Below are 72,089 nucleotides of genomic sequence, written 5' to 3'. Positions count from 1 at the left end.
TCAATGCAACCCATCTCTTCTGCTGACTTTCTTCTAAAAGTGGACGGCCACATGTTCAAATTTCTTGATGCAGTTTTGGAAGTGAATTCAAAAATGAGAAGAAATAGTATCTATGCTTAAAAGGGTTATCCGAGATTTTGATATGTATGGCCTATTCTCAGGATAGATCTTCAATATCAGATCTTTGGGGGTTCGACTCCTAGCACCCTCACCCATCAGCTGTCTGAAGAGACCGCAACTATTTCCTAGGCCATGTAAAATCACTAGTGATGAGCTTAGCGAGCTTCGGATGCTACATCCAAAGTCCCTTCGCTCAAAACTTCCGATTAAGGCTACATTCACACGACCATGGTGTTTTGCGGATCCACAAATTGCGGATCTGCAAAACACGGATACCAGCCCGTTTACGGACCGCACATTCCGCCGCATTCGTAGAAAATGCCTATTCTTTTCCTCAATTGTGGACAAGAATAGGACATTTTCAAAATTTTTTGCAGGGCCGCGGAACGGAACTACTATCTTTTGCGGCCCCATAAAACTGAATGGGTCCGCACCCGTTCCGCAAAATTTCAAAACAGATGCGGACTCATTCATGCGGTCGTGTGAATGTAGTCTAATGCTGTACGGAGATCCGTCTCTGTACAGCATTAAAATGTATGGCCTCCGATGAGCCAAAGTCAGTTATTCGCGAAGTCGCAGAAGACTTCTTTGAATAACTTCGGTAGTTGATTTTTAAAGTGGAAAACCACTTCAACGCTTGCAACCAAACTCTGCTTTGGTTCCGAGGTATCAGTCAGAACCAAGTTCGGTTTCAAGTTTTAAAATTAAAAAATCAACTACCGAATTTATTCAACAAAGCGTTGCGCGACATCGCAAATAACTGATTTCGGCTCATCGGAGCCCATACATTTTAATGCTGTACAGAGACGGATCTCCGTACAGCATTAATCCGAAGTTTTGAGCAAAGCGATTTTGGATGTATCATCTGAACTCGCAACGCTCATCACTAAAAATCACATTCATCAGTCACATGGCTTTGTCCCATTCAAGTGAATGGGGCTAGGGTGCAATACCAAGTACGGCCTCAAAACAATGGCCGGCACTGTGCTAGGTAAGCTGAGAGGAGGCCACAGCTCCTCAAACGGCCAGGGGTCAGACCGCCTCCGATCTGATATTGATGACCTATCCAGAGGATAGGTCATCAATATTAAACACATGGACAACCCCTAAACCTAAACCATATTTCTCCATGATGAAATAAATGTCTCCAAAATAAAGGTGTCCTTAGGTTCAGGAATTACATGTGGCATTCCAAAGTAAATTACGCTCCAGCTACTTGTTTTCAGCATCCAGAGCATTAGAATATCTGAGATTATTTGTTGACATTTCCATGGTAAAAATAAGCTTTCACTATTTATAATTCAATCCTTCCACCTAATCCAGTAATTACACCACTGGCATCTTGGCAGTTCGATTCCTTATCCGGATTTTATTTACTTTCCTATTATTTACTCTTTTACTTCATTAAGCATTTACCCAGCGGGATCCGGGAAGAAATATGTTTGCTACCCGGTAAAAGTTCATGTAAAGTAAAACCTAATGAAAAGAAACACTTGAGATTAGTCAGCGATTTAAGAAGCGTCCAAAGAATTTAAGGCAACTTTGTGCACTCGGCAGTGCCCCTTGTGGCAGAGCCTTGAACTGCACGTTGTTTTTTCTCTTGGGGGGGGGGGGGGGGGGGGGGGAGCAGCTGGTTAGGAGCCTGCTTTAAATTAGATGATTACAAAATGATGTTTTGCCTGAGGCAAAAGCCTCCTCTGAGGCCCTTTATATGCCCCTTGTCGACCAATTCATGGGAGGGTAAATAAAAAGTATATTTGTTTTTTTTTTGAGACAAGACATAAAATGTGCGCGGTTACACGTATGAGTGTTGTGCTTAATTTTTCACAAGTGTCCTCTATTACAACTCCCATCTGGCCACATTACACATTATATATAATGTGCATTCCGTCACCTTAGCCCCTTTATTACCTTGTTCAAACAAACATAGCCCAATACTGCTGCCTGCCCCTTGCCTTCAGCCTCCAACTTGTTTGCTTAAGTATATTGGGTCACACTCCAGTTGAGGCGCTGTATACATGGCGCATGCACATGAAATGTGACTCTTTACAGAGTTAAGACCAATTTTCACATCTTTACCCAGTCTGTAAGATATTGAGCAACAGAACGAGAGAGGAAAACTAGGATTTCAGGCTTTATTTTCCCGTAAATACCTAGTAGGGTGTTGGAAAAATGACTTTCTAGTAATCAGATAATTGCTAACAGCAGAGGCTCCTTGCATGCCTTCCTGCAAGAATAGACTTTTTTAGATGGTAATGTCTACACATTTGCCTACCAGGCTCATCCCTCCTGGTGTGATGCTCAGACACAGGGTGCTAATATCACATTAAAGCCTGACTTCAAGCTCAGATATGCTAATTTCATCTATCAGGGTATTACTCCTTCCAGGTAACATCTATTATACACAATTAGCCAGCAGTGACAGGACATTCCATTAGACTACTCAGCCATTTCCTGCCTTGGGGATCTTGAAGACCTTTTGCTGGGGTCCAGTCTTAATTATGTCAGTTGTGTCGCCAACATTTCTATTAGGTATTCTTTACATAAGTTTGCATTTGTTTTAAAGGAGACTGATCATAGCACTGGGACTGTAGCTTTGTTCTCAGGATCAGAATTCAGAACTATTTCTATTTAGCATTCCTATCTATGTGTATTGTGTCATTGGGCACTAAAGAACAGTTCAGACATGAGGCTAGCCATGAAAATGAAAAGAAGATTAAACTGCCTCACAGAACCAATGCCTGATGTGTACTGTCTACCCATATTCATTAGGATAGTGTGGAACCCACTAACATCAGTCTAATGGCTATATATTTAAATACATCCTCAATATAATATGCTTTCTCAGTACATGACCCAAAATTAGCTCTAAATGTTCAAGAAAGGACCCAAAGCTCATATTAAGACACATAGCATAACATATCTTAATGTAGACAGCATCATAATAATAGGCTTGACCAATGAGTATTAGATACCCTTTAAGGGTTAATATGCCCCTTGTATACACCAATCAGTCATAACATTAAAGGGGTATTCTGGTAATTTCAAGTGATCCCTATCAATAACTGTACTCGGCTAATTCCTGCAGTCTCAGAGAGAGTGCATGTCTGACCTGCTGCTCCATTCATTTCAGAGGGCATGTCAAAGTATGGAGCCACCATTCTCGTGATCGTGTGGGTCCCATTGGTATGACCCACACTGAATAGTTGTCCCTTAAAGTTTGGATCAGGGGTAACCTGGTTGGTTTATGCCTTGTGGCATGCAGCTGAAACCCAACCTACCTGTAGTGAGCAGTGACCAATGGTTGCATGATTTTGTGGGTAAAACTGAGTACTTACCCTCAAAATTGTTTCAACCTTATGCGAAAGCCATGTCGGATAAATCAAGTCTAGGACCACTGACAAGTGAAGTGAATAACATTGATTATCTTACTACAATGACATCTGTCAAGGGGTGGAAAATAGTAGGCAGCAAGTAAGGATCTGAATGATTTTGACAAGGCTCCAATTGTATTAAGGCTAGATAACTAGGACAGAGCACCTCTGAAATGGCAGGTCCTGGCGGGGATTCATGGTATGGAGTCATTAGCCCCTGCCAACATTGGTCCAAAAAAGCACAATCGATGATCTGCTGACAGTGTCTTGGACATCTAAGGCTCATTGGTATGCATTGGGAGCAAAGGCTAGCCGGTGTGGTCCTGTTCCATAGACGAGTTACTATAGAGCAAGTTGCTGAAAATATTACTGCTGCATATGACAGAAAGGTGTCAGATACACATGGCATGGCAGCTTGCTGTATATTGGACTGTGTATTTGGAGACCGGTCCATGCTGACCACTGAACTGCTTACAATGGGCATAAGGGGTGCACGGTTGTGAAGTGCTTGCACGGGTCATCTACCGCAAAGTGTCCTGAACCTGGTCCTCCACCAAACTCTCCACCGCACCCAAAAACTACAGATATCGGCTGTTGACTGGCTCATGCAGCTTTATATCTGCTCCCCTATTTTCCCAAGATGGCCGGACCATTTTACAAAACAAGCACTTTTACCTTTTGTGTCACCCCAATCTCCTCATAGATTGTAAGCTGCTGCGAGCAGGGTCCTCATTGCACTTGTTGTAATTATTGACTTGTCTGTTGCTATGTTATTTATGGCTCTTTGTACACGAACTCCTGAACTGTAAAGCAATGCGAAATATGTTGGCACTATATAAATAAAGTTATTATTATTATTATGAGCGCATCAGAACTGGACCATGGTAGAAGGTGGCCTGGTATAATAAGTTACATTTTCTTTTTGATTGTGTGGATGGCCGGCTGTGTGCACATCATCTTTCTGATAAGGAAATCATCATCAGGATACACTATGAAGTCAGCAGAGGCAGTGTGCAAGTCAAGTTAATATGACACATACCATCTACCTAAACATTAGTGCAGACCAAGTACAACCCTCATGACAATGGTATTCCCTAATAGCAGTGGCCTCTTTCAGCAGGATATTGCAATTGTTCAGGAGTGGGTTAAAGAACATGACAAGGAGTTCAAGATGTTGACTTGGTCTTCAAATTCTCCAGGTCTCAATCTGATCAAATCTATTTGGGATGCTGTAGAACCACAAGTATGATCCATGGAGGCCTCACCTTGCAACTTGCCACAGGACACCTTAAGATGTTTTTAGGAGACCATTCCTCAATGGGTCATAGCTGTTTTGGAGGCAAAGGGGAAACCTTCACAATATTAGGTGATTTTTATGTTATGACTGATCAGTGTACATACATCAAATGAACATCCATAGGAATCTGAGGCTATATATAAGAGGGCCACCAACAACTAGCTCCTCCACCTAACATTTTTATCCAGACTCAGCAGATGTGAAGACTTTAAGTGAAAGGAATGAAGGCAACATTTCTAGTGGAATGGGGAAGGACATAGGTTCATATACCTCACATGGCGATGGTCACTTCACTTTAAAAGGAACACCACTTGAAACATGCTACCAACATGGTCATGGTGGTTATTGGTATCTTGTGCTTTTCTGTGAGGAAATTTCAATGATTGTTTGTTGTTTAGCAATTTTGGTGGAATCTATTATCCTTATACCCACTATCCAGAAGACAGGAAGGTATATGAATGTTAACATAGAGAGATATCAATGTGTATTAAGTGTCTGCTTCCGGTTTTCATTCAGAGAGCCAGTTTTCATTAAGAAATAATCCACCTCACATCTTGGCAGAAGAAAATTAAATTATGAAATATTTTGGTTGGAAGATTGTAGCAATCTGATTTATGAGCGCCGAAAAATGGCAGATCATAGCATAGAAAAGAAAATTACTTACTTTTTAAGTTTAGCAGCTTAAAAGCCCCAGAAAACTGAGCATTTTGGAATATCAAGGCCAGTTGCTGAGACTTTTTTTTAAACCCACCTCTAATCCCCCCAAAAGATATCTTAATGCTGTAGATGTGTAAGATATAATGCAATAAGGCATACATTATTCACATACAGCCCGCGTACATTAAAGGGAACCTGTTACCATGTCAATGCAGGCAGCATATTATAGAGCAAGAGTAATTGAGAGGATTGATATAGTTTTATAGAAAATGATTCAGTATATGACTATGTATACAGTTATAGCTCTCAGTTCCTGACAAGGACTACCCATATGACTCCTAAGCCTAGAAAGAGCAGAGATGACAGTGAATGAAAGTTATAATGATTATTGAATTTTTCCCCCCAGAAAACTTTATATATGTTCAGCTCCTCCTGCTCTATAAGCTTTTCAAGGTGACAGGTTCTCTTTAAGGCTAACTTGGCTGATGGCCAATGTGTATGAAGCCTTCTGACCCTTTCCTCATCTTCTGCTGCCCATGCGCCAGTAACATAAACCTAGGAGCTGGTGCAGATATCAGTAAAACTTTATCCTCGTTTTATTGGTGTAAATTATTGTAAATGTTTCGGGCATTTGCACAAATAGTTGCAACTTTTGTACTCCAGAATTTTTTTTGGAAATGACCCCCAGGGCGTTATACTCCCCTCTCCACATTCAGAACACATGCATGCTCTATCCATATGACATAATTATACTAGATGGGGATACTGGTATAAGTTATAGTGGGGCAGGACAATTTGTGCACCACCCATGAGCTACAGTATGTTGCGTGGATGATGTTTTTTTTTTTTTTGTTCTATGTAATTGTGTTTTTGGTCCTCATCCCATTCACATTTTTTGCGGATCAGATGTGGACCCATTAATTTCAATGGGGCCACAAAAGATGCAGATATCACACTGAGTGCTGTCCTCATCCGCATGTCCATTCCGCAGCCCCACAAAAAAAAATAGAACATGTGCTGTTCTTGCGGACAAGAATAGGCAGTTCTATTATGGGCCCTGAGGTTCCATTCCACAAAAGACGGAATGCACAAGTCCGTATCCATTGTCCTGTGTTCCGAATATGTGTTCACTTAGGCTAGGTTCACATCACCGTTTCGTTTTCTGCTATTCTGATCCATCAAAAGAACAGAAAACAACAAAAGAAAAATTGTATCCTTTATTTTGAACGTCCGTTATGCTCAGTTATGCTAATTTTTGCATCAGTTTTAGCCATTTTCGTTTTAGACCCGTTATTTTAGACAAGTATTTTTTTCCATCTAAAATGAGCATAACTGGGCATAACGCATAACGGATGCTCAAAATAAAGGATACTTTTTTTGTTTTCTTCCGTTCTTCTAATGAATCATAAGAACAGAGAGCGAATTGGTGATGTGAACTTGGCGTTAGTCTGCTGTGCTGTACCATGAAACTAAAGGAACATGATGTTTGTTTTTCACCATAATGAAAAGTTTGGGTGGTTTATTTTTTTCAAAGTTCTTCTATGACATTACTTTTGAGTTGTAGGCAATAAAAATAAGGGAATAATATCTTCTCATTGTGTTCATTCATTGCTCATTTTTCGATGTCTGTCTGGAGTTATACAAAGTGTAAAAAAGATTGCAAGCAGTTTTTCATTTCAATGGGTCCACAAAAAATGCGGACAGCACGCCGTGTGCTGTCCACATTAGTATGTCCGTTCCGTAGCCCCGCAAAAAAAAATAGAACATGTCCTAATCTTGCATATGGTCTCAATGGGAAGAGAAGAAAAAGTTTCTCCCAGACACCTGCCAGATCTCTTTACTTTTCTCCTGTTCCTTCTTTCCTCCAACATCTGCTGTCGGGACCCTCACATATACTTTATGGCAGGCATGCCCAACCTGCGGCCCTCCAGCTGTTATAAAACTACAACTCCCACAATGCCCTGCTGTAGGCTGATAGCTCTAGGCTGTTCGGGTATGCTGGGAGTTGTAGTTTTGCAACAGCTGGAGGGCCGCAGGTTGAGCATGCCTGCTTTATGGGAAAACAAAGGGTTCAGATGACATCCATCTTATGTGTATAGCAACCTCAAGTCATAGTCAGAGCAGACTCTATCTGTTGAGGAGACTGAGGTCCTTTGGAGTGCAGGGGACGCTCCTAAAGACCTTCTTTGACTCAGTGGTGGCATCAGCCATATTCTATGGTGTGGTTTGTTGGGGGAGCAGCTTATCTGTGGCTGAGAGACAGAGATTAGATAAGCTCATTAAGAAGGCCAGCTCTGACCTAGGTTGTCCCCTTGATCCAGTGCAGGAGGTGGGTGACAGAACAACTCTAGCAAAATTAGCATCACTGTTAGACAATGTCTCCCACCCCATGCACGAAGCTGTTGTGGAGTAGTGTTGAGCGCGAATATTCGAATAGCGAATATTAATCCCGAATATCACAACTTCGCTAATTCGCGAATATTTCTAATATAGTGCTATATATTAGCTATATCGAATATTCGCAATTTTTTTACATCTGAAAACATGATTCCTTCCTGCTTCTTTTTTGTGGGTCAATGAGTCAATGAGTTAAGTTTCATAATATTCAAAGCTTTCAGAATATTTGTCGCAATACGCGATTAATTAAATCACATATTATTCGCGATAAATAGAATAATGACGAATATTCGATTTTGACGAATATAAGACGAATATTCAATCGAATATTTGCGAAATATCGCGAAATCGAATATGGCACCTCCCGCTTATCACTATTGTGGAGCTGGAGAGCTCCTTCAGTGACAGACTGCTGCACAGGGCCGTCTTTTCGAATGGGCACGCTGGGCAGTTGCCCGGGGGCCCCACTTGCCTGGGGGCCCGCCTGCCCAGTGAACCCACCAGCCAACTTCCCAACCGTCATTTAGCAGCGTTGCCGCCAGGGCCGTCTTTACCAAGGGGCAAAAGGGGCAGCTGCCCTGGGCCCAGTTGCTCCTGGGGGGGCCCAAGGCAGCTGCCTCTTGAGCCCTGCTAGCTACTGCCCCGGGTGTCAGGCTGTCGGCTACACAGGCATCATGATCGTACTGTGTTAATGATCTTAATTCTAGGACCTTAATGAGTTTTGATCTAGGACCTTAATGACATCATTACCATGTGACCAGTAACCTAGCAATTACTGGTCACATGGCTATGAAGTCATCACAGGTCCTATCAGGAGTGTTGCAGAAGTTAACTGTGGAGCTTTTCTGTGTAAAGATTACATCAGAAAAAGGTGACATGGGGTTGTTATTTTAATATACTGTAAACTACTGTATAGTGGGGTGCTGTGTACTGTGTGGGGGGCTGTATACTGTGTGGGGGCCTGTATACTGTGTGGTGGGCTGTATATTGTGTGGTGGGCTATATATTGTGTAATGGGCTGTATATTGTGTGGTGGGCTGTATACTGTGTGTGGGGGGGGGGGGGGTGGCCTGTATACTGTGTGGTGGGCTGTATAGTGTGGGGGGCCTGTATAGTGTGGGGGGCCTGTATAGGGTGGGGGGGGGGCTGTATAGTGGGGGGAGTGCTATACTGCTGTACTGTATAGTGTGGGGGGCTGTATACTGTGGGTGCGGTATAGTGTAGAGTGCTGTACTGTATAGTGTGGGGGGCTGTATCGTGTATAGTTTGGGGTGCTGTATACAGTGAGGTGCTGTATAGTGTGGGGGTCTATACTGCTCTACTATATACTGTGGGGTACTGTATAGTGTGGGGTGCTAAACTGCATACTGTGTGGTGCTGTATACTATAGGGTGCTATACTGCATACTGTGTGGTGCTGTATACTATAGGGTGCTATACTGCATACTGTGTGGTGCTGTATACTATAGGGTGCTATACTGCATACTGTGTGGTGCTGTATACTATAGGGTGCTATACTGCATACTGTGTGGTACTGTATAGTGTGGGGTGCTATACTGCATACTGTGTGGTGCTGTATACTATAGGATGCTATACTGCATACTGTGTGGTGCTGTATACTATAGGGTGCTATACTGCATACTGTGTGGTACTGTATAGTGTGGGGTGCTATACTGCATACTGTGTGGTGCTGTATACTATAGGGTGCTATACTGCATACTGTGGGGTGCTGTATACTATAGGGTGCTATACTGCATACTGTGGGGTGCTGTATACTATAGGGTGCTAAACTGCATACTGTGTGGTGCTGTATACTATAGGGTGCTATACTGCATACTGTGTGGTGCTGTATACTATAGGGTGCTATACTGCATACTGTGTGGTGCTGTATACTATAGGGTGCTATACTGCATACTGTGTGGTGCTGTATACTATAGGGTGCTATACTGCATACTGTGTGGTGCTGTATACTATAGGGTGCTATACTGCATACTGTGTGGTGCTGTATACTATAGGGTGCTATACTGCATACTGTGTGGTGCTGTATACTATAGGGTGCTATACTGCATACTGTGTGGTGCTGTATACTATAGGGTGCTATACTGCATACTGTGTGGTGCTGTATACTATAGGGTGCTATACTGCATACTGTGTGGTGCTGTATACTATAGGGTGCTATACTGCATACTGTGTGGTGCTGTATACTATAGGGTGCTATACTGCATACTGTGTGGTGCTGTATACTATAGGGTGCTATACTGCATACTGTGTGGTGCTGTATACTATAGGGTGCTATACTGCATACTGTGTGGTGCTGTATACTATAGGGTGCTATACTGCATACTGTGTGGTGCTGTATACTATAGGGTGCTATACTGCATACTGTGTGGTGCTGTATACTATAGGGTGCTATACTGCATACTGTGTGGTGCTGTATACTATAGGGTGCTATACTGCATACTGTGTGGTGCTGTATACTATAGGGTGCTATACTGCATACTGTGTGGTGCTGTATACTATAGGGTGCTATACTGCATACTGTGTGGTGCTGTATACTATAGGGTGCTATACTGCATACTGTGTGGTGCTGTATACTATAGGGTGCTATACTGCATACTGTGTGGTGCTGTATACTATAGGGTGCTATACTGCATACTGTGTGGTGCTGTATACTATAGGGTGCTATACTGCATACTTGAAGGTTTACATCCACTTTAATCATACAACTAAAAAAACGAAATAAATATAGATATATATATATATATAAATGTACACACACTCTGGTGCTGGTGGGTAATGCTGGTGTGGGTACTGCTGGTGCTGGTGGGTATTAATGTTGGAGTGGCGTGTGTACTGCCTGGGTACTCTACATTGTGACATCACAAAAAAAAAAAATGTTTGGGTTTACATCCACTTTAAGTTATTAGTGCCCCTCAAGTTTTGACTGTAATATCTTATGTGTCCCCCTTATATAGCAATCTTAGAGTTGCCACTCGTTCGAGGAAGTGTAAAAAAGGTGAGGAAAAATAAAGTTTATTACGTGTTGGTGAAAATAACCTTTAGTGCAGAAATGAAACGTAATGTTTTGAGTGGAGCACAGAAGAGGAAAAAGGCTGCAGAGGAGAAAGAGAAAATGTGCAAACTTCCAAAACTAACATCTTGGCTCAATCCAGGTGCAACGTCAGCCAGTAGTTCTGCTCCTCCAGATGTAGCATCCACATCTACATGCACTCCAATTCCAGCAGAAATACCAATGGTATCATTACCTGATCCTACTGCTGGGGAAAATCCACAAGAGGAAATGCCCAATAAATATCGCCTTATTGATAATTTGCATTTTTATTCTAGTGCGTGATTGTGTAGACAGGGCCCCAGTGCACTGTATTGCCCGGGGGCCTATAATGCTCTTAAGATGGCACTGCTGCTGCATCCTAGGTGCACGAAGGAACATTATCGGAGGTCCTTCCTCCCAGCAGCGGTTAGGATTTATAACCACCACTGTTCCCAGAAACCCAAAAGTGAATTTTTTAAGTAAATACTGTGTTATGTTTTTCTTGTATTTTACTCTTTGATTTCTAATTACTCTTATTTTTGCTCCTGTTGTAAATGTGATTGCTGCTGTTATGCCAAAATTTCCCCACTGAGGGACAATAAAGAGATTTTCTTCTTCTTCTACTCAAAAGGCTCCATGCAACATTGGACTGTTGTACCTTCCAGAGGTGTGGGCGTAACTAACAGGATAGCAGGCATGGCAGCTGCTATGGGGCCCGACAGCTAAGGGGACCCAAACCACTCAAACATATGGTGCCATTAGTAATGAACTGTATGTAAATTTAATGCAACTCCATTTTAAATGTTACTATAGATTCCCAAGGTTATCCCTGCATTGGGCATTATTCCTTCTCATCAACCAATTCCATCTAGTCTGCACCCCTTAGGGGGGTCAGATCTTAATGATGACAATACTCATCTTTTTCTGGCTTTACTTCGTAGAAAAGTCAGCAAGATGCAGAGAGGAAGAGCTGGATGTTCCTGATGACATATTCTCATCGATATTAGATGATGTGGAAAAAGAGGAAAAGCAGATGGCAGAAGAAGGGCTCTCACCTGTATGGCAGGAGAGCGCTGGGGTTTGGAGAGGTGAGTATGCCAGAGCTGATAAAATTAACCAGCAGGAGATTGCAGCAATAATATGAATATTGTGCCCCCACCTAACCAGCCAAACCCATACCAGCAGCAGCCCCTGTTTAAAGTTGCCGCACAGCCAATAACAATGAAGAAGGACTATACAGTGCAGTCTTCATTGTTACATGAAAGGCAGCTGCAAGCTAATTGGCTGCGCCCACAACACGGCGGCTCTGTGTGGCCGTACCCTAAGGCAGAGTGGTCTGGGTATACCTGATTTAAAGGGAGTCTGTCACCAACCTGACCGGTTTTAAACCAATCACATAGTTCAGTGGGACACAAACACATGACACAGATGTTACCTTTGTTTCGTTTTTCAGATTATCCAAATCGCCCAAAAAGTAGTTTTTATGATATGCTAATGAGCCGTCGCAAGTGCCCAGGGGCGGAGAGTTTTCTGAAAGTGCCCAAGTTCCTCCGCCTCACTCGTGCCTAACTCCGCCCCTCAGTAAGCTCAGGCCAGCCCTGTGGCTCTGTGACATCATATTTCCCTATAGGCCGTTCGTGCATCGCAGAGGCACAGAGATATGCAGTGTGCATGCGCCGATTTTACGCCAGTAACTGGCGCATGCGCACTGCATATCTCTGTGCCTCTTCCCACTGTGGGCAGAACACTGCGCATGCCCGGGCCCGGCAGCGATGCGCGAACGGCCTATAGGGATATATTATGTCAGAGCCACAGGGCTGGCCGGAGTTTACTGAGGGGCGGAGTTAGGCGCGAGTGAGGCGGAGGAACTTGGGCACTTTCAGCAAACTCTCCACCCCTGGGCACTTGCGACGGCTCATTAGCATATCATAAAAACGACTTTTTGGGCGATTTGAATGATCTGAAAAACGAAATAAAGGTAACATCTGTGTCATGTCTTTGTGTCCCACTGAACTATGTGATCGGTTTAAAACCAGTCAGGTTGGTGACAGACTCCCTTTAAAGCGATTCGTGATTAATTTGTAACAAATTGAATTTCTTGGGGAACTTTGGCAAAGCTGCTGAATCAAATTTTTTTAAACTTTGCTCATCTCTAATTGACATGGCCAAGTATTTCTATGGGGCCTCATAGTTATTTGTTACACCCCCGACCAGAGGAAATGATTCTAAATGTATCTGTAATAAAGACTATAGTGGTAATATGCTTCAAGGTCAACTTCAAATTAGATCGAGGTACTGTTGTATCAGGTGCCATAATTATGTCTAAACTTAGGCCCCAAAGGGGGTGCTTTGTGGGCCAGTCTGATTCTGGATATAGGAAGCCGACACTTGGGGTGCTGTAGTTGTATGAATTACATGGAGTGAACAAAGTCATCACTAGTTTTACATGAGCAGTGACCATCATGTCCAAATGATCATGTACATTGATAATGTGTGTGTCAAATGAACATCTGTCCAAATCATTTTGCAACACATTGTAAACTCATTGTAACCGCCATCTGTTAATGGCATTGCACAGAAGCAGTCATTTTCCTTCTGCAGTCGTACAATCCTCATTCGATCCTTTAGGCCTCATGCACACGACCGTGCTGTTTTTTTGCGGATCAGCAAAAAACGGAAGCCGCCCGTGTGCCTTCCGCAATTTGCGGGAACGGATCGGGCGGCCCATTGTAGACATGCCTATTCTTGTCTTCTTGTCCGCAAAACGGACAATAATAGGACATGCTATATTTTTTTTTCGGGGCTTCGGAACGGAGCAACGGATGCGGACAGCACACTGAGTGCTGTCCGTATCTTTTGCGGCCCCATTGAAGTGAATGGGTCCGTACCCGAGCCGCAAAAACTGCGGCTCGGATGCGGACCCGAAAAACGGTGGTGTGCATGAGGCCTAAGTCTTAGAAATATTACATTGTATGAACATTTTGACTTGTCAGAGAATCGGGATCAGTTCATTGAGGAGTATAGAAAGCCCCTGCTTAAAACATTGGTAAAAGACGGTACTGCTGAGATCAGCGATTGGCTGCAGAGGTCACTTGTTGTCAATGTGGTGTCACTGGTGGATCCAGGTAATCTAAGCCCAGCGGGCAGAGCCAGTGTGCTGGCGCTAAACCTACTACATAAGTACTGCTCCATTTTGTTTCCTTTCTAGACAATTCCCCTGCAGAGTTGTCCAGTATCATGCTGAGACAGGACAACCCCTTTATAGAGATATCTCTTAAAATACCAACTCCCTCATTAAATTGCCAAGAGATCCACAAGCAAAACAGGTATCAACACCAAGCAAACCGAGTTGCTCGATGCTAGGCTTTGGCTGATCTGGGTAAATATGCTTTGTGCCTGTCAATCACGGGGAATTGGAGGCTGGGGGCTCATTGTGCCCTATCACCTAAAGCTCCATGTACAGCTGAACCTGGCCTTGTCTACAAGACTATACATTATATAATGTCACATAAGACAAAAGTTCATCTTTGTACTGAACCAATCAAATCTGCAAGGAAGAGTATCCACTATAGTTAGTCAACCATTCATATAGGGAAATACTAAGGGAATCCCTGCGCTGGATCCCATCCCTGACAAGCCTCTAGTTCATCCCACTGGAAACTAATGGACTGAGATAAAAGATGACAAAATCACTAAAGTCCCAGTCCCTCTACTCCACAACCATGCATGGTGACACCGGCATTAGCACATAGGATCACAATATCCTAACACAGGGATGAGCAACCTCCGGCACTCCAGCTGTTCTGAAACTACAACTCCTAGAATCCTCCTTTCACTTCTGTAAGGCCTCATGCACACGACCGTTGAGTGTTTTGCGGTCCGCAAATCCCGAATCTGCAAAACACGGGTGGCGTCCGTGTGCGGTCCGCAATTTGCGGAACGGCACGGACAGCCATTAATATAACTGCCTATTCTTGTCCGCAAAATGTGGGCAAGAATAGGACAGGTTATATTTTTTTGGCGGACCACGGAACGGAGCAACGGATGCGGACAGCCCATTGAAGTGAATGGGTCAGCATCCTAGCCGCCAAAACTGCGGCTCGGATGCGGACCAAAACGACGGCCGTGTGCATGAGGCCTAAGTGTGCATATTGGGAGTTGTAGTTTCACAGCACCTGGAGGGCCGAAGGTTGCTGATCCCTGTCCTAACATATACATGGTGCAGATCACATTCAGAGCTGAGTTGGTCATCTGGCACAACTGTTTGTGGAAACAAAAAACCACCAGCTCCTGAAGTTGCATGGAAGTCTGTGGGAAATATTGTTTGGGTCGTTGTTACGGTTTTTCTTTTTTAATTACAACATGCTCCAGGTTTGACATTTTTGACAACTAAAAAAAACACCAAGAAAACCAATGTGTGGCTAAAAAAAAAATGGCACCTCTAAAAAAACACCAGAATTTCCTTGTGATTTTTACAAGCCAAGCAAGGCAAAAAAAAAATAATAACCCTGACGATTCTCGTGCAGAAAAACCACAGCATGGTACAGCACCAGTAAAGAGAATAAAATCTGCACCAAAAACCACTGTTAGGGTACAGCCACACGGAGCGGCCATGATACGGTCGGGTAGTGGCCATGTTGTGGTCAATAACCATGTGGCCAATTAGCTGCAGCTGCCTTTCAGTTAGTGCTCATGCACAACGCCGTTGTCCGGCCATTCCAGTATTGTGGCCCGCATGCGGGCACTGGCCGTGTGCATTCCACATCACGGATGCGGACCCATTCACTTGAATGGTTCCACAATCTGGAAGGTTGGTGCCGAACGGAGGCACGGGACCCCACAGAAGCACTACAGAGCACTTCCGTGGGGTTTCTCTCCGTCCCTCTGCGCCGCAAAAAAACAGAACATGTTCTAATTTTTTGTGGTGTGAACAGATCACGGACCCATTCAAGTTGAATGGGTCTGGATCCATCTGCGGAATCCGCACAGATGATGCCAGTGCATTTGGGGACCGCAAATTGCGATCCCTAATACACGGAACTGCCAATCAACGGCCGTGTGCATGAGACCTTGTAACGAAGACCGCACTGTATAGTCGATCTTCATTAGTAATGGCCGCGTGGTAATGAAGGTGCCACACGGCCATTAACAATGAAGACCGACTATAACCGACTATACAGTGCGGTCTTCTTTTGCTAAATGAAAGGCAGCTGCGGCTAATTGGCTGTGTGGTTCTTGACTGCAACACGGCTGCCACCCGACCATATCACGGCTGCTCCATGTGGTTGTACCCTTAGAAACCGTGGTTTTGGGTGCAGAACCTAAGGGCCCCTACACACAACTTTGCTCTGGCCTTTTTTGGTGCTGTAAACATGCTGGAATACCTGCATGTCTTCTTCTTTAGGCATATCCGTTTTGGTTTTTTTGCAGTTCTCGTGACAGTTTTTCAGCCGTTCGTTGCAAGTAACATGCTTGACCACTAGTTTTTATGGTATTTTTCCCCTGTAGAGAAGATGTCAAAACACCCGAAAAAAGGGCTACAGCATGCTGCACTTATGGAAGAAGCCAGAAAAATCCCTGTGTATTCTGTGCTTCACATTTCCTATAGACCTCCAGCTAACATCTGAAGCTGACGTTTTTCTTTCCGTAAAAAACACCACAAAACAAAACGAAGTACAGAAAAACGTCAGCCAAAAGCAACGTGTAAATGTACCCTCACTGTGGTTTTCTGCACTTAAACTTACTGAGCTACTGCAATAATTAAGAGAACGATGTACTTGTAAGACAATGAGAAGGGCTACATCTGTATGCAGTAATACGCCATTTTCACGAGCAGCAATGCCACGCTCATGCACGTTGTTTAGGAGCAGTACGGTATCCTGTTAGCATTCCAAAGTGAAATGCACTCATACATTAGCCTCCAATGATTTCCTGAAAAAGCATATGGAAGCAATAGTGTGTCTCTGCAGTCACCCAAGCTGAAGATATATTAGGGGAGAGAATAAAAAGCTGCAGGCTATATGCGAACCACCTAGAAAACCGATATAACAAATAAACATACCTCTGTGTGTATATATATATATATATATATATATATATATATATATATATATTTTACTGTATACTGGAGCATTACAACAATTTTATTCTCTGTGAATTTTGAAAAATTTGCATAGTCCACAAAATAAATAAAAGCCCCCATATATGCATGCATCAAATGCAGCGATCCACCACCATGTGTGTTATTATTCACAGAGCACAGCCATGGCTCTGAACCATTTTTATTACTTACAGGTTATATCCAAATGCATGCATTATAATTTGGCTCTCCAAACTTGAGTCATTTTTTCAAACACATGGTTGCAATTATCCCCATTCTCCTTGCACTTCTTTTAGAAGTTTGGAGCAACAGCGCCCCCTGCCTATGAAAACAGGAAATGTGGATTTTCCTTCCAATTTCGGATGTAGATGGAATTATGCTCAAGGCAGCAGCTCTCAATGTTGTTCTTTTAGTAACTGGAATTGTAATAACTTCTATATAATTCATAGATAGGACAGTGCAGTTCTAATCAGTGTAACTAATATGTTTACTGTGGAGATTATTTCAGTATGTTTTTACTGTAAATGATGATCAAAGTCTGCAAAAGTAAGGAGCTAATTAGTTTAACTCTTTGTGTGACCTGTGAATGCAGCCCCCCCATTGTTTATGGTGAAGACCCTCAATCCACATAGGGCTTGTTTATAGCAAGGGGATGTGTTTGTGTATAGGAAAGTCAGCTAGTCTGCAGGGGGAGTAGACTTTTGTGTAAAGAGGAGGGCTTGCTTTTCTGACATCTCTCAGGATTAGTTTTCTTTTGGAAGGATGGGCTATAGCCCTGGATCAATTACAGGACTCTGAGCTCCAGTTTATTACAGTGCAATCTAGAAGGAGGGTGATCCACAGGATTCTCTGGATTATACTCATTTCATGCCCAGTAGATTTCATATTGACAGATAGCATATACTGGAAAGGTAAGGCAGCACTTCTATCAGTGTGCACCCATGTTCTGATCATGCAGTTTGCATGAAAACTTTTTTCTCATATGTAGTCAGATACTTGCAAGGCATGAGTACATAATATCAGAGGCTGGTAGGTATGGACCATTAGATTTGATTTACAGCTACATATATTATGTTTGTTAGGATTCTGAGGTTCTGAAAGCATCAGGTAGGGCAATGGGTTAACCTCCTAGCTCACTGCAATCCAATAGTAAGTACAAAAGAAAAGGCAGAAAGATTTTGGCAGCATATCATTTTGGATCCAGTTGGGATGGATGATGGCTGATGTTGAGGAGATGTCTACTGAAGGTCTACTTTGCAAGGCTCCTCAAGAAGAATACGTTTCCTGTGTGGATCCTCTGGATGTACAAAGAGCAATTGCTTTGCTGGAGCTAAGCAGATTATTTCATGCTGCTGAAGGTCTCAGGAAGGACTACATCTGCCTGGGGGTCCTGTGGATGGTTTTTCTTTAAGGCTTGCATGAACATCGGGGCATAAGCGAATTGCGCTAATGACAATCACATTGTGCAGGGAAGGCTTCCTGCCTAGTTTTTGGAACCTGGATTTCTGGAATTCGGAGCTGGATTGGAACTTTTTTTCTCCCAAGATTTGAGGATTGTCTCCAACTTTTTTTTTTTATGATCTCATAGGAGTAATACATCAGGGATAGCACCAACTAGTAGGGGAAAATCAGCAATGTGGGGTTCTTGGGTGTGCAATGAGAAAATCCACCTAAGACTTAAGGTAAGACTTCCATTATGTCACACTGTAGACTTATATTCCTTGCAATGTGCCCAGTTTCCCTCCCCATGACTTTTCCTCTTTGACTTGGACAACCTGAGTCTATACGCTTGTACATCGTCTACCACCATATGTTTGCATCTCCTTGTCATGTCTATTGCTTTCTGATAACTGGTGGAAATGAAAGGAGTCAACTGGTCTCTACATGGTATTTAAAGAGCCCATGGGAGGTATGAAATATCTACAACCTCCTTTTTTCCTCCTCTTTTCCTCTGTTGGCACCACCAACCAACCCTTGTTTGCTATGTTCTCTTGTCCTCAGGATTATCAGTGCTATGAGATGGTGGCAATGACTGTCTACAAGTGTTCAGTAATGAAGTAGTGGTTGATCTGTGGAGAAGTTCTACCATGAATTAGGCTTCCACATTTGTGCTCGGTTTGGCAGGAACCCTTTGCAGGAACAAATGGGCCAGGCTAGTTGGCTGGTGTGCGCGCTGTAGAACATTGTTGGATGTTCCTTCTGTAGCTAAGCATCCAAGTAACATTACTAAATTGACTGTGATATTTTATGAGAAGTCCCCTAGAGCTAAGATCCTTATGGAAAGTTGAAAGAACTGGAATAATGATCTTGTAGAGAAAATAGAGATCAGAATATTCAATCAATAACAATGAGGAGTCTTTGGTGGTCTGTAAATGATGTTTCTTCCCAAAACTTTCCCTGGAAGAAAAGTCCTTAGATGTCATGTTGTCATCACTGTAGTGACTCCTATTACCTGCATCTATTCCCAGGCTAATCTAGAGCAATCATGCCCATTGCATTACTCACAAAGAAGTGGGATAGATAAGATAAGAACATTTTAGGAGCCTTGCTGAGTTCTATGTAAGGTTTTTTTTGCAAGACATAGAACATCTGTCTGCAGATGAGATATGTTATCGGACTATGTGAGGAGAAGGACTTTGCATCCATTCACATCTCTCTCTCCAGATCTATATATTACCCCACTCTGGCCTGTGCAAATCTTATTATAGAAAAGTCACATATATATCTGTATACAGATGTACAGAAATGAGTTTGTCAGTGGTTCAAGTTGAACTTAATGTAACACCTTACCTGTAGTTGCATCTAGATATCTACTGCATAAGTGAGAGCATTATCATGCAACAAATTTAACTCTGCTACATCTGGATATGTGTATTGTGCCCAGAAGTTGGGGATGGGATGATGAATTGATTAGTAGTCACTATGATTGTTGTAGGAGATTGTATTAAGACACAGTTATTGACTGATGTGGGATCCTAGGCAGCAAGCTGGCAAGATGGGATGAATGCAAGAAACTGGCGCAACCAGTAGCAGAATTAACTGGGTAACCTTTTTTGGCGGGGAGAGGAAGACTGAAGTTGATTTTTAGATTGGGTCCTTGTGTTCCAACCATTTAAAATAGAGGAACAAAACGCATGTATATGATTATGCTGAATATTGCTGAATTTCATCTGCATAAAATAGTATTCCTTTGGTCAACACCAATAATGACCCTGAGTTGGTGCCATCATCCATAGGATCAATGATCAGTTTACCACCTGGTAAACTATTCGGGGTACATCATGTAAGTGCAGATGAGAACTTTGTCTACTTTATGTAAACGAATGGATGGCATCAAAGTTGTCTCTGGAGATTGCAACAGACTGATCTAGAGGGAGACGCCAGATCTGTGGTATGGAAAAGATTAGGAGAGGGCGCAATTTACTCCCCCTTCTTCCAGATGTGGCACACTACAGAGGGGGTGGGAGCTGTATTCACTAGGACTGGGGTCTCCCGAAAAGGGGGTTGGTGATGGCTCTGTTTATAGTACAGGGTGATGGTGGTCACCAGGAAATTTAACAGAGTAGGGTGTAAAAACTTTTTATTGCATTTTCTTAATTTTTCAAGCTCAAGGTTTTTTTTCCATTTTATTATTATTTTTTTTGTAATTTGTTGGGTGATTAGTACAATTAAATGAAATAAGGGATAGTGATGGACATTTTGGCTTCAGTGGATATATACAGTAGTAAAAAAGAAAAAAAAAAAGAAAAGAAAAACAAATTACCCAACAGTTGTGTGGGCAGCTTGACACCATGATAAAGAGAGGCACAGCTATAAGTCAGGGTGGTGCCTGGCGGATGTGCTGGATAACGCTGGAGCCAGAGCACAAAAGTTCCCTGGAGAGAACTGTGCGCAAACTTTTACACCCTGCTGTAAGTCAATTACACAGGGTTATACTGCCACCTAGTGGTCAGAACGGTTACTCGGTCTGTGTATAAGGCGCAGTCACGTAGAATGTCTTTTCGTTGTTTCTTCATCTGCTATCATAACATATTACTTTTTTTTTGTATTTATTACTCGTATTAAGAAATATATTTTTTAATATGGAGATATATTTATACATTTTAAATATTTTGTTTACAGATGTATTCTATTATGTTTTATAGTACACATTTTTACATTACATTTTAGTTTTTTTTATGTCAATATTTATATTTTTATTTCCATGCTTAGATTTATTCGCAACATATGGCAAAGTTTCAGTCAGTTTTCCTAGTTACTATTCGTGCTTTTAGTGCCCAGTTGTTGTTTTTTTTCTTTCTGTGTCAGTGCTGTTCTTCTATTTCATTGTAAAATATGACAATTGGGAAATCCAATTTTCTACAAGTTAATTAACATTTCCTACACCAGAGATAACTTCATTGAACACATCGGGGTCATTCTGACTCTAGTTTTTATCAGGTTGGCAGTAAAAAAGGCACCTGGAAAATAAGTTCTGCTTCCCCATGTTTTTTCAGCTGGGGGAGACTTCAAGCAGAACAATGTCCAGCTCTTCATTGCCTCTGCTCAATCCATCTATTTTGTAGTGTCTTCAGATTTGGCAGGTCCCAGGTGACTGGTTAAGATTCTGATTTGAGGTCAAATACTCCTTTTCCATGGTGTTCATAAATTAAGCTGAGTGCAGACATTACACGTGTAAAGTTGGCTTCATGCTAATGTTTGTTTTTTTTCCCTTTTTTTCCTTGTTTTTTTTTTGCAGCTGCAATTTTTTCCAGCGCTGGCCAAACAAACTGGAAAATATGTACATAGAGTATCAGTGTCAGTGTGCTTTGTATTTACTGATCATTTTGGATTGTTACTATATATATATATATATATATATATATATATATATATATGATCAATCAGAATTGGATATGTGTGCTGTATCTGATTATAGGCTAGTTTAAGGGTATGTTCACATATGACATTTCTGCAACTTAAAATGACACTGTAAAAACAGCAGCGTATTTAGGCTACTTTCACACTTGCGTTGTTAACTCCGGTATTGAAATCTGGCAGAGGTTCTCAATACTGGAATTAAACGGATCCGTTTTGATTTTGCACACTAGTATGCATCCGCTCCATTAGGAATCAAAACGGAAAAAAACAATCCATCACCCTCTTGACTTAGGCTACTTTCACACTGGCGTTTTGGCTTTCCGTTTGTGACATCCGTTCAGGGCTCTCACAAGCGGTCCAAAACGGATTAGTTTTGCCCTAATGCATTCTGAATGGAAAAGGATCCGCTCAGAATGCATCAGTTTGCCTCCGTTCCGTCTCCATTCCGCTTTGGAGGCGGACACCAAAATGCTGCTTGCAGTGTTTTGGTGTCCGTCTGACGAAACTGAGCCAAACTGATCCGTTCTGACACACAATGTAAGTCAATGGAGACTGATCCGTTTTCACTGGCACAATCTGGCACAATAGAAAACGGATCCGTCACCCATGGACTTTCAATGGTGTTCAAGATGAATCCGTTCTGAACGGATGCAGACATTTGTATTATCTGAATGGATCCATCTGTGCAAATCCATGACGGATTCGCACCAAAAGCGAGTGTGAAAGTAGCCTTACATTGCTTTCAGCGCCGGATCAATTTTTTTTCAGTTTTATGACCGGAGACAAAACCGTAGCTTGCAGTGGTCTTGTGTCCGGTCACAAAACAGAATGCTGCCGGAACGGATCTCTTTCCATTCAAAATGCATGAGGACTAAACGGAAACCTTTTTTCCGATATTGAGATCCTCTGCAACAGAACAGAAGTGTGAAAGTAGTCTTAGGCCTAGTTCACACGACCGTATGGCTTTTATTGTTTTTTGCGGTCCGTTTTTCACGGATCCGTTGTTCCGTTTTTGAGTTCCGTTGTGTTTCCGTTTCCTTTCCGTTTTTCCGTTCCGTTTTTCCGTATGGCATATACAGTATACAGTAATTACATAGAAAAAATTGGGCTGGCCATAACATTTTCAATAGATGGTTCAGAAAAAACGGAACGGAAACGGAAGACATACGGATGCATTTCCGTATGTGTTCCGTTTTTTTTTGCGGACCCATTGACTTGAATGGAGCCACGACCCGTGATTTACGGCCAAATATAGGACAAGCTCTATCTTTCAACGGAACGGAAAAACGGAAATACGGAAACGGAATGCATACGGAACACATTCCTTTTTTTTTGCGGAACCATTGAAATAAATGGTTCCGTATACGGAACACAAAAAAACGGCCCGTACACCCGCAAAAAAAACGTTCGTGTGAACTAGGCCTTAGGCATGGGGGGGGGGGGGAGTTCAAAAATGCTTCGCATTATTTTCAATGAGGAGTTTGAAACAATTGTATTTTGTAATTGGATTTTTGTACGAGTACTTTATTTTTATGCTACTGTTTAAAAAAAAAAATGCTTCGAGATGTAGCATGTCACTTTAATTTTTTTTCCAAAACACACTCCAATTGCTATTTGGTATGTATTTTATAGGCATTTAGGCCCCCTGCACACGACCGTTTTCTTCCCCCGTCTACTGGACGTTTTTTGCGTTCCGTATATGGTCCATATACGGAACCATTCATTTCAATGGTTCCGCAAAAAAAATGGAATGTACTCTGTATGCTTTCCGTTTCCGTATTTCTGTTTTTCCATTCCGTTTAGGCTGCATTCACACGTCCGTGGTGTGTTGCGGACCCGCAAATCGCGGGTCCGCAACACACCAGCCCGGCACCCCCATAGAAATGCCTATTCTTGTTCGCAAGCTGCGGACAAGAATAGGACATGCTCTATCTTTTTGCGGAGCTGCGGACCCAAAATCGGGGACGCGCACCGCAAATGCGGATGCGGACAGCACACTGTGTGCTGTCCGCATTTATTCCGTCCCTATAGAGAATGAATGGGTCCACACCCATTCCGCACAATTGCGGAAAGGATGCGGACCCATTTTGCGGACGTGTGAATGGAGCCTTAGGCAGTAGAAAATGCTGCTGAAAAATGGAACTCATCACGCCAAAAACAGCTTTTTCTGGAGGCTGATTTTTTTTTAAATACGTATTTTTCTACTTACTGTGTGAACATTGGCTTCCATTTGTCTTAATGTTTTTTTTTTGGTGGCAAGCACATGGATTTCTGCAAAAAATATTTTTAAAAATCTACCGTGTGTAAATATAGCCTAACACCATGTTTGGGTTCTTCTGTGCTCACTGTATGTCCTGGGAAATGCTCTAACATGCCCATAGATCCTCATTAGCCAGACATGAGTGTCAGTTTGGCATACAGCTGTCTGATGTGCCTCACTATACTGTCGGCCCTATAGTATTGAAAGGTGCAGTCAGTTGCATTTCTTAATACAACAGTAGGCAAAATGACAATTTTTTCAGGAGTTTTTTGCTATGGCAACCAATGGCAGAAATATGGCACAATACAGGCATATATGTAGAAGAGAGCATGAACAGAGCTTTGCTGATGAATTGCCGCAGCGGATCGCGGACCCATTCACTTTAATGGGTCCGCGATCCGCCCGTTCCGCAAAAATATAGGACATGTTCTATCTTTTTGCGGAACGGAAGCACAGGACGAAACCCCATTCAAGTGAATGGATCTGCATCCGTGATGCAGAATGCCCACGGAACGGCGGCCGTCTATTGCGGATCCGCAAATACGGTTTGCAATACAGCCAAGGAGAGCACATGTTCGTGTGAAAGAGGCCTAAGGGCTCATGAACGGGCACCGACCGCGGGGCAGCCGCATGCGGATTGCGGCCCAGTTCACTTGAATGGGGTCCGCGATCCGCTTTCGATGGTCCGATGGTCCGTGCAAGTAGTGCATCCACTACTTTTTTCCGGTGCGGAGGCACGTACAGTAAACCCACGTAAGCACTCCGTAGTGCTTCCGTGGGCTTCCGATCCGTGCCTCCGTTCCGCATCTCCCGGATCGCGGACCCATTCAAGTGAATGGGTCCACGATCCGTGATCCGGGTTGCACACGGCCGGTGCCCTTGTATTGCGGACCCGCCGTATGCGGGACACAATACGTCAACGGCCGGCACGCGTTCGTGGGTATGAGCCCTAAGTCTGTGTCAGGCTTCCTTCACATCTGCGTTGAAGGCTCCATACGGAATCTCCATCACAGATTTCCTTAAAAATGTTCAGAAAGATGATAGACACCATGATGGAAATCCAGCGGATCCCATCATATTCCCTGCGGATGTCTGTCATATGATGGATCGTGCATTGTCTTTACCTTTCTTTCACAATCACATTCATTTTTCTCCACTCAGTGCTGCATTGGCCTTGTTCACACTGACTTGCATCCGTTTGTTTTCACTGATTTCCCATTTCAGTGTTTACAGATTCAGTTCTCAAAAAAGCCAGATGAAATCACCAGTGCGCAGAATCCATGGATACGTGAAAATGGTTGAGAAATGAATTCAAACTAACACAATACTGTACGTTCATCTGATTCTGTTGTACAACACTAGTTTGGATCCGTTTTTCATTCATTTCTATAGGGCACAGTTCACACTTGTGTCTCTTTGCAGTATATTGATTGCTCACAGTAGACCCCAGTGGATAAGTTGATGCGTCCTATTCAGCCCTTACTTGCACATGGGTGCCGGCCATGAATTTCCGTGCAGATTTCTGTGTGTATCTGCACCAAATCCACATCAAAATCCGCATGTGTTACTTACACATTTTGTTGTGGATTTGATGCAAATTTACGGTAGTTCTGAAATCCGCACCAAACATTGTCTGAACATATGACAAGCTTCAGATTTCAAAATCCGCATAGCAGGTCAATTTCCGCACAGAAGAAAAAAGCAAAGTCTGCATGAGATATGTCTGACCTCATGCACGCTGCTGGTACTGTATCATGCTGCGGTTTTTCCATGGGAGAATTCGTGCAGAAAAAAGAAAACACGTAATCTGCACCGACTGAAACTGATGGAAAAATGCTTCCGTCTGCATCCGTCTTCAATCACTTTTGTCATCAGTTTTTTTTTATTATTGGGATCAATGCAGACTGATGTCAATTTATCATCACTTTTTGAATTCCGAAATACGGCCCAAAATTAATAACATCGTCCCTCAGTCACAGTAAAAAAACATGGAGGCAACAATGGCGGTATGAACAGCGTCATTAATATGACGCTCCTGGTGCTTCAATAAGAAAATGACATAGAAAAACTTTCTTTTTTTTTTATTGTAAATTATACTTATTTGTTTTCCTTTTTTTTATTTTCAGAGGCATTTGCTGGTGTATAATGTTGTCAAATATAATGTCGAATTTGTCACATTATATAAAAAAATGGCTGTACTGTAAAGATGCTTTCATATAGTGTACCAGTGACGCGTGATGCAAGTTATGCCCATGCTAATACCGTTCTAGTGGAATCTATATTATAGGAATACAATGCACTTTTATTGTTTTAATCTCTGTAACGATATTTCTTTGGTTGTAATGTTTGCTTCATAGTTGATTTGGTTATAAAAGTTTCTGAAAATGACTTCATTTTAGGCCTCATGCACACAACCGTTGTCGTGGTCCGCATCCGAGCCGCAGTTTTTGCGGCTCGGATGCGGACCCATTCACTTCAATGGGGCCGCAAAAGATGCAGACAGCACTCCGTGTGCTGCCCGCATCCGTTGCTGCGTTCTGTGGTCCGCCCAAAAAATATAACCTGCCCTCTTCTTGTCCGTTTTGCGGACAAGAATAGGCAGTTATATCAATGGCTGTCCATGCCGTTCCGCAAATTGCGGAACCCACATGGACGCCATCCGTGTTTTGCGGATCCGCGATTTGCGGACCGCAAAACACACAACGGTCGTGTGCATTAAGGCCTTGCTCTGTGAACATATGGACTTGTATTTGCAAAGCGGTTTGATCTAATAGCTTCAGAATGAACAATACAATTCGGAAGCCGCAGCTGGCACTGCATCCTGATGCCTACAGCTGTGCCACCCCGGAGAGACACTGGAAACCACTTCTTTTGTGACATCTGTGTGTAACAGTGACCTCTGGTGGTGACTGTAAGAACAGCTGACGTCACAACTGGCTCTACAAGGCTATCCAGCTTTGCAGAGGGGCTCATGCCAGGGTGTTGCACAATTCCCGGGACATTTTTCCCTGCGTCCAGGTTTTAAAAAGATTTTCCGTATGTAGTTTACCAACTGATTTTGTCATTGCTGTTAATTTTAAGAATTATTTGGACTAAAGTGAATATTCAGCACAGCATAGTGGACGGTATACATGGCTTCAGTATATTGTGCATGCAATTTATTTTTAGAATTCAGTAAAAATAAAGAATTTGAGAGATAGTTGACCTTTCTGAAAAAGTTTATTGACTATAATGTAGTTTTTGGAAGTTTTGTATTTTTGGAAGTCCCATAACTGTGAATGGAGAGCTCACCAAACGTGTGGCCACCCGGTGCTGGACTTCTGCAAATAGTCAGCGCTCGGCTGTTTTCAGATCTCCCATAGAGCTGAACAAAGGGTGTTGGCGCATGCTTGGCTGCTGTCCCTTCATTTGGGGGGTCCCAGAGGTGGGTGCCGCACCTATCTGACACTATCAATGGGAATTCCTTCTAACATAGCTAGCTGTCCATCACTGATAATACCGCCTATTTGGCTAATGAATCTTTCCCCACAAAACTATATAATGTGATAATAAATAAAAGTATAATAATAATATCAATGATAATAATAATAATAATAATAATAAAAACTATATGAATCTCATGGTTTATACTCTGTATTTTTGTTATTACACTATTGTGGTTGTTTTATCTGGTCTATTTTGCTTTCTTAACTGCGCACAGTACGGATTATATGCAGTTTTGCTGCGTGGATTCTTATTCGGAAGAACCTCAGCGTAATACAGTACCAGCAAGATAAAGCTCTTTTTTCTTGCTTGTGCAATTTTTTTGTGTGCGGATTTCACCCTTTTCAATGCAACGGTGAAATCTGCGGCAAATCAGCAAGAGATCCGTAACAAAAACCGCAGGTAAAACATGGCTACCAATCGTCCTGCTACCCATGATCCATGCTGTGGAATTCAACCCTAGATGTTCTTCATCTGTTATTTTAGGCTTATTTAGGCAGATTTTACTTGGCGTGATACAGGGTAGCAATGTGGTACACTTGCTTGCAAAATTGAGGGTGGTGTATGAGTACCTGAGATACGGAAAGCGGCTGTTGTGCCAGTATCAAAATACAATACAATAATAAATAAGTACATGTATTAAACTTGTCCACTGGGGAGGCTTGTGGGTCAGGCTCCATATACAGCTCCAGAACTTGCTTTTTGGCTCCCACTATTGTTAGGTGTGAAGTTTTTACTCCAGGTCAGTGACACCCTTATGTATGTGACCCTCTGTGTATGCATGGCTATACAGTGTATATATATATATATATATATATATATATATATATATATATATATACATGTACACAGAGTATATACAGTCTTAGCTGCATCCTGTGGTCACACTCATCATGTTCATGGAAGGATAAATGAAACATTGTTCAGTCATTAAATGGAGGATGATGACCCAAGAATGTAAACTTTAAGGGGGTCATTTATCAAACTGGTGTAAAGTAGAACTGGCTTAGTTGCCCATAGCAACCAATCAGATTCCACCTTTCATTTTGGACAGCTCCTTTGGAAAGTGAAAGGAGGAATCTGATAGCCATTTCTACTTTACACCAGTTTGATAAATGAACTCTTAGTATTCTAGTAAGCACTAATGGAAAACTGCAAAGATCAAGTAAACGTAAATGTAAAAATGTATGAATGTTATACTGTGAAGTCTTCTGCTCCATTTCCCTTAAAGAATGAATCTGCCCATGGCAACCAATCAGGTGCCTGCATTCATTTTCCATAAGGCCTTTGAATAATGAGAGGAGGGATCTGATTGGTTGCTATAGGCAACTACTCCACTTTCCCTTTACTCTACTTTTGATCCTTCTCTACCATTTTGAGTTATTCTTTTCCATGGATGCAAATGACACCATTCATTATATAACAATTTCTTAACAACTAATAAATAAAGACAAACAATGTGTTGTGGAATAAAAATGGCCGCAATGCTTTATTAAGGGTAACCTTAAAATACATACTTCAATAAATAACTGAACCACAATTACAACCAACAGATCATTAAATAAACCCATTTGAAATTGTACTAATCACCGAAATCCACTCAGAAATAGCCGAGCGATGCAGCCCCTCTAACAAAGCAAAGCGACAAAAGCATAAACACAGGGAGGGAGGGCGGGCGACGATCCGGTCTTAAACTGGCCCAGAAGCGCCGCCGCACCTGCAATATAAAGACCGGGCACTTCCCGCCATAGTGTTAGCCACCAACCAGGGTCCCTGAATCCCCTCAGCAACAGCAGCGGCCAACCGGCCACCACGGCTCACAGGTAAATCAAAACAAACCAAGCCTGAGGTAACCTGAAAGAAAAAGCGGGAAAAAGAGAGGGGGGAAGGGAAGCCATCCTAACAGTGTACTGTACATATATGTGAGGTGCCATTGCCCCCATGTGTCCCCCAAGCGAAACGCTCTGGGGGGCCCTCTCATTACGTATATATTTCTCTTTTATATCGCTTTCTTCACTTGCTGTTTTCCAGCATGGCTCCCATTATAGCTCAAGTCACCAAGCTTTCCCAGAATCCAGAAATCAGAAGACAGTAATGACTGAAGTGATACGGAGACAGGCGGTGTCTCACCAGATAATATGTAGATCTATTCAGGAGAAGACTGAGTGTCACTGTGGGAGCTGTGATGGCAGCCATATTGTTTGTCACCCTCCTGACATGTCTGTTTTAGTAAAAACTTGTATTCCCCATAACATAGCAATTCTGCAGCATCATTTCTTATAAGTCTGCATTGTGCCATGTGTCTGTTATTCCACCTAGAAATAAATTGCCAACCAGATATTACCATTGCTTTTGCCAAAAGGGTGTGCCCCTAGCCAGTCAGACACGGGCAGCTCTGATCGGACAGTGTGTGCACAGTGACATGCCACCACCTGGTAACATCCAGTTGGCAATTTATTCATAAAATTTGAATAAAATACATTTCTGAAAAAGGATGTGTCAGGAGTGGATCACTTCATATTCAGTTTAAGAAACCCCACCAACTCCTGGAGCCCCCAGTGAGAATAGATAGCAGCCTCTGAATGGGAAATGTAGAATTGCATGATATGAATGGCTGACTGTGTAATAGATAGGCTGGGTACACCACAGCAAGAACCACTTTTTGTTAGTGACTCTCCTGCAAGCCCCAGCGGAGCAGAGGATGGGAGTGGTAGTGCCTCAGGCTGCAACAGTCAATCACAGGGGCAGTCCTCCGACCAATGCTCCCTAGGGTCAGGGCAGTGATAGAAGGGCGTACCGTTTGGGGCACACCCTAATGTTGGGGCTCTTGCCTGATGGTACTTGGTGTGCCTTTGGTGCTGAAGGTTTGGTGTGGGTGCAAGGCAGGAGGTGTTGGGCGCAATGGCCGGCATACTGTGCTGGAGTCAGTTAGGCTACTTTCACACTTGCGGCAGAGGAATCCGGCAACTGATTGCATTTTAAGACTGATCAGGATCCTGATCCGTCTTAGGCTACTTTCACACTGGCGTTTTGGCTTTCAGTTTGTGAGATCTGTCATGGGCTCTCCCAAGCGGTCCAAAACAGATCAGTTTTGCCCTAATGCATTCTGAATGGAAAAGGATCCGCTCAGCATGCATCAGTTTGCCTCCGTTCCGTCTCCATTCCGCTTTGGAGGCGGACACAAAAACACTGCTTGCAGCGTTTTTGTGTCCGTCTGACGAAACTGAGCCAAACCGATCCGTCCTGACGCACAATGTAAGTCAATGGGGACGGATCCGTTTTCTATGACACAATCTGGCACAAATGAAAACGGATCTGACCTCCATTAACTTTCAATGGTGTTCAAAACGGATCCGTCTTGGCTATGTTAAAGATAATACAAACGGATCCGTTCTGTACGGATGCAGACGGTTGAATTATCTGAATGTATCCGTCTGTGCAGATCCATGACGGATCCACACCAAACGCCAGTGTGAAAGTAGCCTTACAAACGCGATTACGATTTTTTTTCACATTTTTACCGATCTGCGCATGGATCCGGCATTCCGGTATTTTGAATGCCGGATCCGGCACTAATACATGCCTATGGAAAAAAATGCTGGATCATTCAGGCAAGTCTTCAGTTTTTTGGGCCGGAGATAAAACCGTAGCATTCTGCGGTTTTATCTTTTGCCTGATCAGTCAAAAAGACTGAACTGAAGACATCCTGATGCATCCTGAACGGATTGCTCTCCATTCAGAATGCATGGGGATAAAACTGATCAGTAAGGGCTCTTTCACACTTGCGTTCTTGTCTTCCGGCATAGAGTTCCGTCGTCGGGGCTCTATGCCGGAAGAATCCTGATCAGGATTATCCTAATGCATTCTGAATGGAGAGAAATCCGTTCAGGATGCATCAGGATGCATCAGGATGTCTTCAGTTCCGGAACGGAACGTTTTTTGGCCGGAGAAAATACCGCAGCATGCTGCGCTTTTTGCTCCGGCCAAAAATCCGGAACACTTGCCGCAAGGCCGGATCCGGAATTAATGCCCATTGAAAGGCATTGATCCGGATCCGGCCTTAAGCTAAACGTCGTTTCGGCGCATTGCCGGACCCGACATTTAGCTTTTTCAGAGTGGTTACCATGGCTGCCAAGACGCTAAAGTCCTGGCAGCCATGGTAAAGTGTAGCGGGGAGCGGGGGAGCAGCATACTTACAGTCTGTGCGGCTCCCGGGGCGCTTCAGAGTGACGTCAGGGCGCCCCAAGCGCATGGATCATGTGATCACATGGATCACGTCATCCATGCGCATGGGGCGCTCTGACGTCACTCTGGAGCGCCCCGGGAGCCGCACGGACTGTAAGTATACTGCTCCCCCGCTCCCCGCTCCTACTATGGCAACCAGGACTTTAATAGCGTCCTGGGTGCCATAGTAACACTGAAAGCATTTGGAAGACGGTTCCGTCTTCAAATGCTTTCAGTACACTTGCGTTTTTCCGGATCCGGCGTGTAATTCCGGCAAGTGGAGTACATGCCGGATCCGGACAACGCAAGTGTGAAAGAGGCCTTATTTTCCGGTATAGAGCCCCTAGGACGGAACTCTATGCTGAAAAAGAAAAACGCAAGTGTGAAAGTACTCTAACCAGGCCAGATGTAGAAAATAAATGTCTCTCTTTACGAAGTACAGAATGGAAGATATAGTACAAGTACCATCGAACGGTGTCAAAACACAGTTCTAAATAATTCACAGTGCAAATCTTCACCAATAACAATGTATGGTTTTGAGCAAGGATGGGATTTATAGTACTCCTTCTCTCTGTCTTCTTCTTTGCAGAATCTATGGGTGCCAATATTACTTCTGCAGTGCTGGCTATAATTCCCAATTGAGGGGTACAGAATTAAGATGTGGTGGGCCAGCCTACCCAAGCATAAAGGGCGTATTAGCAATGTCCCACTCACTGCAGTAAAGTCCATCAGCTTTGACCAGCAAACACCTTACTGACTCCAATGCTTGGCCATGCAAAATGTGGACCTTCTAGTTCTTCATTTATCTCTCTCTCTCGTACTGTAGAAATGGTGAAGTCTTTCTCCAAGTGGATAATCCTCAGAGAAGGTGATTCTCTGGAATTGAAACCTTGGCCTGTGAGGAGTGGATCACTCAAACTCACAACTAACTATATTGAGCTAGGGGCGCACCTAAGCCCACCTAACTTCCAGCAGGGGCTGAGTTACAATCATTAACCCCGTTTCATCCATACAAAGATATGCTGGAGTATTACAAGGCATTAACATATCAAACATCATTAAACAGCATTAAATAACAAAGCAATTTGCAAGCACCTCGGTCTCTACTCATATACTACTCATATACTATACTAATACAGGAGGTGTTCAGAGTGAGGGGCAGTCCTCTATAATATCATGGAAAGGTTGTTTTCACGAGACAGCCCCTTTAAGAAACAGCCCGATTTGTTAAGAACTATATATATTGTTAAAAATGCTGAGTTCTAATTTGTGTTATCCACACAAGTAGTTTGAGACTCAACATAGAAAGAAAAGCCCAAAATTTCATGTGATGCCAAGGAATGCTGAACTGCAGAAGCTGCCTCAGCCCAGTACCTTCAGACTCTGAGGCAGGAATTTGCCATGTACAGTAATAATTTGCCATGAATATGCATGTGATCACGTGTATTTATCATCTTTTTCTTTTCATTTATTGCAGTTTCCAAAAATAATGGCAGCAGCCACGAGGATGTCCCTCATATTGGGATGTGTCCTAATTATGGGTAAGTGTGTGTCTTTTGTATTGTACAGCATCTTGTTAGGAGCCTAAGGCCAATTTACGCATACAGATAATCAGTAGTAATGAGCGGCAGGGGCTATATTCGAATTTGCAATATTTCACGTCATATATTTGCGAATTCATGATTATTTTCTTGATTGCGAAAAATCGGCAATGTGATGTTCACGTAATGCGTGCGAAATACAGGCGTGGGTCACTTTTGCTACATTTTCCAAGCTGCTAGCAGTTTCCTGAGACTGGAGAAAATGGTTGGCATGGCAGAACAGTAAAAATGGCTTTATATGTAGTTAGAGTGCTCCAATATATTTGCGATTGCGCAAATCGGCACTAATGATGCAAATATTTTGGCGCAAAATATGTGAAACTTCACATTTTATCAGGTCTGCATGTATGTATGGACAGAAGAACCTATCACACTACTTAACACCCTGCACTGCAACAGCTACACTAAATCAGGATATAACCTACACTAACTATCTACCACTAACTATCTGTAATATATATATCTATAAGCTATCTAACTATCTTTCTAAAGTAGTGTGGAAAGCACAGAGCACAGCAATGACACTGCTCTCTCTCCCTCTCTCTCTATCTCTCAGAACTTTAAAAAACTGTAGAAAATGGCTGCTGGGGAGGTTCTTATATAGTAAGGGGTAGGCAACTTTCCTATTGGTTGCTAGGGATGTTGCTAGCCTTCTCATTGGCCCACAAGCAAGAAGGGAGGTTACTGATGAAAAAAAATCTAGAATATTCTAAATTACGAATATATATCACTATATTCGAAATATTCGTGAACTCTCAAAGTGACAATATTCGCGATTAATATTCTCAATTTGAATATTCACGCCCAACACTGATAACCCGGATCATTTTTGGGAATGTAACTGTACATGTGTATCCTGTGTAAATGTGCTGGTGACGTCATGTTGACGGCACATGATTGCCGCAGCCAATCATTGGCCTCATCAGTGCACTGAAGAGGCCACCGATTGGCTTCAGCAGTCATGTGTTGTTCATATGCCATCACAGGAAAACAGAGCCCTATTGGGAGAACCAGAGTAGTGGTGCTGGGTCTGTCAGGTAAGGCGTTCTTCACATTAATGTTATTAGTTCCAGCTGGCTGTTCTCTCCTGGAGCTCTCTGGGTCCGGCATTGTCAGATGTTACTGCAATGCCTGCCGGCCCCATTGACTATAATGGGGTCCGGTGGAGATCTGACCTCTACCAGCAAATATGCCGGGATTCGCGCGGACAAAAACCACTGCATGCAGCACTTTTTGTGTGGCCAAATCCCAGCTTATTTGCTGGGAGGCTGCCAGATCTCCACCAAACCCCATTATAGTCAAGGGGGCCAGCGGGCATTGTGGTAACATTGGGCAATGCCAGAATCAGAATGCTCCGACAGTCTGTTCTCTGTTGGAGCAGCCAGCCGGAACGAAAAATGCTAGTGTAAAATTAGCCTAACTAATCATCTATTCTTCCTTACAGAGAACTATGAATTGTTGAGGGTTCCACTTATGGTTTCTCATCTTGTGTTTCAGGTCCGTGGCTTATCTGTGGGGAGCTTCCCCTACCTGTAATCTCACCAGCAAGTGACCAAACCCTACGGTTGCATGATTCTTTTTCCATCAATTGCACTGGGGATAGCGAACTGGACTGGGACTTCCCAAGCTCGATGACTAATGATGATAACAACGTGGTCACTCGCAGTGAGGAGAACAACAGCGGCTTATTTCTGTCTGTGTTAGAACTGAAGAATGCTTCTGCCCATCATACTGGAGCCTATACCTGCTATTACCGTGACCTCCAGACTGATGACAGCGAGATCAAAGGCTCAGAAATATATGTCTATGTCCCAGGTTGGTTTATACCCAAGAATGAAGGAAAACATCCAACAACCACCCTTTAAGCCCCTAAATCGCCCATTGTGAATAGGTTTCTAAAAATGTCCCTGTATAAACTGACCATAGGTTATGCTATATATTAATTAGTGCAATTATAAACAGGCTCCAGTTGGCATCCAGCACACGCACAGTGCCTAGGCAGTACATTATTCTTCACTGCGCATGCGCTGGACAGGTTTCCTTAAAAGTGTGGAAACAGTTTGTATTTATGTATTGATGTGCATTTTCCCTGTTTTCTTTCAGATCCTGCAGTGCCCTTTGTCCCATCTGTCCTGTTTGACCACATCATTCTAGTATCAGAAGATGAAATTGCCATCATTGCATGCCGGGTCACAGATCTCAATCTCCAAGTGACTTTAAGGAACAAAGATGATGGCAAAATCGTACATGCCCTCTATGATAGCAAAAAAGGCTTTCTTGGGATTTTCCCCTCAGGTTCCTATGTCTGTGAAACAACAGTCAGTGGTGTGCTCTTCAAAACCGAAGAATTCATAGTACAAACCTGGAAAGGTACAGGCAATGTCTACAAATGAATATTTACTTTCATGTAGTTTAATAGACCAACTATACACACATTAGCCGAGATTTACTAATCCTGTAGATGGTATAAGCGTAGACAGTCTGTCTAGATCTGCACCAGACTTATCACAGGGGCTCAGGCGGGATGATACATGTGGGGCAGGGAGACACTTTTCTCTGACTCTATACCAACTATTGCTACTTGGTTTACTTTGAGACAGATCCCTTGTCAAGCAGGTCAGAAAATTGTAGAAACCTTTAGTTTTTTGACGGAGACATATTAGTAAATCTGGGCCATTGTCCACGTCCTGTCAGCATCTCTGACAGCAATTTTAGTAGCCTAAAATTTTATGGTCTATAATTATGTGGTGTGTCAAGAGGGGCAGTAACCTAACTGGGCCTATCATGAAAACCATCTGAACGAAAACTGGATCACTGTTACAATGTTTACAAAGTAGTTTTAATTGGCAAATTGTTTTGCATTTCTTTGCACCTCAACCCTTTCTGTGCACTGTCTGTAAAATGTAGGCCAATATATTGCTATGACAGTTTTTAAAGAGGCTTCCTCTGCAGTTCAAGTTATAAAAAAAATATATAAATTACTGTGTAAAAATGTATGTCAAATCTAAATGTCCCCAGAAGACACTTCTAACTCGTCTTATTTACATGGCCTATGGTCTACAAGATCATTTCTGGAATGTGAATAGACTTGGTTTTGTCCCTTTTACCTCGAAAGTGGGTTAGAGCAGAGATCAGCAACCTTCGGCACTCCAGCTGCTGTGAAACTACAACTCCTAGCATGCAAACATGCTTGGCTGCTCTTCTAACTCCCAGAAAATTGAATAAAGCATTCTGGGAGTTGTAGTTTCTAAATAGCTGGAGTGCCAGGGGTTGCTGATCCTTGCGTTAGAGAAGCTTCGGGAATGCAAGATAACCAACCTTTCTGTCTGTTATTAATTCCAAGTTAATTTATATATCATAAACATGAAAATAATGGACAAATAATCAGGTAGACAATGTATACTCTCAAAACAAAGGTTTGGCCATTACAAAACAGTAGGTCCATGATCTCTATAATAAATTATAAACCAGAGGAGAAGTCTTAGGCCCCTTTCACACGGGAGAGAATTCCGTGCGGGTGCAATGCGTGAGGTGAACGCATTGCACCCACACTGAATCCGGACCCATTCACTTCAATGGGGCTGTTTAGATGAGCGGTGATTTTCACGCCTCACTTGTGCGTTGCGTGAAAATTGCAGCATGTTCTATATATTCTGCGTTTTTCACGCAACGCAGGCCCCATAGAAATGAATGGGTCTGTGTAAAAATCGCAAGCAAGTGTGGATGCGGTGCGATTTTCACGCATGGTTTCTAGGAGATTATAGGGATGAAAGCAACCCTATTAAAGTCATTCACTGTATAATTTTCCCTTTTAACATGGATATAAGGGGAAATAATAGCATTCTTAATACAGAATGCTCACTAAAATGTAGATTGAGGGGTAAAAAAACCAAAAAACTCACCTTATCCACTTGATCGCGCAGCCGGCATCGTCTTCTTTCTTCTTCTTTCAGGACCTGCAAAAGGACCTTTGATGACGTCATCACGCTCACCACGTGATGAGCGTGGTGAAGTCAGTGCAGGTCCTGCTGAATGAAGATAGAAACCTTCTATCCTCATTCAGCAGGACCTGCGGTAACGTCACCGCGCTCACCACGTGGTGAGCGCAATTACGTCATCAAAGGTCCTTTTGCAGGTCCTGAAAGAAGAAGCAAGAAGACGATGCTGGCTGCGCGATCAATTGGATAAGGTGAGTTATTTTTATTTATTTTTTTAACCCCTCAATCCACATTTTAGTAAGCATTCTGTGTAATAGAATGCTATTATTTTCCCTTATAACCATGTTATAAGGGAAAATAATAAAATTAATAGAACACCTAACCCAAACCCGAACTTCAGTGAAGAAGTCCGGGTTCGGGTCTGGGTGCACATTCAGCATTGCACTCGCACGGAAAAAACTAAACATCGGAAAGCAATCGCAGTCAAAACTGACTGCAATTGCGTGCCTACTTGCACAGTTTTTCCGCATTGCACACGTGACGCATCCGGAGCAAATCCAGAACGCCCGTGTGAAAGAGGCCTTAAGGTCCGTAACTCTTAACCTTTATTTTCATTACATACTCTATAATACTTTATCTGTGTTTCTGTAGGTAATGGTTGGGATGGAATATTCACATCTTGGTTCTTAACTGCAGTATTATAATGTGGTGATAAAATTATTTTTTTCTTGCAGCAAATAAAAACATCAGTGTGGAGATGGAAGCAACAAAGACAGTTTTCAGATCAGGAGAAACCATCACTATTTCCTGTGTTGTCCTTGAAAATGAGGTTGTTAATTTGGAATGGAATTACCCAGGGGAGCAGGTAAGTCATGATCAAAGATTAAAGGGCATCTGTCAGCAGATTTGTACCTATGACACTGGCTGACCTGTTACCATGTGCACTTCGCAGCTGAAGGCATCTGTGTTGGTTCCATGTTCATAAGTGTTCACATTGCTGTGAAAACTGGTGTTGTAATATATACAAATGAGCCTCTAGGAGAAACGGGGCGTTACCATTATACCTAGAGTCTCAGCTCTCTCTGCAACTGCAGCACCCTCTCTACTTTGATTGACAGGGTCAGATGTGATCACGTTTACACTGCCTGGTCCTGTCAGTCAAAGTGCAGAGGGCCGGTAGTTGTAGAAAAAACTGAGCCTCTAGGTGTAATGGCAACACCTCAGTTGCATATATTAAAACATCATTTTTCTCAGTAATACGGGCACATATGAACACATGACGCAGATGCCTTCAGCTGCTAAGCACACATGTAACAGGTCAGCCAGTTTCATAGATACAAATCTGCTGACCCTCACTGGTCACTAGAGATGCTCATTGCATGAAGATCTTTACAGCTTCCACTGAATTCAGTTCTAGATCAATATAGCCATATACTTGGAGCACCACCTAGTGGTGGTTGCAGGCACCCAGACTTTCAACATTTTGTCGGGTTATGACTGTGTAAAGGGAACTTGGATCTGTAGGAGTAAAAAAAATAATACTCCAACCACTATTAAGATATGTTATAAATGAATGAATGTTTCCTGTGATTGCAGAGGAAGGTCGGTATCAAAAAGGTTGAAGAAACCAAACTTCCTAAGGTGAGGCTGGAATATACACTCACCATACCAAATGCCACAGTCATGGATTCTGGGGAATATGAGTGTGTGGTCACTAGTGCTATAGATGATGTTATGGAAGTGGAAAAGATCAGCGTGACAGTTCATGGTAAGTATGAGGCGATAGAGAAAATATTGGATAGCTGTGAAATATACTTTGACCAATTTTTGAAATTAGCGACCAATGATCGGTTGTTTAAAATTAACTACAAGTATCTGATGGACATTTCCCTCAGTACAGTTATCATACATGTGTTACAATTCTCGAAGGCAAGTAGTAGCATATGTATTGTAGATTAATTCATCAGTTGCCGTTGGTTGAGACATTTTGTTTTATCATTCATCATTGATTCTTTTGTGGGTGTGTATTTAGACTAGCCAGTAATTATCATGGTCATCATCATTAGATGTTTAAAGCAGGAATTTTTTGAATGTGGAATCTTCAACCCTAAGGTCTCATGCACACGACTGTTGTTCTGGTCCGCTTCCGAGCCACAGTTTTTGCGGCTCGGGTGCAGACCTATTGACTTCAATGGGGCCGCAAATCATGCGGACAGCACTCCGTGTGCTGTCTGAATCTGTTGCTCCGTTCCGTGGCCCTGCAAAAAAAATATAGCATGTCCTATTATTATCCATTTTGCGGACAAGAATAGGCATTTCTACAATGGGCCGCCCGTTCCGTAAATTGCGGACTGTAAAAAACGGAACGGTCGTGTGCATGAGGCCTAATTCTTATTATAACTAATAAAACATTGCTCTTTTGCTTACTTCCAGATAAAGGGTTTATAAACCTGACACCTAACTTTGGATTGCTGGAATTTGCCAACCTACACGAAGTAAAAAGTTTCTCAGTGGATGTTCATGCTTATCCAATTCCCAAAATGTTCTGGTTAAAGGACAATTTAACACTAAATAAGAGCCTGACAGAGATCACCACCAGCACACTTGTTACAGAGGAAGCTCGGTAAATCTATAGATTATTTTAAAAAAAAATTTGCATCTTTATAATGCACTTGTTAAATAATTGAGTGTCTCCCATTACATCAGTCTTCTCCAATGTATGGCTCACCAGCCATTGCAATACTACAATTCCCAGTATGCTGGGCCAGTTTTAGTGGGTTGCAAACTAGTTAATTGCCCAGGGACTCAGGGATTTCCTAGGGGACCTCCATTGGTGGGACTCAGTCCTTGACAATAGAGGGACCCCACTTTGCTTGTTGCCATGGGCCCTATTTTGTTTAAAACTGCCCCTGGGCTTGTGCATTATAAATCTTAAATTTGTCTTACTGGAATGTTTTTTTTTTTTTATTCAATCTAATTCTTCTTTTGCACAGGTACATAGCCATGTTGCAACTCATACGTGCCAAGGAAGAAGACAGTGGGCTTTATACACTTGTAGCTCAAAATGATGCCGAAAATAAAACATACTCATTTGAACTGCAAATTAAAGGTGAATAAAACCAAAAAATAATGAAATTATATATTTTTTTTAAATGAAAAAGAAAAACTTAAATGATCTTATTTTTAAAATCTTGTAGTCCCAGCATTGATATTACAATTGGCGGATGATCATCACGGATCAACGGGTCAGCAGGCTGTGGAGTGTCTGGCTAAAGGGATGCCTGTGCCTGATGTGGAATGGATGGTCTGCAAAGATATCAAAAGGTATTAAATATATATTTTTTTTTAATATATATATATATATTAGGATAATTACATTTATTTTTATAATTCTGACAATTGATATATTATGTAATGTAGGTGCAATAATGATTCCTCCTGGTCCATTCTGGTAACCAATGGTTCAGAGATCAGCATGGAGACTCATCAGGACCATGACAACATAATAAAGAGTCAAGTGACCTTCAAGAAAGTGGAGGAGACGGTGGCAATTCGGTGCATAGCAAGGAATGATCAAGCTGCTGTGGCAAGAGAGCTGAAGTTGGTCGCACCTTGTAAGTCATTTACCAGTTACCATGTTCAGAAATTCTATTGTAGACTTGTATTTTATAGCAATGTCTGACTATAAATCTCTACTGAATCCCAAATGTCGTAGACATCCCTGACGTAACCTTACCTCCAAGACAAGACATTACACTATGTGTTCCTTTTGCAAAAAGAAGACATGGCACGGCTTTTATATAGTTATAGTACTAGTTTAGGAGGCGTCGGAAGGGAGGCTGCATAAAAGAACTGTTCTATATCATATGGGCAACCTGAAACGGCCTTCTAGCCAAGGAAGAATTTCCACAAATTGTGGCTACATAAGATGTGCCTATTATGGGAGATTTACTTTTTTTCTATGATTATTTTCTGTTGATCTGAATCTTAAATTAAGCTATGATTTATTTTTCTTTATAGCTCTACGCTCAGAACTAACTGTAGCAGCTGCAGTGCTGGTATTGCTGGTGATAGTCATTATCTCACTCATAGTCCTTGTCATCATATGGAAACAGGTAAGGGACCAACTTGCATGTGCTATTTATAATACTGGTGTCACCTCAAGTGACAGGGGCCTTTGGATCCATTCTAAGTATCAAGCCCTAGAGCAGGGGTGGGCAATTATTTTTTCGATGGGGCCACATGAGAAACTGAAAATATTTTGGAGGGCCGGGCCAAAAGGCTAAACTCAATACTGCATAAAATCACCGCGTCCTGGCACAGGCGGGCGTGATGACATCATCATGCCTGCCTGCGCTGGGATTTCACTACCAAATAGACCTCAGGCCTGTAGCCTATGACAAGTCTTGTCGCCATCTGCAAATTTTAAGGCGCATTGGCGACCATTTTGGTCGCCATCTGGAGCGCTGTATTGCATCAGTGACATGAACACTCTCCACATAGAATGTTATATTACATCAGTGACATCACCGCTCTCCACATATAAGTGATATTTTACATCAGTGACATCACCGCTCTCCACATATAATGTTATATTACATCAGTGACATCACCGCTGTCCACATATAGGCGATATATTACATCAGTGACATCACCGCTCTCCACATATATGTGATGAGCGGTGATGTCACTGATGTAATGTATTACTTACCGGTATATGTGGACAGCAGTGATGTCACTGATGTAATATATTACTTATGTGTGGAGAGTGGTGATGTCACTGATGTAATATATCACTTATAAGTAATATATTACATCTGTGACATCACCGCTCTCCACATATAAGAGGCATATTACATCAGTGACGTCATCCCTTGGCGCTGGGGTGCGCAGCCAGGGCCGGCCTTAGGTGTTCAGGCGCCCTGTGTGAGCTAACCTTGTGGTAGTGTTACCTGCAGTCCTATGTAAAACCACAGATAACACTAGTGCTAAATAATGTAGTAGTGTTACCTGCAGTCCTATGTAAAACCACAGATAACACTAGTGTAGATCATGTGGAAGTGTTACCTTCGTCCTTAGTGTGCCTCCCTGTGTCTATCGCACAGACTCCATGCTGGCGCTGCCTCCTCTTCCATCTTCTTCCCCGCACAGAACGTTCTGAAGCAGCTGCGTCAAGACATAGGAACACTGTGGGCAAGGTGATACACACAGGGAGAGACATACACACAGGGACGGGGACACACACAAAGGGACAGACACACTCACACACACACAAAGGGACGGACACACACAAAGGGACAGACACACACGGACGGACACACACAGGGACGGGGACACACACACAAAGGGACAAACACACACACACAGGGATGGACACACACACACACACACAAAGGGACAAACACACACACACAGGGATAGACACACACACACAAAGGGACAGACACACACACAGGGACGGACACACACACACACACACACAAAGGGACAGACACACACACACAGGGACGGACACACACACACTGGCACACTCAACATCAGCAGCAAGTCCAACCCTTAATGACCCCCACAATCCCTGGGGGGGGGGGGTGATGTAGTAGCAGGCAGGAAAGCACACACTGTCCCCCTGTCCTATATGAGCCCCCCCCACCCCCACCAAATACCTGTAAGTTCTGTTAGTTGCTTGGCTTTGGCTGTGGCTGCTGGCTGGGGCTCCGCCTCCTTCCTCTTTCTGCGTGTGGGGGAGCTGCATCACGCTCCAGCAGCCACTGGTCTGCTCTGTTAAAGAGACAGGCAGGCCAGGCAGCAGAGCGGAGCGCAGAGCGGCCGCGGGCCCCGCCCCCTCCTCACTCCGGACAGTGACTCCGTGCTGTTACAGGGCCGGCGGCGGCGGCGGCAACAAAAATGCCGGGGGCCGGATTAAAAGGTCCGCCGGGCCGTATACGGCCCGCGGGCCGTAGTTTGCCCAGGTCTGCCCTAGAGGCAACTGTAACCTTTTGCCCCTCCTATAACTGAACAAATAATAATTTATCTATTGCTAAAGCCATATAATGCAATAGTAAGTATATATTAGTTATTATAAAATATCAAACCTATCTTTTATTTTCAGAAACCAAGATATGAAATTAGATGGCGAGTCATTGAGTCAATAAGCCCCGATGGGCATGAGTATATCTATGTGGACCCGATGCAACTGCCCTATGATTCAAGATGGGAATTTCAAAGAGATGGACTTGTTCTCGGTAAGAGCGTTTGTTGATAGTTGAGTATGGTTGAAATCCATTGCTTTCTGTATCTGTGCGAGTTAATGTACTTAATTTGTTTTTGCGCAGGGCGAATCCTCGGATCTGGTGCCTTTGGTAAAGTAGTGGAAGGCACTGCATATGGACTTAGTCGTTCACAGCCTGTGATGAAAGTAGCTGTAAAAATGCTGAAGCGTATGTACAAATTTTCTATCTATCTATCTATCTATCTATCTATCTATCTATCTATCTATCTATCTATCTATCTCTCTATCTATCTATTTGACTATATTGCTATTTTTATACTTCTGGAGTTAGTTTAATGCATTGATTTGTACTTTTCTCAACAGCTACTGCAAGATCAAGTGAGAAGCAGGCTCTTATGTCTGAACTCAAGATAATGACACATCTTGGAGCCCATCTGAACATAGTGAATTTGCTGGGTGCTTGTACCAAGTCAGGTATGTAATGATTGTTTTATCTACACAAACACTACATCAATTATTGCGGGTCATGATCACTGGAGTTGCTCAGGCTCAACTGCCTAGTAAATAATTTTCAATGTTACTACAAGGGTCATATGTCAGAACTAAGGCCTTGCCGTAATTTCTTTTCTCAAGAAATTCCCCCCTAAACTGCTTACTTTGACCTCATTGCCCTAGCTGCCCACCATTGTTTGCTTTATTTCCCCTCCAGGTCTAGGTACCCCGTTTAGATCTTCAATGTAGACTTTTCACATTATGTAAATACAGTAAAAACAAAATTCCCTCAATTCTAGTGTAGTATCAAGCCATAGGCAATTCATGTTATCCATATATAAGTAATATCTATAATCTAAAATAAATTGTAGTGGGGCACTCTGTAGTAATGAAACCAGTAGAATTGAATAGTAGTACATAAAAGAGATAGGTAAAATCCGAATGGTAACTTAACAGTTAATATGACAGCAATAATAATATATTTTAGATTGTTATAAATATCCATACACAGTCCATCAAAGGATCCAAAAAACTAGGTGGGATGATGGTCAACCAAACCTACAGTGATGTAAAATGTCCACTATATAAAAGTTGTATCAAATAAGATAGATAACCGCCAATTGTCCTCTAAAATCCGAATCACTATGCCAGGCAATATCCAATCTTAAGCGCAATCAAGCGCTGACAATGAACAGAGCGGCGTCCCGCTCACTTGTCTACAACAGCGGCGTCCCACTGTATCATCCAGATAATGCGATCGCTTACTTTGACAAACTGTAACAATCTTACCGGGAGGACTTTCGTGGATTCTTTTTGCCCTCGACAAGGTATACCTTCATCAGGGTCATTCTTTTAAACCCCGAAACGCGTTTGGTACTATATCCTAGCATCGGAATCAAGACAAGCATATATCGATCACCTGAGGAGGAGTGGAATCCTTTATCCAAAAAAACATCAAGTCGTGCAAATAACACCTGCCATATAGAGGAAATCCTCATCCATTGCGTTGGCGCGAGATTTCCTGACGACTGATAGCCCTTGAGACCGGAACTCACAACTACACAGGAGGTATACCGTGTCGAGGGCAAAAAGAATCCACGAAAGTCCTCCCGGTAAGATTGTTACAGTTTGTCAAAGTAAGCGATCGCATTATCTGGATGATACAGCAGGACGCCGCTGTTGTAGACAAGTGAGCGGGACGCCCCTCTGTTCATTGTCAGCGCTTGATTGCGCTTAAGATTGGAGATTGCCTGGCATAGTGATTCGGATTTTAGAGGACAATTGGCGGTTATCTATCGTATTTGATACAACTTTTATATTGTGGACATTTTACATCACTGTAGGTTTGGTGGACCATCATCCCACCTAGTTTTTTGGATCCTTTGATGGACTGTGTATGGAATTTTCTAACAATCTAAAATATATTATTATTGCTGTCATATTAACTTTATAAGTTACCATTCGGATTTTACCTATCTCTTTTATGTACTACTATTAAATTCTACTGGTTTAATTACTACAGAGAGTGCCCCACTACAATTTATTTTATTTTATTTCTGTCAGATTGGGTGTTATCTGTCAGTGGGAGCACCTCCAAGTGATTCCCCGTCACTCGTGTGCGACATATCTCTAAGTTTATTCCAATATCTATAATGTGCTGCTCTTTTTTTTCCAGGACCTATTTATATTATTACTGAATATTGCTTTTATGGGGACTTGGTGAATTACCTGCATAAAAACCGAGATAATTTCCAAAGTCGACACCCAGAGAAGCTAAAGAAAGATCTTGATATCTTTGGTCTGAACCCAGTTGATGAGAGCACAAGGAGGTAAGTTGCCACCTCCACCCTGTTAATATAACATCAGCTATGATAGCCCATAGTTGGATGGTGGCTTTTTAGTTTTCTACCAACATATATACCCGCATTAAATGTTATGTTAGGTTAGCTGAAACTGAAAGTGTGTGACCAGCTGAACAGGAATAGCTTACCCTTGTTCTGTGGGATCTTTCTACACAATAATGGTACAGCCATACAGAGCGGCCATGACACGGCTGGCTTGTGGCCATGCTGCAATCAAGAACTGCGCGGCCAATTAGTCGCAGCTGCATTTCATTTAACTAATGAAGACCGCACTGTATAGTCAGTCTTCATTGTTGATGGACGTGCGGCACCTTCAATATTGCACTATACAGTGCGGTCTTCATTAGTTAAATTAAAGGAAGCTGCGGGCTAATTGGCTGCGCGGCTCTTGATCAGAGCACGGTCGCAACCCGACCAGATCATGGCTGTACCCTAAGATGCATAATTCTTACTGGACAGAGACCCCAAAGAAAATTGAAAACCATATCTTCTTACATTGCAGCTATGTGATTTTATCTTTTGAAAACAATGGTGACTACATGGACATGAAGCAGGCTGACACCACCCAATATGTGCCTATGTTGGAGATAAATGAGGCGTCCAAATATTCTGACATTCAGAGATCTCTGTATGACCGCCCTGCCTCTTACAAGAAGAAGCCCATGTCAGGTAAATTGTAATAACTTTGCGAACAGAAAAGTATAAATTTAATACATAAAATGAAAAAAAAAAATATTAACAGACAGTTGTAAAGATAAAAAGTTTCATTTTACAAAAGTTGTGCTCATAACCTTGATGTCGTTTTTTAAAACAGAAGTGAAAAACCTCCTCTCGGATGATGGATTTGAGGGCTTGACTCTACTGGATTTACTCAGCTTCACATATCAGGTTGCCCGCGGCATGGAGTTTTTAGCATCTAAAAATGTACGTACAGTAAACATAGTGAACATACCACATACCTTCTTCTAAAAACCCTAATCTAAAAACCTTAATCTCACTAAACTTTGCTTGTCCCCTGCAGTGTGTACACCGTGACTTGGCAGCTCGCAACGTCCTACTGGCACATGGGAAAATTGTGAAGATCTGTGACTTTGGTCTAGCCAGAGACATCATGCATGATTCCAATTATGTATCAAAGGGCAGTGTATGTATCAAATCTACCCATCATTTACAATGTAATATAGATGGAACAATATAATTACTATGACCACATTTCAGTTTAGAATAGAAATGACTAGTGTACATGTAGTTCAAAGTACAGTAAATTACATGTCATTCATCTTCAACCCCTAAATCATTCACTACACAGCGACGCTCCTATAGAACCACTCCCAAAGTTTACTGGATCTAGTCATAAAACTGAAATTCTTGTGTGGAAAACAGTTGGAGTTCTGTGGGTGACATTACGTTTTTGATGTCTTCTCCTGCACAGACTTTCCTCCCGGTCAAGTGGATGGCACCAGAAAGTATCTTTGATAATCTCTACACAACTCTAAGTGATGTGTGGTCATTCGGTATCCTGCTTTGGGAAATATTCTCCCTCGGTAAGTAAATGATGATGGTAAATATAAGAAAATGGCCTTGTTGAGGTAGATTTATCCAAAGTAACCCATGTGAGAAGCCTAATTGTCCTATGTGTTTTCCTCCTAAAATAAATTCTTTAAAAAGAACATTATGTGTATTTCTTATCATGCTGCCTTTCTTAAGTGTAGCATTTTTAAATACAGCTTAAACTGGTCATATATTGGCAGAAGAGCATACATCTTAATAATGTATTGTATTTGTAGGTGGGACACCTTACCCGGGAATGGTGGTCGACTCTACATTCTATAACAAAATAAAAAGTGGCTACAGAATGACAAAACCAGACCATGCTACCCATGAAGTGTAAGTACACTGACTTCTACTGGATACCAGGCTGATAACTCATGGTCTTTATGATGACTATTACATTCTACTATGTTGTTAATCTGTTTCTGTAGATACGACATTATGGTGAAGTGCTGGAACAGTGAGCCAGAAAAGAGACCCTCATTCTATCATTTGAGTGAAATAGTCGAAAGTCTCCTTCCTGGGGAATACAAAAAGGTATTTTTATATCCTATATGCAAATAGGTATCTCCCAAGGAAAGGGAACGATCTCACTAGTGCTACCTTGTGGAAGTAGCTCCCTATGTGTCAAAATCTGATTTTTTTTAAACAAGCCTTGGAATATAACAAGGGAAAATTCCAATCCACCTGTCTATCTATCTATCTCCACTATCTACATCCTATAGACAACATTTTTATATAAGTTAAATATATATTACCAGCTATGGGGGCGGGGGGGTTGTATAATTTCTGCATCATTGTAATTTCTTATGGATAAGGATAGTATGATGCTTGTGGTGTATATTATCCTGCAAATAAGAGAAACCCAGTACTAGAAAAATTAACCAAATTAGGAATACCCAGCTTCTTTGGACTATAAACAGTGGAAATATTGTGGCCATAAGTGATCATATTTGGCCTGAAAATATTATGCTTGATTCTTGTATCAAGCTAAGTGTAACGGTCACGTCCACACACACACAGGGGGAAGGATAGTGACCACTGCGCTCCACACTCACCCCTGGCCCTGCCTACTTGCCTCACAAGTCCTGATGACAGGGGACAACTGGACGACAGTCCCTAACTTAGGATATGGGCAGGGAAGACAGATAAGACAAAATACGGAACATGAACGGACCGGGTCAGAACCAAGAGAGCTACGCAGTACAAAGGATTAAGCAAAGAATGGTCAGTAGAAGCCGGGGTCAAATACCAGGAGAGCAGAGAAGTACAAGAGAGTCCTAAGAGAGTAGTCAGGTGGAAGCCGAGGTCACAATACCAGGACGGATGCGCAGTACAGGAGGAGCAGGCAAAAGGATGGTCAGGGAACAGGATCAGGTAAGTATTCAGCAGTCCAACAAATAGCCAGGAACCTAGAAATTAACAGGCAACCTGTAGCCAGCAGGCTGCCTGTATTTATAGTGGGGAGTGAGGGTCATGTGACGTGGCCAGCGTCACATGACCGACAGACCAACCAGTCGAGCACCGAGTGATCAGCTCGGCGCTCAAGGCAGACTAGGAGCAGGAAGCCACCCAGCTAGTAAAGCCGCCCTGGGAATGAGGTCAAACACAGATCCTCATTCCCAAAGCTAAGCAACAGGTCTGCGGGCAATGGGGGACCGAGTTCACCTTCGGAACCCCGTGACACTAAGGCTTATATGACATCAGCCTTTCTGCAATATCCTGGCCATGTGTTAGATGTAGCCTGTAATGTATATGTTACTTCGACTGGGGGCGTATTGGCAGCTGGACACTTCTAGAAACCCTCAAGAGAAAAGACAATAATAGCTTAGGCAAATGAAAGGCAACAGAACAAATCAATTTTTTCATCCTGGAAAATAAAAAGCTCTTGTTATATGTTTGCACTCATTTACATTAGATTGTTTGGTTACTGTTGAAAACTATAGAACTTACCAATTAAAAGTGACTTCTCTGTTCTAGACTATGTAATTATTAATAGGAAGAAGTAGGAGATATACCCGGCACCCCCACCAATCAGTTGTCTCAGGCCATGACCACACACTGGCACTGTACTTCACAGTGCACAGAACTTGGTGATTCTGGTTTTGTTTCTGGCACTGGTGGCTGCTCGAAACAGCTGATGAGTGGGGATGCCTGGTATCGGACCCTTACAGATCTGACGTTTAGGCCTTCAATATCTAAGTCCCAGAAAACCCCTTTAATGGTGCAGTGACTTGATGTTTAATGTTAGAAGTTGATTCTGTATACGGTGTCACTTGACATTTGGTGTTAGAAGTTGATTCTGTATAGATTGAAAGTTCTGGCTGATATGGAGGTACATATAATGAGAATTGTGATTTTTCTACTTTTTCAGTGTTATGAGAAAGTTCTTCATGACTTCTTAAAAAGTGACCATCCTGCCGTCACTCGCATGAGAAGTGATAGTGACAATTCGTACATCGGAGTGACCTACAAGAATGAGCACAAAATGAAGGACAGAGAAAGTGGCTTTGATGAGCAGAGACTTAGTGCTGACAGCGGCTACATTATTCCCCTACCAGACATTGACCCAGTGTCAGAGGATGAATCCGGCAAGAGAAACAGGCACAGGTAATTTACCTATTATTCATAGTTATGGATGGAATACACACATACCATTTCATAGAATCATACATCCATGTACGATGTGAACTTGGAACCTGGTGAGACAATTTAGCTTTAGTGATGTCAATGGGTCAATACGAGTCAACATTGAAATCTACAGTTATAATTAAGTCACTAATACTATATCTCACAACACAAATAAAGTTATAAACTTAATAGTGACGTGAATAATTTACAACAGTGGGGCATTACTTGATATGAGAAGATAAATAGCAAGTAACATAAATGACACTTGCTAATTATCTTCAGAGCTAGAAATCAGAGCACCTCACTTTGTCCAACATATCAGAATATATTTCATCTGAAAAATGTACTAACAGTACTGAATATACAGGTACCGATTGTCTGGCACATCTTAAAGGAGCTGTCCGGGAATCAGTAGTTTTTACCTAATAACCACAGCCTTCCTCAGTAAGCAGAAGATTTAAAGTTACCTACTCCCCTGCTGCTCCGGTCCTCGGCGATAGCTCCGGCGTGTCCATCTTCTCGCCCCTGACATGTTTTCTTCCGGTGCATAATAGGCATGGTCATATATCCTGCTGCAGGAAATGACTGGCTTTAGTGGTGAATGCTGTTTGTGGATACATTTTATAACATATTAATACATTCATTTTTTATTTCTAGCTCCCAAACATCTGATGAAAGTGCAATTGAAACAGGATCTAGCAGCTCCACATTTGTCAAGAGAGAGGACGAGACCATTGAAGACATTGAGATGATGGATGACATTGGTATAGATTCATCAGATCTAGTTGAGGACAGTTTCCTTTAAGATAAAAGTCTCGGAATTCATTTTACTAACCACATCATGAAATGATACAGGAAAGGCTGTGAAGTCCAGGGATTCTATTTTTTTACTCAGAAAAACCACTTTGTTGCAATGGACAACATGAGACCGAGCAATTTGCCTTGCCATCCACACACCAATGTCACAGGTACCGGTAAGGAACTATTGCCTGTTTCGGAGGCCGTAATTAAAACTCTTCCCAATGCATTTTATCAAACGGTACATCTTAGCATCTCAGTATATTTTTCCTATATATATATTTTTTTTTACATTTGTGGACGGACATGAAAACAGTGGCTTTGTACTTCAAGGGCATTCTTGATTCCAAAAGACATCAACCTGCAGCTGAATTTCACCAATGTATTTATGTAAATAATGAAGAAATGGATGTATCATTGGGACTAACTACAAGAGACCACTCGAGACTTCTATGTGCTATATTTTGTACCAGGAGCTGCTGTTCTAACATTGGCAAAGACTTTTTCAAACCACTTAAAGAGACTTAAGACATCTCAGAATATTTGCATCTCTTCAAGGTTGCAAATATAAACCGAATGGTTGGGGTTGTCTATACCTCATCTCTATAGACACCATCCTAAATGTTGTTTTGTGCAAAGTAACACAAATAACACTATTAACACTAAATGATTTTTTTAAATCATGGGAACTGTCATTTTTAATCCGACTGACTTTAAGGACTACCTTAACTAACAGGAAGCCGGGGGTATTTTTCTGTGCATTAATAGGGTACTTCTTACATATTAAATAACGGTTTAAGCAGAATAATATATAACAGAACTGACTTTTGATTTAGGAGAAAACAATTGACCACTAGAGCCTGCGTAGAAAAGACAGAGCTAAAATAGATTGTGACTTGTTCTAGCATAGTATTTTTAAACTTTTAACTACATAGATGTGTGTAATTTTATAAGGAGAACTGGAATTATCTCCATCAGCCCTAGTACAATCTATAAAACAAACTGGTATAGAAATACTCGGTAATAGTTGCTGTTTTATAGCTACATAGGTTGGAAGTCTACATCAAATTCAACCTTTGTAGTCTTGGCTTAGAAAAACTCAGTAACTATGGAAAATTTGGTTCCAGAGTAAAAGAAAAAGCCTGACCCTTAAAAAACCCATGGGTCAATAATTTACCATGGTGCATGGAGCCAGAAAAATATCCTGAATTTTAAATGTGTGGTTTAAAGTGCGAGAACATTTTAGCAAATTTATTTCAGTTCGTGAAAATGCAGAAGGACAAACTCATCTCATGAATTATTGCTATCAGTAATTTCTACAGTTCCCAAAACATACTAAAATCAAGGTCCACTAAAATCTCTTTAGTGTACAGCCACACAGTGGCTTTTGGAAAAGGTTTTGAAGCAGATCTGGCTGCAGGGTTTTCAGCCAAAGCCAGAAGTGGATTCGAAAGAAATTAAGAATATAAAGAAAGGATTTATACTTCTTATGGCCTTGGTAGAAAATCCTGCAGAGAGATCTGCTTTAAAACCTTAATATTAATGGATTTGACCAATGGCAGATAATTAAAATGTATTTTTAGTCATCAAACAGTGGATGAACTTGCATGTAGTAAGGTAAGACCCTCCAATAAGGCAGGTCGTAATGCAACAATGACATAAAATAAACCTCTATCATTGGAGGAATCTCAGTTACCTTATTCCTATTTCTTCTGGTCGTGTGACATTCCAGATTGATTTGCAGTTCTGTCTTGGATTATCAGAATTTCAGGGCCATATGCTGCTGGAATACAGACATTTTTGCTGGATCTGAATATTTTTTTTTGCTACCTTTAAATTTTCCTAAAGAGGAACAGTGTTAGACACATTGCACACATGGGAATGTCATGTACAATTGATTGCAGTTTTTGAACCTTATAGGTTGGGTCCATTCACATCACCGTTTATTTTTCAGTTCTTCTGATCCATCAGAATAACAGAAAAATAAATAAAGGCTGAACTTGTTTTTGCAGGCCTTTTTATTCCATCGAAAATATCAGATTTCAGACATAAATGGCTAAAATGGGTGCCAAAAGTGAATAAATGAGCATAACGGATGCTTAAAATACAGGATCCGTTTTTTATTTATTTTTCTGTTCTTCTGATGGATCAGAAGAATGGAAAAATAAAAGGTGATGTGAACCCGGACTAACATTGTTTTTTTCTAACCATTAACCACATATGAATCTAGGTTGTTTTAACACAATCCAGCTGATATACAATGTAAACTGGAAAATGGTTCAAGGAACCAATGAAAAGGACCAAATGTACTTGTGTTTATCGGTGTTTGGGTTGTGACTTCACTATACATTCCACCAGATATTATAACATTATTTGTTGTAGTAATGGGAGCAGAAATACTGCCATATATTGTTATCATGTTACAATCCCATATTCTCCAGGAAACAGGAATAAATGCTTTTCAATGGGTTTTATGTAAAAAAAAAGTCCTACTTTGTTATGAAGGACGTAAGCTAATATGATGTTATACATCAATTTGTATATTTTATTACAATATAGTCCTTAAATACTGCCAAAACAATTATGTTAAGCTGTATCACTGCCTTTGTTATATGTGTTTTGACTGTGATGTACTCCACAGATGCGTTAACTGTTGCACTTTTAAATGTCCAAAATTATATTTTAGAATAATAAAAACCTATGTGTTTCTAAGATGGAACAGAGGATGCTGGCTAACTGGGTGTTATTCCATTATATTGCATGTCAATGTCAATCAACCCCTGATATGTCTGTAGCAGTGGCGTAACTAGAACTGACTGGGCCCCACAGCAAATTTTTACACTAACTAAAAAAGAAATAATCACCCCTCTTCTCCTCCTGCGGGCGCCTCTGCTCTTTGTGCAGCACTGCGTATGCATTAACCTGTGACCTGATGTCGCACAGCGTCAGGTCGCAGTGTGCTCCTATGCACACCACTTCCTATCCTGAAGGTTTGCAATGCCAAGACTTAGTGCAGTGGAGGTGCCTGGAGAAGAAGAAGAACAGGGGGTTGTGAGTAATAACAAATCTAGGACTGGGAGCATTATACTCACCGCTCCCTGGGCCCTGAAAATAAATACATTTATCCTCCTCCCGGGTCCCTTCCTGAGGTCAGGCACTGTAGCAGCCACTTCCCCTGCTTCAATGGCAGCTACACAGCTGTCTGTAGATATTTGTATAACCATCACATTCTGATGTCAAGTCTTGACGTTGTATAGACCAGGGGTACTGAAGTACTTTTTCTAAAGGTCCGCTTTCCTAGGTCTGCTGTAGGGTTTAGATCCGAGCTGCAAAAAATGTAAGAAGGGACCACACCAATGGCATGTAGTGCGGCTGCAATTTTTTTTTCAATGAGCCACATCTCTAAGCCGGCCTAATCCCTTTTCTGATGACCACACAGTAATAGTGACTCCTTAGTGCCTCCCCAAACAGTAAGAATGTCCTCTTAGTGCCACCTAGCAATAATTGTGCTCCTTAGGGCCTCTTGGACAATATGATATCCCTTTAGTGACCCCCATATAGTATGATGCCCCCTTAATTGTAATTTTTATTTTCATATTCACTTGCATTCTGACACTGTGCTCCCACAAACTAGAATAAAATGCATTGAGAGGACTCCTATTTAAGTCCTTTCCATTATGTGTGTGAGCTCATTTTACTGCTGGTAATTAAATAACTGGACTCTGCGTCACTTACACTATACACTTCATATTCTAGTTTAGGGGGTGTTTCTGAGCTGACAGATTCCCTTTAATTGTCCTCTAAACAAAGTGATGGCCTTTAAATGTCCCCTCACATGGCATGGTGTCCTATAAAGTACACCTACACAGTATGATGTTACCTTTAGTGGCTCCCGCACAGTATGGTGCCCCCTTGAGTAGCTCCCACACAGCATGATGTCCCTTTAAGTGCCCTCCACACAGTCATGCCCTCTAAGCATGAGCCGCAGTATGATGGACCCTTAAGTGGTCCCCACACAGTATGAGGCCCCATTAAGTGACCCCTACACAGTGCTGTCCCGTCAAGTGCCCCCTAATGACTGCAGTTGGTAATAATGCAAACCACAGACATTTAACCCCTCAATTGGGATAACGGCACCTGAGGCGGCTTTTGGGGAAGCCATTCATTAGTGATGGTAGGCTGGAGCCTGTGTGATAGTTCCAGGCCTATCAGAGTTATGTTCTTATAGAGGCCTATAAATGGCAGTGCTCCATAGGAATATACTGAATTTACCATACACTACTGTATTAAATCACAGTAATGTATGGGAGAAGCAATCCGATGATCACACGGTTAGGTCCTGGGGGGGTCTTAAAAAAGTTAAAAGTAAAAAATATAAAAAGGCAAATCACCCCCTTTCCCTATAACAATAATATAAATAATAAAAAATGAAGATCATTTTCACCACCGTGTCCCAAAGTGCTTGAACTATTAAAAAATATAAACATATTTATCCCTTACAGTGAACGCCGTAGTGGAAATTTACTTCCCCCCAAAAATGAATAAAAAGTGATCAAAAAAGTAATATACACCCAAAATGGTATCACTGAAGATGACAGATCGCCCCGCAAAAAATTAGCCCTCACACAGCTTCATAGATGTAAATGTAATGGGGTTCAGAATATTGTGATGAAAAGAAAAAATTTTTTTTTTTAAGTTTTTATTTTTAATAAAACACATGAAAAACTATACATATGTGGTATCGTTGTAATTGTAGTGACCCAGAGAATAATGGGCATTGTTCAGTTTTACTCCATAGGGAATGCTGTAAAAACGAAACCCATAAAGCTATGGCAGATTTGTGTTTTCTTTTCAATTCCATCCCATTTGGAATTTGCTTCCAGCTTCCCACAACATCATATGCGATATTAAATGCTACCATTAGAAAGTACAACTTGTCCCGCAAAAAAACAAACCCTCATATGGCTATGTGAACATAAAAAAAAAAAAAAATGGCTCCAGGTAGGAAATGAAAAATGAAAACGCAAAAACAGAAAATGACCCAAGGCTGAAAGGGTTAAATACTCAACTATACTGAGTTCCCCCGACAAACAGAGCGGAGCACTTCTGCCCACTCCTACCAAGAGGGAAGGAATGGAATGGTAACTTATTGGTACAGCTGTAAGGGCTTTTGGTGAGATTTCTAGCGAGAGAGGCTGCTCGAAAAACCACCGAGAAAAAAGCGCCTGAGCCAGGAGTGTCCCACTGCAGGCCAAAGAACCAATACCTCGGAGAAAGGTAAAGGTAAAGCCAATGAGAGCATCATCGGTGATGGGAAGCCCCGTCCGTAACCCTAAATTCACCATGTGGCAACCCTGCCTGGAAGGGCGGATGAGTGGAACAAAGATGAGAGAAATACTCTTGCCGGGTGGAGTGCGAATACGACGTCCAACACCTCCACAGTACCCGAGGAACCCTGGGGCGTGGAAAAAATGGAGATGGGCTTCCAGAGTCGTACGACCCATGGCTACTGGCCAGCTAGACAGAAGAGAAGGCGAACAGTTATCCAACTCGAGGAGGGACAGGGAAGGAAAAGTGTGTTCCCTCCCAGGGACGAAACCCTTACCAGCGGTGAAAGGGAGTGACAGACACACGCTCTAGCCATCGTGGGAGACTCTCAGTCCACCACTGGAATGAGTAGTGAAAGAATGACCACCGTTGGCTTGAGGTGACGTAGACATTATTCATATCAGAAGAGAGGTAGCACCGATGGTGTCACGGCATCAACCATTAAAAATCCAAGTCCCGCTTATAACGGCAACCTAGTGGTTGACGAGTGCCACAGGGACTAAGCTACCCAGTAAAACGCACTCGAAGGTAGGTGCTGATCAGCAATGGCAATCACTCCATCGCCACACCTGAGCTGACGACTGAAGGACAACAGTTGCCAGAGCAACAGGCACTCATAGGTGGTGTAAACCAGAAAGAGGCCAGAGCTAAAGTCCATTGCCTCTGAGACTGATGCTCTACAGAATCTATGGGTAATGCAATACTCTGCCTGAAGATGAGGCCACCCAGGGGAAGCCACAAGAGTAATGCTAACGCCATACTCCAGCAGAGGAGGAGGCCATACCGTAGAGGTCACCGATTCCAGTGTCGAACAAATCTGTCACCTGACGAAAAAGCTGTGCAGCAGGAAACCTAGCATATAATGGTGACGCAAACAACCTTTGTGCAGTAGGAGCTACCGCATGCTCCACCAGCGTAAAATGAAAAGGGCGCTGAACAAGAGCAACCGCCGAAGCAGTGGTAGGGTAGAACCCCTACCTGAAGGGGCTGCCCCACTACAGCGATTATGATCATCTAGCTCTAGCGTGAAGACTTTCCATGCAAAGGAAAGGCCCCTTGTAGTGGTCACTGCAGAGTGCTAGCATAACACCCTCACCTAGATACGGAAGAGTGATGAACAAGAATCCATAGTCGGTGGAATACTCTGCTTGCTGGATCGTAATCACAGTATTCTGGATAATGTGACTGACCTGAAGGGTTGATGCCCATGGGGATGTATACATAAACACTGCAACGACAGTGAGAATGCCATAATGCTACCTATACAAGAGACTAATACATACAGACAGTACTGTGCCCAGTGGAACTGCAATTCCGCCACCTACTGAGCTGGGGACGCCTATGGCTTGCATTGAGACCAGTGCTAGTGCGGTCAGTCCACCTAAGGAAGGAAATAAAGGTAAGTACTGTAACCAGTAGTAGTGCAAATACCGCCTATGGAAGGGGGTAATGTATACACCAGTACCGTAATCTTGGAAGATTGAACAGGATTCATGTCAGAGTCTGAATAACTGAACCCCCCCTCCCCCGGAACTAACCCCTCCAGGGGAAGGGGGTTTGCGTGATCCTAGGGAGCAAGGGTGGGAGTGAGAAGGTGAGCCAGGAGATAATATGACCTGCTCTGGCCTGCTCGTGCGCAGTTCCACCTCTCAGCCTCTAGCCCATGGCTGTTGCAGGCCGCGCCTGTATTGATAAAACAACCAAACTACCCCGGGGGTGGAATGGAACTCCTAAAGGTCCACTTACTGGATTGCGCAGACGGAGATTTATCAACCAAACGACCCAGAAGGGTGGATTGGAAATTTCCAGAGATCTTGAAAATTTCAGTTGTCCTGCACTGGCTTTGTGCAGGTGGAGCCCTATCAATCAAACGGCCTCAGAGGGCGGATTTGGAAACCTTGAGATATACTCCCCTGAATTTTTGCAGGTGGAGCGTTATCAACCAAACGGCCCAGAGGGCGGATTGGGAATCCTTCAGATGTACTCCACTGGATTTGCACAGTTGGAACATTATCAACCAAACAGCCTCAAAGGGCGGATTGGGAAACCTTCAGATATACTCCACTGAATTTTTGCAGGTGGAGCGTTATCAACCAAACGACCCGTAGGGCGGATTGGGAATCCTTCAGATGTACTCCACTGGATTTGCACAGTTGGAGCATTATCAACCAAACGGCCTCAGAGGGCGGATTGAGAAACCTTCAGATATACTCCACTGAATTTTTACAGGTGGAGCATTATCAACAAAACAGCCCGGAGGACGGATTGGGAATCCTTCAGATGTACTCCACTGGCTTTGCGCAGGTGGAGCATTATCAACCAAACGGCCCCGGAGGGCGGATTGGGAACCCTTCATATGTATTCCACTGGCTTTGCCCGAGTAGAGCACTATCAAACCAAACTGCCTGTAAGGTGGTGTGGCAATGTGAACATTGAGGTGGTGTTTCCCCAGGTTCCAGTCCGGGACTTAGGGCATGCTCATGTCTAGGGATCCTATTTAATCCTGCTACTGGATCTTGGGTGTGTCTCACTCTGGAGAGTGTGCAGACAGAGGCTTGGTGAGGCTCTGTCAGTGTGGTCTCAGCTAGGCAAGGCTGAGGGGACACGAGGCTAGGCAATAGCCTGGACTTTGGGGGACTTGCACACAGAAGGCTGTGTGGTCTGAGCCGGGAGGGCTGAGAGACCACTATCCCATAAGAGACACTGGTGTGGGAGCAGCCTGGAGGCTGCTGGAGGTTGGGCTGGGAAAGCCGCATCTCATCACGGGTGTGAACTGTGGCATGCTTTAGGTGAGTCAGGGAAACCTATGTGTTTAGATAGGGCCCAGACGGGCAAGGTATTTTATTTTGGCTTTGTGTGTTTTTCTTTATGCCGTGTGCCAAAGTAAAGCACAGTTTGGCCCCTAAATCCTGGTGTCTGTGAAGAAGTTTATGATTGCAACCACCGGAAAAGAGCTAATTCCCCACAATTGGTGTCGGATGCAGGCACATGTCCGTGCTGAAAAGTAAAAAAACAATGTGGTTGCTAGGGACAACGACATCACTGAAAGGAGCAGGTGCTTCTCATGCTGTTCTGGACACTTTTTGCTGGGTTGCAAAGGAGTTACTGTGCAGTGAATTAAAGACCAGTAGCCCAGCAAAAGTGGACTCGCTGCTGAAAGTTTTTCCTGCTACGAGACTGTTTGTTGCCATGGGTCTCGGGGAAGAATATGTCCGATGGACGTGGGAGATTAAGCGGCAGGAAAAACTGGTAAAACAGATGGGTTGTACCCCATGTGAGTTGGCGAAATTTGATGCTGAGCGAGAGGCTCTGGAGGCGCAGCTGCAGCTAGCCCTGAATAGAGGGTCCTCAACGCTGTATGGACCCTGCACAAAGTTCCCAGAGGTCGGCAGTGTGCTGGGAACGCCGGAGAAAAAGCAAAGATATGCCGTTGCCAAGGGCAACCGTCGGGAAGAAAAGGAGGTGGAGAGTGGTGCAGCTCTCAGGAGATCCTATGTTTCCTGCACGTGTGCGCAAAGTCCTAAAGGGTGCGGATGGAGTGACTGTCTGGATAAAGGCTGGAGTCAAGGCCAAGGCGTTTCCCGTGGCAACTACTGTATTAAGGAGAAGGGTGATGACCGTGCTGGAGATATTCCTGGACTCCCCTCATCTCCCGTGAGTGCCGAATCCGTGACGACAATCGGTAAGATCGTTCCGATTATCCCGTGTGTAACAGACCCAGTGACATTGAGCAGGCGGCAGTTGCTACCTGCTGGGCGATATGTCACCGAGGCTAGAAACTGTCTCAAAAGTGTGTGAGCATATGAAAAGTAATACAATGCTAAGTGTACGGGACAGTCATGCAGTTAATAAGAATTGTCTGATGATTCTGAGACTACCGTGATAACTGGGACTTATGGACTTGCTGGTAGAACTACGCTCATGCATGAGGGACTGTTGGGCCATGATTTCCCGTTGTTCCGTGACTTGTGGGGAAGTGGAAACACTCCTGCAGAACTGGTATCTAATCCTTTAAGTGAAGTGACCATTAGAGACAATGGTGCGGATAAGGTGCAAGGTGATTGTGCCAGGTTGGCGGAAATGCATAATGAAAGTGGGATGTCATGTGAAATATCTGATGTTGATAACATGCCTTTTCCGTTGCAGGCGGTGGTCAGGGGAAAAGCGCCCCCTGGTGGTAAAAATGTAAATGATGATGAAGCTTTATTTTCTTCATCTGCTATTTTTCATGAAGAACTTCATGACATGTTCAGGGTGTTTGAAGAATTGCATATAAGTAATGTGAACCAGGCACCTGAAAGAGAGCCTGAGCAAGTGCAGGTGGTTCTCACTGAGGGGGAGTCTCCAGTAAGAACTGGGTCTTGTGGACCTGATGTTACAAATATGTTCTTATATGATGTGATGTTGGGTTGTGATAACATTTCGTTGTTATGGGGCAAGGTAGACACTTCTGCAGATAGTGACGAAACTCCTGCAGAACCTGTACTTGCCCGTGTAAATGAAGGTCTAAGGGAGCTGCACATTGACTGCCATGGGGAAAGAATATTGCCTATTGAAAACAATGGTGCTGATAAGAAACATGTGAATGATGCAGAAGTGCAGATAAAAGTGGAGCAATCCTACTCTGGTAAACGTGCAAGAAAGGGTAGCAGTCCTAGAGGGAGTATCACACGTACCAGAGGTGGACATGCAGTCTCCACAGTGTTTTATGGTCAATAAAGTAATGTCCCAGGTAGGGATTAACTCGTCAGTGCCTCTAGAAGTCAGTGTTAATAATGACACCAGTGACATAGGCGATATATGCGCTGTGACCATTAGCAACTCCGAGAAGGAAGCTACCAAGTCAAGGTATCGCAAAATTCAGGTGGTCACTAGTAGCGACCAGACGACAGTTATACATGACGTGACGAGAGCTGAGTGGGGAGATGGCAGCCTAGTGTCTGAGACCCATACCCAGGCAGGGGTAGATGACCTGACACGTCAGTACAGCTGCAATCCTGAAGATTTTTCTCTCTCCACACAGTCCCTAGATATGATAGAGAAGGGACTAGATGTCTTCACAGAGTCAACGAAGAAGACTGCAGTAGATACAAACAAAGTGCTTAAAGAGACCCTGCGTGAAACCCCCACAGGTGGTAATGGTGATACTCCTACATCGGCTGCAGCAGAGCCAAGTGAAGAGCATCTGGAACAGGAGACCCTCTCCTCGGCTCGATCCCTTGAAGAAGCGCTTGAGGAGCGAGATGAATGTGAGAGGCTGAACAGATAACTCAGAGCAGGGATGGAAGATCTCATGAGCTCAAAGGATGATGTCAGGAAGAACGTCTATGAGTTGAAGAAGTCTAAGCCAGAGCCTGTTAAGAATGGGTCTGGAGATGGTGGCGCCGTGGTGCCGACCGAGGCGGAGAAGACGGAAGATCTTTCTGCTCACCCAGCTGATGTGAATGTAGAGGCCAAGAGACTCGTGGCAATAAGTAGCCAGGACCTGGTCATGAAAGATGTTCCCTCTGCCGTCAGTGCCTTACAGAAAGCCAGCGGTCTGCTGGAGAAGGCAACGGAAGGAAACGAGTCTGGTGAAGATCCTGATGTCCCCAGTGCCTCCAACCTTGATGAGAAGGAGGAGGAGGAGTTAAGAAGGCAAGGATATGAGGCCAAGTCTGTGAAGGATAAAAAGGATAATAAAGTAAGTGGAGACTCCAAAGAAATAGAGGCCAAAGAAGCTAAGGCAGAGGTCTTGAAATGGGAGAAATCCTTGGATGTTCCAGAGATCAAGGGTAAAGCCGAAGTGGGGAGAGGCAGTGAAGAGGCAGAAGACCCTAAAACTGAGGCACCATCTGAGAAAACCACTGCTGGAAAAGAAGCGAGCGGGGGCAAGCCAGCTCTGCTGACGAAGCTTTGCAAAGACAAGAAGAAAAGGCCTAAGCGTCTGCAAGAGCCAGCGAATTCAAACAGAGAGTCTGTCGTTTGCATAAAAATATATTCTGAAGGGAGTTCCAGAAGCCGAGATCGAAATTCTAAGAGTAAAGGAAAAAGAAATGTACGATCTGCTGTTAAAATAAAGAGACAAAAAAAGGCGAGTCGTAAGAAGCGTGCTCGGCTGAAGCAGCTGTGTAAGTCAAAGAGAGAGAAAGATAAAAAAATAGAAAGAGAGGGTCTGCCTGTCACATGGACATGGGAACATTGTAGACAATGTCTCTCGGGCAAGATGTCAGTGTGGGTAACAAACCAAGCATTGATGGCATGGGTCTGGCAAAATAAAGGGAAGCCTCTGACGCTGACCACATCTTCCAGGGGGAAGGTTGAGCCAGGCGATGGCAAGAAAATGTGGATGCCCTGTCATGAGCATCCAGTTAGTACATGTGTTCACCCTCACAGGTTTGAACAGAGGGGGGGGGATATGTGGCAATGTGAACATTTGAGGTGGTGTTTCCCCAGGTTCCAGTCCGGGACTTAGGGCATGCTCATGTCTAGGGATCCTATTTAATCCTGCTACTGGATCTTGGGTGTGTCTCGCTCAGGGGAGGGCTGGCAGCCTTAGTCCTGGGGGGCAAATCCAGTCAAGTGGCCCATTTTTAGCCCCGCCCATTATTAAAAGCCCCTCCTACATTTAATAGGCCACTCCCAACACACACTGTACAGCTGACATTCTATAGTTGAGGCCTGTCTACACATCATACGAAGAGGGGAGGACCTGTCCTGGCTGCACTGCCTGCTTATACAACAAGCTACAGCCAGGAAGCTCCTCCGCTCTCCTCCCTCCCCAGATCCTGCTTAAGGCTTGTGGTTCCCCCCCACCATCTGCCACCCGCCCGTGGCCTGCTGCCCCCTTTCGTCATCCTCACCCAGCTCTGAATCCTCCTTCTGCAAATGGCAGGGGGAGGAGCCGGAGCATCTCCTCTCCTACATAGCACCACATACCTCTTACATCCAATGTCACCTTTGTTGTAGACGTTCTTTTTCCTCATCTTCTCCATTCAGACCAGACCGCCATGATGATTTTTCAGCCATCTCCCGTCTCTGCAGAGATTGAGAAACAGACATTAGTTTCCTGCCACCCCCAATACTATACTGCAGAAACAGTACCCCTGGGAATACTACTACCACACAGATAGTGCCCCCTTAAACAATTATTGGCACACAGTGCTCTAAAAAATAACTGCGCCCAGACACTAATAGTATAAAGATAATGTCCCCCAAAAATAATTGTGCTAAGCTGATACTGTGCTAGGGTGCCCCCAAAGTAACAGTGCCCCCCAAAATCCCACCAATAGAAATAATTATCTGCCAGAGCACACTTAGTAGTAATAATGCCCCAATAGTGCCCTAGTAATCATGTTCCTCTTAGCCCCCCAGTAGTAGTAAAGCTCCCCATAATACCCCCTAGTAGTACTAATTTTCCCTATAATATGACAGTACATGAAATACCCCCGCTTAGTGCCCGCAGTTGAGCTAATGTCCCCATAATGTATGCCAGTATAAAATACCCCTATATAGTGCCCCAGTAAATGCACTCATACTGCTCCTCTCCCCCTTCCCCATAGTGTCCCCCATAATATGCCAGTAAAAAAATGCCCCTTAGTACCCCCAGCAGATGCCCCTATAGTGCTCCTCTCCCCCACAATGTGCCAGTAAAAAAAATTCCCTTCTTAGTGCCACCATATGCCCCAATAGTGCTCCACTCCCCCATAGTGCCCCCAAATAATGCCCCATAGTGCCGCTCTCCCCTATAGTGCCTGCCATAATGTGCCAGTAAAAAATGCCCCCTTAGTGCTACCAAATGCCATAGTGCCCCCCATAATGTTCCAATACAAAAGGCCCCTTTAGAGCCCCCACTTCCCCATAGTGCCCCCAAATAATGCCCCTATAGTAACCCCAGATGCCCCATAGTGCTGCTCTCCCCTATAGTGCCCCCCAGAATGTGCCAATAATTAAAAAAAAGCCCCTTTAGAGCCCCCAGATACCCCCATAGTGCTCCTCTCCCCCATGGTGCCCCCCCATAATGTGCCAGCAAGAAATGCCCCCATAGTGCCAGCTCCCCCCCCATAGTACAAGCCCCCCATAGTGCCAGGCCCCCCATAGTGGCAGCCCCCCCATAGTGCCAGCCCCCTTATAGTGCCAGCCCCCCCCCCCGTAGTGCCAGCCCCCCCATAGTGCCAGCTCCTACCCCATAGTGCCACCCCCCCCCATAGTGCCAGCCCCCTTATAGTGCCAGCCCCCTTTATAGTGTCAGCCCCCCCATAGTGCCACTTCACCCATAGTGCCAGCCCCCTTATAGTGCCAGCTCCCCCATAGTGCCAGCCCCCCCCGTAGTGCCAGCACCCCCATAGTGCCAGCTCCTACCCCATAGTGCCAGCCCCCCCCATAGTGCCAGCCCCCTTATAGTGCCAGCCCCTTTATAGTGTCAGCCCCCCCATAGTGCCAGCTCCTACCCCATAGTGCCAGCCCCCCCCATAGTGCCAGACCCCTTATAGTGCCAGCCCCTTTATAGTGTCAGCCCCCCCATAGTGCCACTTCACCCATAGTGCCAGCCCCCTTATAGTGCCAGCTCCCCCATAGTGCCAGCCCCCCCCGTGGTGCCAGCCCCCCCCCATAGTGCCAGCCCCCTTATAGTGCCAGCCCCTTTATAGTGTCAGCCCCCCCATAGTGCCAGCTCCTACCCCATAGTGCCAGCCCCCCCCATAGTGCCAGACCCCTTATAGTGCCAGCCCCTTTATAGTGTCAGCCCCCCCATAGTGCCACTTCACCTATAGTGCCAGCCCCCTTATAGTGCCAGCTCCCCCATAGTGCCAGCCCCCCCCGTGGTGCCAGCCCCCCCCCCCATAGTGCCAGCTCCCCTATAGTGCAAGCCCCCCCATAGTGCCAGCTCCTACCCCATAGTGCCAGCTCCTACCCCATAGTGCCAGCCCCCTTATAGTGCCAGTCCCCCATAGTGTCAGCCCCCCCCATAGTGTCAGCCCCCCCCATAGTTCCAGCCCCCCCCATAGTGCCAGCCGCCCCATAGTGCCAAGTGCCCCATAGTTCCAGCCCTATAGTGCCCCCCCCATAGTGCTAGCTCCCCCAAAGTGCCAGATTCCCCACCTTAGTGCCAAATCCCCCCATAGTGCCAAATCCCCCCCATAGTGCCAGATCCCCCCCCCCATAGTGCCAGCCCCCCTATAGTGCCAGCCCCCCCATAGTGCCAGCTCCTCCCCCATAGTGCCAGCCCCCTTATAGTGACATCCCCCCATAGTGTCAGCCCCCCATAGTGCCAGCTCCCCCTATAGTGCCAGCTCCCCCATAGTTCCAGCCCCCCCTATAGTGCCAGCTCCCCCATAGTTCCAGCCCCCCCTATAGTGCCAGCTCCCCCTATAGTGCCCCCCCCATAGTGCTAGCTCCCCCAAAGTGCCAGATCCCCCCCCATAGTGCCAGATCCCCCCCATAGTGCCAGCCCCCCTTATAGTGCCAGATCCCCCCCAATAGTGCCAGCCCCCTGCAAAGAAGAAAAAAAAAACAACACTAATACTTACCTCCATCAGCAGCGATGCAGCCTCTTCTGGCCTGTGTCCCTGCTGTGTGCTGGCTCAGGCGTCGCAATGATAATGACGTCATTGCTCTGCCTGAGCCGGCCTCTGATAGGCTGCAGGCATTAGTGCCTGCGGCCTATCAGAAGAACAGGGGAGGGACACGCCTCTCCCTCCCCTGCCCCACAGCACACAGCACGGCCGCAATGACATCCAGGGCCGCGCCGCCTGTGGTGATGATCGGCGGTGCGGCCCCGAAGAAAAAAAAAATAAAAAATAAAAAAAAAATAAAATTTTTTTTTTTTTTAAGACGGTCGGCCCAGTGGCCGTTTATTTCGGGCGGCCTGGGGGGCAATTGCCTCCCTGCCCCCCGGCCCAGCCCGCCCCTGGTCTCGCTCTGGAGAGTGTGCAGACAGAGGCCTGGTGAGGCTCTGTCAGTGTGGTCTCAGCTAGGCAAGGCTGAGGGGACACGAGGCTAGGCAATAGCCTGGACTTTGGGGGACTTGCACACAGAAGGCTGTGTGGTCTGAGCCGGGAGGGCTGAGAGACCACTATCCCACAAGAGACACTGGTGTGGGAGCAGCCTGGAGGCTGCTGGAGGTTGGGCTGGGAAAGCCGCATCTCATCACGGGTGTGAACTGTGGCACGCTTTAGGTGAGTCAGGGAAACCTATGTGTTTAGATAGGGCCCAGACGGGCAAGGTATTTTATTTTGGCTTTGTGTGTTTTTCTTTATGCCGTGTGCCACAATAAAGCACAGTTTGGCCCCTAAATCCTGGTGTCTGTGAAGAAGTGTATGATTGCAACCACCGGAAAAGAGCTAATCCCCCACAGGTGGATTGGGAATCCTTCAGATGTACTCCACTGGATTTTGCACAGTTGGAGCATTATCAACGGCCCCGGAGGGTGGTTTGGGAACTGTGAGAAATTCTCCACTGTCCGGGATTGGGTACAGGCCCTGGGCATAGAGAGCTCGGTCTGCGAGGAGGGCAGGACCTGTATGGGCGCACTTTTTTATTTTAAAAAAGAAAGAAAAAAAAATTATTTATTTATTCGGGTGAGGACCTAACCTCAAATGGACAAGGGGCAGGAAAGGCTGCATACTGCAATATTAAGGCACATTGTGCCAGCAGATAGAGACCCAGGGTAAGGGTAATCTCGTCACCGGATTCAAAGATGTGGCTGGGTAGGAAGGGTTAATATCCAAGGATCGGGGCGGAGCCAGCTGGCTCCCGGGGAGAATTCGCGCCAGAATATGGGAACTAAAGTTCCACGCGGGACTCACCGCCAGCCGAACACAGCGGTACCTGGATCGGTGCAATGAATGAGGCCGCGGAAGCCCGCCCCGTGGGCAGGGAGAAAAAACAGCGCGGCCAGGAAAAAATCGGAAGGCCCGAATGAAGCCGGGGCCTAGATTTTGTGGTGCCCAGCCGACTGGGATCTGCGTTCCGCCGCCGGGAAACGAAGGTACCGCGAACGGCACTAGCAGGCGCCCAAGATTATACCTGCCTAAAAAGGCACGGTGTTTAGCCGACCGGGGAACCCGCCCGGTCGGTCTGAGAAAAGGGGGGCATGGAATGGATATGTTAGATCGGAGGGGGGTGGGGAGTAAGAATCTAAAATGCCGCCGCCGGGTTCAGGATTAACCCCTTCATTACCCTATTTATGAGGTGATATGCGGCGACTGGTGAAGGACTCACAGCCTCCATAAGAAAGGGCCATGGTGTGAGGGGGACAGGGAGGTACAGTAATACTTACCTGTCTTCATCTGTGGTCTTCACCCTTAGTCTTGTACCAGCAGGGCCACCCCACGACCGCTGGCACCAGGCGTCAGGGGTCCGGGCAGAGAAGGGCTGGAGAGGAGGTGGCCCTCTTGCTGGTGGGAAGCAGGGGAGAGAGGCTGCCCTGGTCCGCTTTGTCTTCTTGGGGAGGCAGGGAGGTGGAGCAAGCAACACCGGCCAGCCTCCCAGGGAGACAGGGACGCAAGCGTGCCTGTGCCCCATCCATGAAATCTGTGAAAAATAACAAAATGAAGAAAATCAAAAAAAGGCCGCCCTGCAAAGCAGGGAGGTCTGCCTCCTACGACACTAAGCTAAAAACTGATGTGCTCTCTCCAGGCTAGAAGGGGTATAGCCGGCAGGGGAGGAGTTATCACTTTTCAGCCTAGTGTCGCCTCCTAGTGGCAGCAAGCAGCTATACCCACGTTCCTGTGTCCCACAATGATACAAGCGAGAAATTAATATAGTTTAATCTGTCTGTTAGTTCGGTGGGTGACATATGTCCATTTTTGGTATGAGGTACACCTGCACTGCATCCGTGACAGGGAAATTAATATAGTTAATCCGTCTGTTAGTTTGTTGGGTGACATATACCCATTTTTGTGTGAGATACACCTGCGCTGTATCCGTGACAAGGAAATTAATATAGTTAATCTGTCTGTTAGTTCAGTGGGTGACATATACCCATTTTTGTGAGAGGTACACCTGCACTGCATCCGTGACAGGGAAATTATTATAGTTAATCCATCTGTTAGTTTGGTGGGTGACATATACCCATTTTTGTGTGAGGTACAAATGCACTGCATATGTGACAGGGAAAATTAATATAGTTAATCTGTCTGTTAGTTCAGTGGGTGACCTCAAAGAATGAGGAGAACATCAAATAAGGGACGTGGCCCTGGTCGTGGTGCAGCGTACTCAAGTTGTGTGTAATAGAGTTTCTGGGTGTAGTAGTGCAATGACACTAACCTGAGACGGCTGACTCTCTGCATGGGCAGGTGATGGTAAGAAATTGTTCGTGACGCCAGTGCCAATTAAACGGTGGCACGCCGTTTGCTGATAGCAGGAATAAATGAGGAACACCGTGATGTTAAAACAGAACTCCAACTTTAGTAGTTTTCATAGAGACATTAACGGAAGCGCAGTTCCTTTGCATACAGTCGATTTTTCAATACGGTTGATGCAGGCAATACAGATTGAGCAAGGTGACTACAGAGTGTTAAACACACAGGACTTGCAGTACAGGAGCTTGCACTCTATCTCTGACTGATCCTGGAACATAGCAAATCTTCTCCAAGGCCCAATACCTTAACTCTGGCGTATATCCTTGGTTTTAGCTTCATAAAGTACCTCCTCTGTTATATTGAGTACCTCTTGCTTTCTTGAGTTTGCCTCTGTCTCTCTCCCTCTTTCCTCAGACTCTAGAAGCTTCTGAACGGTGGTCTTCCTGCTTCTGCATATATATCTATTCAGGAGGGGAACCTTCTACTTGGATTCGGAACCCGGTTACAGGGACTGCAATACCCTCTCCTGGTCCGCAGGCTTCAGGCCTGGGCTTGTCTCTGACATAGTCTAAGCTCCAGCTTCAGACTACAGGCTGCAGCTTTAGACAGACACTTAGACTAGACTCCCTTTCACTTCCCTGACTGGGCCTTATATAAACTAGGGCTCTCTAGCTCCCTCTAATGACTAGAAGCTGGAATGACACCCCTAGCAGGCCTGTACATGCAAGTATAAAAGTAACAGGGAAATACATAGCATTACATTACATGACAATTTATAAAAATGACATATACCAACTTCCCCATAAATAAGGGGGGACGACAGCACACCAAGTGACACTTTTGTAGTGACGGGCATTACAGTCCCCGTACACTACATACCTCACTGCTTTAAGCTGAGTACGACCTCGTACTCCATCAGGGCTCGCCCAACTGGAATCTCTACCTGAAACAGAAAAAGAAACATGCAGGCATACATTTATGTAATTCATCTGCATTTACATTCATATCAGGTCCAATTGGCAAAGATGAAGTGTGGTGACAAGGGGCGTCGTTCTCTTCTCTCAGGATAGTGAATGGAACTGGGGCGCTGACCTGGCACAGCGTAACATTATAAGCAGGATAGTCCATGACAATGAATAAGTCCATAATAGAACAGCACAATAGATAAAACAGTATAAAAGTTCTTGGAGGCTCAAAGAACAAACATGAGTCCGTACCCAGGTTATTTTCCTAATAAATCACAGAGGCTCTCATGCGGTGGAGTCCATCTCTGGGCACATTTCCTTTTAAAAGAGCAAAAATCTCAGAGGCTCAGGTCCTTTTGAGTCTGTCTCCGGGCACGGTTCCTTAGTATCCAGTTGCACAATAAAACGACAGCAAAGACAAGTGCTGTAATACCCCTGATCAACCTGAAAAGGGGGTTAAGGGTAAAAGGTGCAACTCAGGAACAGGCACAACTTGGCGTGGGATAGCAAAAGCAGGCAGGAGGTCCTGGAAACAAACGTGGCTTTGTTGGCTTTATTACTTCAGTGGTCAACACCTACCACTGAGCCGTGGATGAACTGGCAGCCGCAACAAAGGACCAGGAAAACGTAGGACTCCTGTCCTGAAAGGGTTAACACCATATTTCTTCGGTGAAATAAATCAAAGGCCTAGCAGGCTGATTCACAGTGGCATATCATAACCACTTGGCTCTGCTGGCAAGTACGGCCTGTAGTAGTCCTCTACAGGAGGATGGGCCCACATAACTGTATTAGGGGGCAGCTGCAGAGTAAAGGGGCCCCTAATAGGTATTGGCCCCATGGGCCTAGGGGTAAACCCTTGGGTGGACCGTACCGGTCACGGCATGATAATGGTGGGATGGATTGCAGCGGTTACCGCCGCCGCAAGCGGTCCGGTGGGCTCTGTGCAGCAATTCACAGCAACAGGGGGTCTTCCTTGGGGCACTGGCGGAGCGGTGGCAGCAGAAGGTAGTCTACGAGTGGTGACAGGCACCCTTACCTCGTCCTTCTTCGGCGGCGTCTGGATCCTGGCGGTCGCGATCTTGCGCAGCTCCCGCAACTTCTCCTCCAGCCGGACAATCTGCTCACCGATGCTCTCCGTGTCAGAGTCGCGGTCATCTGCTGGCGTCGCCGGCGCAGGTACAGGGAATGACGGTTCGGACTCGGCCTCTGCAGGTTCTGGTGGCGCATCGGGTCTCCGACCCTTCCGGATGTTCTCTAAGGTAGCATGAAGTCCTTGCAAGTTTTCCATATCTTGTATGGTCTTCTCCCGACGAGGCAGCTCGGGGGAAGGGTAAGGGCTCACCCATTTCTCCAACACGGTTGGCTGCCAGAAGACGTTAGGCCCAATGAAGGAGCTCCGCTCCTGGAAGGCGTGATGGGCCGGCTCTGGAGAGCGTTCCGGTTCTCGCTCGCAGCCAGAGTAGTCTTCTTCTTCTGCCTCCCAGTCCTCAGGTGCTCGCTTGGGACGGGTCACGGCAGTTGCATAAGGGCCTCTCAGGCTCTCGGCAGGGGTGAACTCCACTTCTTCTCCCTCGCGGAGGCTGTGTTGATAGGAAGGGAGGTAGTCTCTCTTGACAGACCTTCTATTCACATATAGGTCTCTGCCAGTCAGATAGTCTTGGATGAACCCGTAGCCACGGGTTTTGTCAAAGGACACCACCACTCCCTTTCTCCTTTCCAGGCGGGGTTGGGTGTTGGTGTGTCTTTCATGGATAGTCTTAGTCAATTCTTCGTAGTAGATCTTGGTCTTGGTATTCCGCTTTATAGCGGCCTCCCGGATCTCCGCCATTAGTGAGGACCATTTGAAAGAGGGCTGAAAAAAGTCTCTCCACGAGCCATAGCAGGGCTCTGGTTCTTTCTCCCTTGGGCGGCAGGCGGGTTTCTCCGATCCCGGAGAGTAGGCCGGTGGAGCCTCCTCTGGCTCTACACCAATATCAGACATCTTTGCAATCTCAGGTGCGGACGTTGCAGCAGCGCTCTGTTCACTTTCCAACATGCTCGATCCTTCTCTGGAGAGCGATAGGGTCGCGTCAATCAAATCAGCCAGCTCCTCCCCTTGCACTGGGAGGCCGCCCCCCAGGTATTCCAGTATATGGAAGGCGGTGTCCATGCTGGCAGACATGCAAATGTCCAGATAAGCAGTGGCGCCTGACCTTGAACTCCTTCCCGCTATTTCCTCAGAAAGGCGCCGATTTTTCCCGCCTTTTCGGGATGAAGATGACGCAGCAGTTATTTCAGCAAGCTCAGCGGCCATCTTTAGCAAGAAACGATGTCTATTCACTGACAGCAAGCAGGATGATGAAAAGTCCACAAAACCACACTCAAATGTGGCGATTTTCTTCCTCTTGATAGCGCAACACTGCACAGCGCTTTTTAGAGGTTTTGGGTACACTTTGGGTAGGATTTTCAGTCCACAAAGTCCACTTTAAATAAACAGGCAATTTGTCACTTTGGTCACAGGGCAACTGTATAAGGCACAAAGTTCACGCTCCTTGCACTAGAAAGCGTGCGTATCCTGTTCGTGACGCCAAAAGAGAAGTGCAGCGTACTC

General features: G+C 44.2%; 1 protein-coding gene across 4 annotated transcripts; it reads left to right on the top strand.

The window, feature by feature from the left end:
- The first annotated feature begins 17,776 nt into the window (after positions 1 to 17,776).
- On the top strand, positions 17,777 to 52,476 carry PDGFRA (platelet derived growth factor receptor alpha). 4 transcript variants are annotated; one of them, XM_040418858.1, is made up of 24 exons: positions 17,793 to 17,907; positions 32,413 to 32,691; positions 33,301 to 33,364; positions 34,922 to 35,239; positions 35,528 to 35,794; positions 38,097 to 38,227; positions 38,959 to 39,130; positions 39,796 to 39,985; positions 40,356 to 40,471; positions 40,560 to 40,686; positions 40,783 to 40,976; positions 41,383 to 41,477; positions 43,472 to 43,604; positions 43,695 to 43,799; positions 43,955 to 44,065; positions 45,759 to 45,912; positions 46,448 to 46,614; positions 46,760 to 46,869; positions 46,967 to 47,089; positions 47,378 to 47,489; positions 47,733 to 47,832; positions 47,928 to 48,033; positions 49,871 to 50,106; positions 50,785 to 52,476. In XM_040418858.1, exons 3-24 carry the CDS (start codon positions 33,313 to 33,315, stop codon positions 50,930 to 50,932), a joined length of 3,267 nt encoding a protein of 1,088 aa, XP_040274792.1. In that variant the 5' UTR covers positions 17,793 to 17,907; positions 32,413 to 32,691; positions 33,301 to 33,312; the 3' UTR covers positions 50,933 to 52,476. The 4 variants fall into 4 exon arrangements, with proteins under 4 accessions (XP_040274791.1, XP_040274792.1, XP_040274790.1 ...); XM_040418857.1 differs by lacking the exon at positions 32,413 to 32,691 and having other exon boundaries at positions 17,777 to 17,907; XM_040418856.1 differs by lacking the exons at positions 17,793 to 17,907; positions 32,413 to 32,691 and adding an exon at positions 17,942 to 18,678.
- The last annotated feature ends 19,613 nt before the right edge of the window (positions 52,477 to 72,089 follow it).

Source organism: Bufo bufo, chromosome 2, assembly GCF_905171765.1.
Source record: "Bufo bufo chromosome 2, aBufBuf1.1, whole genome shotgun sequence".
Taxonomy (NCBI): domain Eukaryota; kingdom Metazoa; phylum Chordata; class Amphibia; order Anura; family Bufonidae; genus Bufo; species Bufo bufo.
This window is presented reverse-complemented; position numbering and strand designations above follow the sequence as displayed.

Coding starts and splice junctions, on each gene's coding strand:
- PDGFRA (XM_040418856.1), top strand. CDS start 18,631: ATGTGGGGTTCTTGGGTGTGCAATGAGAAAATCCACCTAAGACTTAAG. Junction 40,977..41,382: donor GCTGAAGTTGGTCGCACCTT/GTAAGTCATTTA, acceptor TTTTCTTTATAG/CTCTACGCTCAGAACTAACT. Junction 45,913..46,447: donor GTTGATGAGAGCACAAGGAG/GTAAGTTGCCAC, acceptor CTTACATTGCAG/CTATGTGATTTTATCTTTTG.